The following is a 72,089-nucleotide window of genomic DNA, read 5'->3' on the forward strand; positions in this document are numbered from 1 at the left end:
CTTTGCTGGAACCTTCTCCCTTATTTTCTTTGTATGCGGATCAATTTTCCATCGACTAGCATGGCACTTTGGACAACTCACAAGATTTTTATAATCATCATCCCTATATAAAATGCAATCGTTTACACATGCATGAATTTCTACAAAATCCAAATCAAACTTCCATAACATCGACCTTGCTAAATAATTTGATGTAGGAATAACATTATCCTCTAGAAGAATATCACTAAAAATCTCCAACAATTCAGTAAATCCTCTATTGGACAAGCCACACTTTGCTTTTAGACTATACAATCTAACAATCGTCTCCAACTTGCTGTACTTACAGCCTTCATACAAGGGCTTCTCAGACTCAACTGACTTTCGGACTTTGGCTGTGTTTTTTGCATCACCAGGAAAGTCCTTCGCATTACTTGCATACGTCGCTTTAAACATTTCATATGTCTCTGTCTGGTCAACGTTTGTATGTGCAAATCCTTCATTTTCTAGAGGCACTTGCACTTCCTCTCCGTGCAAAATGAACGGATCATAAGTCATATCAATACCCCACTCTATCAAATGGTCTTTTACGACATCTGGACTCAAAAGTTCAAAGTTTAAGCACTGATTGCATGGACATCTAAGGATTGTTTTGTCTTCGAAGGGAGCTAAAGAGATTCTAATGAATTCATCAATAGCAAATCCATACTCGTCCCCAGCTCTGGTAATTATAAAACCAATCATCAATATAACCTTTAAGTATATATATATATATATATATATATATATATATATATATATATATATATATATATATATATATATATATATATATATATTTTTTTAACTAAAGTAATAGAAATAATGTAATGTACTGAACCTGTTTAGAGATCTCCACGACTTGTCCATAACGTTGTTTATATATTCTGCCTACGAACGAGGAACTGAATGTCACGGCCTACTTTCCTTCTATAGACTAAAATAGGTAAATCTGGAAATTTTAAAGGTTAAAACCACACCACATACAATTATAACTTAAAAAATTAGATCATAGATTTAAACTTTTTAATTTGTACTTGGAATATTCACCACAAGACTTAACATCTTACAGCTCAAATCACACATTAAATACTAAGAAGAGATACACCAAAAAACCATGCAACGAAAATCAGTTATTTCACAACAAGAAAAAGAAGAAAATAAGGAATGAAGCATTCATCATTAAAACCCTCGCAAAAAAAAATGTAACAACTAGGCAGTCACCAATCAAGACAATCTCAGAAACATACTTACAAACACCTAGCAATATAAAAACACATCTTGAATATATGGCCGAGTTAGCCACTCAAATCAGTAATTTTAAATGTTGAACTAGTCCAGACCACAACTATGGATGCACAAGTCGAGGGTACATCTACACACAATGCCCACTTAGCAGGCCAGAAACCCAAAAAAGATAAATAAAACTAAAGAACTAGAATTATAAGATATATATAATTCTAATCTATAATTAAAAAAACAGTACAACAACACATTCTATGATATTAAGGACGAAGCATTACTTTGTAAGACTTGCCGACTTCATATACAATATAGGATATCACGTATTGTTAACGCTTATAACACTTGAATCACTGAGGAACACATATATATAAACTGTCGACTTTTTAATTATAGCAGAAATTGAAAACCTTTAAAATGTTAATAGAACTAACAAGTGATTTATGATAAATTTAAATGGAACTGTAAAGTTTTGAAGGAAGAAAAATTGTGCTTTAATGAAAGAGACAAACCTGGTTACTTTGTTCTTTTGATTTCCAGAAAAATCCACCGAAAAAGATTGTGCTTTTGTCACAAAAATAGATAATATTAGTTTTCTACGAGAGGGCTTTGAAGAGAAAGAAGTAAATAGTTAATAAGTACCTGAATCGACGAGATGAGTTGTATTTTTCATAACTGACCTAGCCGCCCTAGGTTAATGAGTTCTAATCACAGCGGGAAAACAAAATTTTATTCGCGGTTAAGATTTTATTTTCAAAGTTTTTGTTTCTTCGGCCTAGCTAAAACTTAACTTAGGCTGTGTTTGTTTAGTGGCAAACCTCTAGTGGGAAAATATTAGATTTGCCAGCATTTTCCCACTAGAGTTTTGCCAGGCTGATTTGTAGTGGGAAAATTTTAGTTTGCTAGTGTTTGTTTGCAAAAATTCATAGTGGGAAATTATGAGATTTGCTAGTTTTGCTAGCGTTTGTTTACATGGTTTTTCTCCAATGGCAAATGATATTTCAATTTTTTGGAGATATTTTTTTTGGCTTTCAAACTCAATGAAGTATAACAAAAAATTAAATAAAATACAAATTAAATTAAATTAAATACAATACAACTCAACTTTAATAGTATCCATAGGATGTCTTCTCAAACAACCATAAAATAAAGTGAAAGTGCAATGAACCATAACAACTATTGTTATCCAAACACATATAAAATGTCATTGTGTCTTGAAAAAATTCTATTTTTGTACTTTCCCATATTCGGATTCCAAACTGTGAATAAGCTGCTGTTTTGAATTCCCCACTCTCATTTTTGCATATACCTCCTGCAACACCTCTATTTTTTTTGGTGTTTTTGACTGATCTGAAAGCATCATCATAGAATATCTAAAAACCAGATACTATTACACTTGAAGAACTAGTATTGGAGATAATAGATTCAACCTCAATAATGTCAGAGCCTCAGAGGTCCTGTCATAAGCTTGGGCATTGCTCTGCCAAACTGTACCAAGCATTGTTCCATATTACAGTAGTGGACACTTTATTACCTTGTATTATCACTTTATTTCTACCTAACCATTTTTCATGTAAGAGAACGAGAACATACAAATCCCTATTGATCAGCATTAGCATACCAACTAATGAATTTTGCAATCCTTATCCTGCAAGTACTGTTGTTCATGGTTTCCACCCTTATGGCTGCTGGAGAGGCAAAACCACAGACTCGAATAACGAAATCAGACTTTTCCAAAAGGAAGGGTGTAGAGATCAATTGACAAATGGTCTAGTGCGTCTATTTAGTGTGGGTGGTAGTGGAATATTTCATTTATTTTCCTCCTTTTCTTTTCTAAACGATAATTTCCAACTTGACACTAGATCATGCTAATCTCATTTCTTACACTTTGCGCTGGGCTTATGCATTACTTACTACCCATGTTGATCTCATTTTTCTTAGTGGGAACTGAGAAATGAATGAACCTCTATAAATGAACACAGGAAAAAAGTGATTGCTATATATACCTATAACCTGTGCACACACACTAAATCAGCACCAAAGACATCAAGACACCACCAAAGACCAGCCGAAGCCGGCCAACAAAGATCGCAGCAGAGCAAAGCAAAGACACCACCACCACTCTACCACACCCACCACACCACCTAATTGCACACACTACACACACTACCACACACCAGCCCACTATACGCACACAAAGACTCAACAAGAACACACAATAAAATATCCAAAAGTAACATCAATGTCACTTAACAATAATATATCGGTCCACCACTTAACAATAATCCCACAAAAACATATAGTTCAAACATAGAAATAAACCAAAAAACAAGGTTGAATCAACGTCCAGCTTGTTCTAGCCTCCTAAACAACCATGAAGCCTTGATATCCTCTTTAAGGCCCAAGAAGCCCTTAATAAGCCTATCATTCTTGACCAGCAAGTCAAGTGACCTTAAGAAAAGCTCAGGATTCATATCAGGAAGAGATTGCAAAGCATCCTTCAACAAATCTATTTGGTCTACTTCTTCTTCTTGTGGTTCTGGTTTGAGGGCCTCGACAATTTTCGCCACCGCTTCAGTTAACACCTTAAACGAAGGGGGTTCGGGTATATCCTCAAATAATTGAGACTTCCTAGTCTTCTTAGAAGTTGGTGTAGTGCTTCTAGGACCACTCTCAGTTTGAGAAGTATCCCCACTAGCATTTGAGGGAGCACCAAAAGCAGAGGACTCACCAGCATTACAATCGTCACCCCCATCTCCTTGGGTTTGCCTAGAATCATCTAAACAAGAAGTTGAAACAAAAAGTTAATTTCAAAACTAGTTAGACACAAAATTCAGCTCTATTTACATCTAATTAACTTACCTCCATCCACCATGTCATCATCGAACCCACTATTGCCCCCTTCTCCCATTGCATAATCATTCCCAAAAATGAGACAACATTCGTCATAGTAAGGAAACGATTTCTGCCCGAGAGTTTTTGCCAACGGATGGGCCTATACCCCACAATATACCAATTAATATGACATCCAAAACCAAATCCTATAAAAAAAATGAGATTATTTTATTACCTTTACATAGCTCTCCCATGCATTCTCATCTGCATCAATTCTCTTGGTCTCTTTGTTGAAAGACAAACCAAACCCACTAGCCTCAACTGCATGTTTCGCAACTTGCCAAGCAAGTCTCATTGTTTTCAACCTCTATCTGACATTGTCTGAAACACAATTCATTCCAAGTCGCGTATTGATCTCATCAGCAGTACGCTTCAAGCTCTCTTTCCTCCACCCATTATGTGCCCTCTTGCCCCCAGTAGCTAACTCCTCTAACAACACCTCTACCAAGATGGCTTCCATGTTGGGATACCATCTAATTTGGGACGATCTTGTTTTCACAACTTTTTTCTGTTTTCCAGCCATACCTAGTTTGAAGCAATGACCAACAAAGAACATAGCATAGTAACATATCAAGGTAACAAATAAGAAAGATTGCATATGAATAAAACATTATAAGTAGTTGAAACATAATAGTGTTTATTACAAAAACACTCTAATAAAATCATAAGTCTACTACAAAAGCATCACTCATATAATCATAATATCTATTACATCACTCGTTATCTTCCCACATTGCAATTGACAGCTCATCCCTAAAATTAGTCCACCCAATACTTGGTTGCATATCAATATTCATATTTGGAGCATTCAGAGAGTTGTCAACCTCTTCCTCATCATCAGTGAGCTCCTCGTCACTCAATGTATTATCAGGATCTTCTTCTCGCAAGAAGTTATGCAATGCACAACATGCAAGGATAACCTTTGTGTGTGTTTTGACATCGTGGAAAACTGCATGCCTTAGATAGGCAAATCGCTTCTTCAAGAGACCGATTGTCCTTTCAACAACAGTACGCAAAGATGAATGGCGAAAGTTATATTGTTCTTTATGATTTTGAGGTTGAACTTCACCGATCTCTCTAAGATGGTACCGTACACCACGGTAAGGCGTGAGGAACCCTGGCACTAAAGCAAATCCAGCATCCGCAAGATAGTACTTGCCATTTGGAACAGTAAGCTTATGCCCAGGACGAGCCACAACACTCCTCAACAACCGTCCATCGTGTGCCGATCCCTCCCACCCTGCTAGCACGTATGTGAACCTCATGTCAAATGTGCAAGCTACTAACACATTTTGGGTCATGACACCTTTCCTGTTACGATACCTAGCCTGTTGTGATAGTGGTAAATTGATTGGAAAGTGTGTACCATCAACCGCACCCACAACAACCTAACATAAAAAACTTCATAAATATTTATTGAACTATTAAACATTGAAATTAGAATGATCCTATCCATTTTCTAAAAAGTTTACTGACCTTGAAATAACAATGCCAATGATGTGTGTTGGTACACTCGCGAGGAGAGTTATCAGCGGTAGCATTTGTTACTAACTCTCTGAATAAACAAAGGATTGCATTCAACACAAGATGGAAATAACGGTGAACTGTTTCTCCTGAACGAAAGAATTGAAATGTTTCATTCCGATTACGCATGTCATGCCTAACAGTGTTGAGAAATAAGGCAACTTGCTCTTCCAATGTAACATGTCTGCTTTCACGTAGACCTTGACCATGCAAACGAGTGCACAAGTGACGAAAAATTGATCGTCTCATCCTTAATTGCTCGTGGCAGAATATGTCAGTGCTTGTATACATCCTACCCAATACAGTTCTCCGCACTTGATCCCAATTCCTACGAGGACCTCTAATAAGAGCGGGGGGAGCCCTACGCCTAGGCCTATACCTCCCCATATACATTCTCCTATACCACCATGTCATCATCATATATGCACTTATAACTATAAGTAGAAACGCCACTAACATACGCTGACGTTCGGTAATCATTCTACAATATCTCAAAAAAATAATAATAATAATAATGAAATATACAAATTCATGTACTCAATTAACGAAACAAACAAATTGATACAAACATACATACATGAACAATGCAGAGGAAATATTATAAGGGACGAATGCAGAGGAAATAGAAAGCATGTTTATAGGGGAGCAAATGAGCAATTTTGTTCATCTCCTTGTGTGTTGCAAACTGACAATGATCTTGATATATGAGGGGACGCTTATATTCGGTAACTTGATTAAACATATATACAAAACAATTCATATATGTCAAGTTATGCACTTGCGTAGTAGTGAGCCTCCGTGAACCTACTGAGAAAATATAAAGTGGATACCAAATCTTTATCTTGCTTTTTATCATCGTTACACTAACTGCCAATATTAATCAACTATTTTGCACCTCAGTATATTTTTGCCCAAGTTCTCTATACTTAAGTGTACTATTGTAGAACAAAATATATCTAAAAATGTGTTTGCTTATCCGCAAGAATTTGCAGTACTCTCAGTCCTGTCTAAAAAAGACAGTTCAAACCGCTATGATATGATCAGCCTTATTCTGACTAATTATCTACTATCTACATCCAATGGAAGTGTAGTTATTAAGAAATTTCGAAGAAAACAGAACCAAGCAAAATAAGGTGTGGTGGTACAAGTTAGTGTGGAATTAATATATTCATCCCAAACCAGCTAGAATAGCATGGAAACTTTGCAATGGCTGTGCTGCTACAGACAAAGGAATGCAAAGGAGGGGCATCAAGTTGGTGTCTAAGTGTTGCATGGGGTGTCCCTGTGAGGAGTCGCTACAACATCTACTTTGGGATTGTGTTTGTGCAAGGAAAGTGTGGGATGGGGTGGCTGAATGCCTTGGGTTCAGTAACAATTTCTACAATCTCAAAGATAGCACTATTATCAAGCATTTGTGGGTAACGGCTATACTATCAGGCATGGTGTCAATTTGGAAAATTCAGAAACAAGATTGTAATGGACAACAAGACACCAGAGTCAAATTTCTGCAAGAAGGAGATCAAGAAATAAGTGAAGAGCACTTTTTGGCTATCAAAAGGTGTTATGTACAATACAGCAGCTGATGTTACCACTTTGAAGTCGTGGGGACTACCAGAAAGGAATGGCAAGGCTTATGGATTACAACTAACATAAATTTCTTATATTACACTTAGAAGTGTAGTCAAGAATTGTGTATAAGAAGGGGCATACCAAGCATCAGGACATGTTAGCAGCAATCTTCAATTGTGTTGAAAGATATTGGACATTACACCTACTATGACTAGGTACGTTCAAAACCTTCTAGCAGCCTCAATTATTAGAATGTCCATGCCTAACAAACTAGTTTGTATACAAATACGACTCCTACCAATAACAACATACCCAAGAGGTGAGAATCAAAACTGGAACGCATCCAACAATGGCACGTCGACATTAATAATTAATTGTCGAAAGGTCTAAATCTTGTTAATTAATTTTGCCAGGATTGTTTTTAAAATGTGAGACAGAGATTGAGAGAAAGAGAGATGAGAGATGAGAGCGAGAGAGAATACTTGAGAAGAGAGCGAGTTGTTGAGAGGCGGCAGTGAGAAAGAGAGAAGAGAGATCGAGAAGGAGAGTTGTTTCTATTTTCCTACCATAGTGGGAAAATACCGGGTGACTAATTCAACTTTGGGGGGAGGTGTTTTCTATTTTCCCACTTCTAGTGGGATAATTTGATTTGTCGGCTAATTTCAAATAGTGTTTTCCAGGGTCGTTAAATACACCCAAACACTGGCAAATGGTACTTCTAGTGGGAAAATACAATTAGCCACCCTCATTTGCCAGTTAACAAACACACCCTTAGAGTTTTTTGTTTAATTAAGCTACTACTAAAAAGCCCCGCCTGTCTAATGGGCCTAATGGGCCTAGAGCGAAGCAATGTGTCCATCAAATAGCTACCACTAGACATCACTTTTGAAAGCGATTTGCTATTCCAATCTAGACGTCACTTGTAAAGTGATTTAATATTTCAAATTTTCACATCATTTATAAAGTGATGCAAAAAGTGATTTAAAAGATTAAACGACATCACAACGTTTACATCACTTCTAAAAGTGATGTTGTAGACCTTTTCTAAGTCACTTTTGTAGAAAGTGATGTTAAAACAATATTACCACCAACTACTAACATCACCTTTGAGAAAAGTGATTTCTAATGTTATGTACGACATCATATTTTTAGAAGTGACGTTGATCAAGTGATGTCATATCATAAAATTGTTGTAGTAATCATTTTGTAAGTGAAGTTGTGGGTTGTTTTAGATTTGGTCATTATTTACGGCCCTTTTAGGAGCCGGGCTATATATATAGGATACGCCCACTCCCAGTTTTGCCCACTCCAACCCACTCCAAATTGTATCCACTCAAAAATGCGAGATCATTTCGAAAATCTAAGGTCGAAATTAAAACAAACCAAAAGAAAAAAACAACAACAAAACCCTTCGTAGAATCTAAATCAAAACCCTTCACACCCATTGTACCCACTCCAAATCAAAATTTCCAAACCAAACCTTTAAAACAATCTTATGATCTTATGTCATCCTAAAAAAACCTCTTCATCACTTCTTTCTATCAAAGCATCTTATGAACAAATGACTTTACCGTTACTATGGACATCCCACTTTCTCTTTCTTTACACAAATATGGATTCATCAACTCCTCTTGACTATGTTTTGTTTCAACTTACACCAACTAGAACCAGGTACTTACATTCTTTGATCTAGTGCATGTGTAGTTACGTTTGTTTATGTTATAGTATTGTACTATGTAGGTGTGATCTTGTTGTGCTTACTGGAAGTAATAAGAAAGAGAAAATGGCTTTTGGACTATTTGAACCATTCATTACACATCTTAAATATGCAAAAGAATAGATCCCCAAGGGAGGCTATTTCATTACTTTACGACCACCTTTACCTGATTCATCTTGGTTTACTAAAGGCACTTTGGAAAGGTAATTAAAAAAAAAAAAAAAAACTGTTTGTAATGATTTAATGTATTTGAAAAAAGAATGGGAAGTTTTGAATATGTTTTTTTTTGTGTAGATTTGTACGATTTATTAGTACGCTGGAAGTGCTAGAGAGGTTTGTTACTATTGAAAATGAGATCACGCAGATTGAGAATTCGATTCAGGCAAATGAGATATTGAACAATGCAGTTATTGTGCAAACAGAAGAAGGTACACATTTTATTATTAGTTATAGATTGCTTGACATTTTTTGGATTTATCTCGTTTTAAAGCTATTGGCCAATGGTGTTTTGGCTGATCTTAGTATGTCATTGAAGTATGGATTTCCAAACCTTTGACTACCCATTACCTGCACACTGCCACATAGCATATTGTCATGAGTGCATCACCTTGATAAAAACCAAACAACAAGTTACATAGCTATTGTTAGCATCAAAAGACTAATTATAGACGGAGAGTGATTAGATCATACCCTAGCTGGACCCTTGTGTTATGTCAATGAACGAGACGAGTTGACGATATCGTCAAACCATATCGGCTGAGAATTGCCAAAGTACATGCCTATGGGGTACAATGTCTCCACTTCATTACACAACATTTTAACCTTTTTGGAAGAGATATTAGCTCATCAATTTTGTGTTATCTTGCCCCACAATGAGTAGAGATCATTCAAGAGTAGAGGTCCAAGTCTTTTATACATAGTTCCTTGTGCCCGATTGGGAGTCATAGATTGTTGTGGTTTTGATTAGTTGGAAATTCGAGAACTCAACACAGCCATGATCAACAATTTGAAAAGAAAACTATATATAGCTGTTATACATTATCACTATCATGTATAAAGTTAGGTTAGATATATAGCTTGAAAGGGTTGATCTATGAGGATTATATTATTTTGATTTTTAGGTTATGACATGGTTAGGTATTTGAGATGTTGAAATTACAAAGGAAACTCTGTTAAAATTTTTATAAAATTAGAATGACGTAATATTAAATTTTTTTTGTTAGAACATCACCAATGGGTTGTGTAAACACAACCATATAGGCTCCACATAGGAGCCACATGTGTTTTTAAAAGAGATTTACACAATGAGTTTAATGGATTAAAAAATACATTCAATAGTGAGCTAATGTAACTTTTTGGAAAATGTGTAAAAAGAAGTGGTGTTGCCTTCCTATTGGTTTAAAATAATGAGAATGTCCCAAACTTATGGGGTCCCATTTTTTAAGTAGTGGGTAGTTAGAACTAATTGAGTTAAAATGTGTAAAACTATTTTCATTTTGAAGCATGTGTTTACACATTTTTAAACTAAAAGTGTGGGATGTTAGATTTACACTAAAAATGATTTACACAATCCCATTGATGATGCTCTTAATATTTGAAAGTTCCATTGAAACCCGTCTTGTTTTGTTTCGTCGTCCCTGTTAATATTTGAAACTCTCTCTAATTGATTATGTTTCGTTTTCGTATCCATTTTATCAATGAAGCTTGTTTTTATATTATTAGATTGAAACTTTTGGTTACTAATACTTGTTTATGATTTATTTTTGTAGCGAAAACCATCTACACAGGTGCAAAGAAATTGTAGTGGCGGGAGTAGTAGCTTGGGGGTCGAGGTGACCCACCTGAGAAAAAAAAAGGAACGGGAACCTCAGCATCTGTCCGTAAAGGGGATCGACACGACAAGCGGATTATGCCGATTAGAGTAATGTAGTAGGTGTAGGTGATTTAGAGATAGTAGAGAAAAATAAAAGAAGAAGGGGGAAAGAAATGAATGCTTCTATTTGTATATGGATTAGGGTTTTGGTTTTGGTGTAAATTTGATGTATATGAATGTATGGGGTGTAAAATTGATGTATTCGAATGTATGAAATTTGAAGTTATTTTAATATAAATTTGGAATTTGAAGTTATGTTTATGAATTGGGGCTCCATATGAATTTGGAATTTGGTTATAAATTTGAACTTGAATTTGAATTTGAATATGGTTTGATGTATATGAATATGATTCATATTCATATACAATCATATTCATATACATCAAACCATATTCAAATTCTTCATATTCATATACATCAAATCATATTCAAATTCACGTTTAAATTCATATTCATATACATCAATCCATATTCATTTGAGTTAAAGTTGAAAATTGCAAGTTTTTGCTCCGAACGACCCAGTCAGGTCGCATAGAAGTGTTCAAAATGATCTGAAGAAATCATTTCCAGAGATATTTGCCCTTGACAACCCATGCAAACTGCTTGGCTTTAGACCTAAACGACCCCATCAGATCGTTTAAGTATGCAGCCAAGCGACCCCGCCATGCCGTAGACATTTGCCTTAGACGACCCCATCACCTCGCGAGATCATCTCAAGATCGTAGCCACTCACCTCGTGAGATCATCTTAAGATCTAAGGGTCTATAATAAAACAAAACAAAAAATACTACAAAACAAAATTAAAACAAAAAGAACACCGTACCCTGCCAACCCCTATTATATTCATCAAACCCTTAACTAAACACTAAGAATTAACTCTCTCCACTAAACCAGCAAACCAATTCTTACTAATTCACTTCTCCAGCAAACCTTTAAACTCTGTCCAGTTTCCCGCCAACCAGAAAGAGAGATAGAATCGACGACAACATTGAATGATTCAAGTGAGCAAACATTGATTTTTGCATACTTATATTGAACATACAGAGTTGTTTGCATCCTACTCATATTGCCAAGTTATATTTTAAAATTATTTGATGTTGATTTCAAACTAGAATCCTCAAAGATGATTTTTTTTTTTTTTTTGGTTTTTTTCTTACTTCTGTATGAACAAGAATACACACCACTAAGATCCTATGTCTTAGTCTCTCCTTCTCTCTCTCTCTCCTTACTGTTCCCTTTTATATCGCCATCCCCTCTCTCTTGTCCCTTGATCTTTTCCTCATCCTCTGGTCCACCTCCACACACCTGTCCCTTTAGGGGTCCACGGCCCGACTTCGGTACTCCCCATCCCTTTTCCCTTACGTTGCCTCTTCTTTGACTCTGACCACTCGGTTCTTACATGCTTCTGTACGGCCTGACCACTTTTATAAAGCCGCAGCCTCGATCCAGTGTTTCACGTCTCCCCTTTCTTATACTACTTTGGGCCAGCGGACATGCCACCTCAGTACTCCAAAAAGGGGTTGATACAAATGCCCCCTCTCGGTCCGCGGATCCGAATGGATTCGTGGGCCGAGACTCCTCACCTGTCAGACTACCGAGTTGTCATGTCACTCATCAATCATTTGAATCTTTCTGACAATCAAGCTACCCATTGCCTTGACCTCCGGGCCCTTGCCCCGCGTCCCTAGGCACGTGCCTTGCAGCGTACGCCCTACTAGCCTTGTCTCCTCGATTCTCGTGATGCCACGTGTTTACTCTTGATTGGCTCTCTTTGCCACCTGCGCCCCCCTCATTTTACCATTTTACCCTTGACTCTACGAATCCCGCCCAACTCTTTTATTACGTATTCCTTCCTCTTCCCAACTCTTCACTTTTCATCTTGCTTATTGCCTTCTCAACTTTCCTCACACCATTTTTCTTTTGCTTACCTCCTTGCAAGCTCCTTGCCTCTGTCCTACCCACTTCGGTGAAGCTTCCCTTGCATCTCACTTCCGCTCCACATGACTACCGCCCTCTCTGCTCAGGTTTGTGTCCGTATCCCTTACTCTCCTTTTCTTTCTAGCTTAAGTTAGCTAGTCATTTTTGGTTTCTTGTTCTCTTGTGCCCCTTTCTTTTCTTCTGCCGTTCATTCATCACTCTTACCCCCCATCTGGTCTTGTTCATCGCACCCTAGTGCCATGTCAGGCTCAGAGTCTGGTGGCTCCTCCGCTACCGGATCGACTAGATCTGTGTCCCCGACCTCCTGATCATTCGGCTCCGCAGCGGAGTCTGGATCTTCCGACCCCTCCGCAGACCTCCCTAAATCTATTTCCACTGAGTTGACCCGTGGGGCCGCTGCCCCATCCACCTCCGGTAGATCCTCCGCACTACCTTCTCCTCCATCTCACTACCGCAGACCCAACCTGGCCGCTGTAAAGGCTGCCTACGATATCCCTGAGGATGTGATCTTAGAACATGTGCCCGGGGTCACTCATTTTCCCCATCTAGTACCGTCGCGGCCGGGGTTTTTGGTAGCAACAGTGGGGCAAATAACGGCTGGTCTCCGCTTCCCCTTGTCCCTGTTAGATGTTAAAGTCTGCAACCACTTTAACATTCCCCTGTGTCAAGGCATCGGCAACTTTTGGCAAATTATGTACGCTGCCAACTATTACAATACCACGAATACCCCGCGGATTTTCCTTCAGGACATCACTTCCCACTATTTTATCAAGAAAAACACCAAGGTTGGGAGCGTGGGGTATCAATCCTTCTACGTGCGTCCGTAGAATAAGTCGTTTGTTATCTGCGTCACCTCCTCTGACAAGGTCTGGCACCACTATCCCCTCTATGTGTCTGGGAACTTCCTTTCCGCTGCTCTTCCCCCTGAATTGTGCCTGAGGCACTCCCATTTTATCCGCCGCGGTGAGTTTAGTTGATTGCTTCATTTGTTTCATATACGATTATCTCCTTGACATGTCTTTTTCTCTGCTTTTCAGGTTGGAACCCGGATTCCCACTCCCAGATATACACTGGTGTTTCCTCTGCGATTTTCACGGACTCAGGTGGCCTGGGGGGGCCGACCCGGTCGCGACATCCTCGGCATTGACCCCGACAAAGTGAGTCCACTCCTCCGAGACCCATCCCTTAAAGACATTGGCAAATACCGCAGCCCTCTATACCTTCTACCCCCACCCAAAGAGAGGAAACCCAAGCCATCTCCCCCCAAGAAACGGAAGGTGAAACACCCAGTCCATCGGTCCTTTGGGTATACCACAAAGATCTCCCGCAACCAAGCTCTCGCCCGGAAGGCCGCAGCCTCTCAAACTCGTAAGCCCTCCATTAGTTCTTTCTCAATCCCCCCTGCTACAGTCCCCAGGTCTTATTCTTCCATAGCTGACTGGGACGACGATTTTGCCTCCCCTGCAGGCACCTCTGACAATATGGATGTTACCAAACTCAAGCTTTGGGACAGCGATTCTGATGGTGATGCGCCCAACAATGCCGCTGCCAAGGGCCCTCCTACCAAGAAGGCCAAGACTGCTGCCCCCACTGCCCCTGCTCATTCCTCTCGACCCTCAACACCGCGGTCCTCTTCCCGCTGCACTGGTAAAGAGGCGGTCCCTATTGGTCCCTTGCTCAAAGGGACCATAGAAATCTGGCATCCTCAATTCAAGGCCAGAGACCGCGATGTCACCACTCGTGACTCTGCTCTGGATAATCCAGCAGTGGCGGCGTCTCTCTTCTTTAGTTCCCACCTCCCTAGGGATCAAGTGTATGGGGATTCCGGCTCCTTCGCCTCCCACCGAGCGGCGATCTACACTGGCTGGGAGCGGGTATGCCCCACATCCCTCTCTTTTTCTTCTTTATTGCTTATTGTTCTCTAACTTGGTCTGTACCTTTAGTTGAGCCTGTATGTGGGTTATATGATTCGGGATCTAACCAACACCCTGGACGCGTTTGAATCCATGAAAGCTGAGATTCACGGGCCCACTGGGTGGAAAGTGAAATGCGCCCAACTGGAGAAGGAAAGGGATGACTCCCGTCTCACTACCCTCAAACATCACAAGGAGCTCCAGCGCGCCGAGGAAACCTACAAGGACTATGTGGCAGGCATCGCCTCTCAGCTGGAGAATCAGAGGGAAGCTGACAAGGCCGCCGCTTAGGCAGACTTGGAACAGTTGCTGAAAGGTGCCGCTGAACACTTCAAGGTCCTGGCCGCCAAGAAGATAGCTCGTGAACTGAACCAACAGCTGGAAGCTCTTACTGCCGCTGGGCGTCTTCTCCCCGACTCATCTCCTGCTTTGATTCCCCTTGAATCTGCGGCCATCGCCCCTGCTCCTGAGACGGAAGCAGCTGCCATTCCTGGGGTGTCCTCGTCTCCCATTGACGTGGATGAATCCACCGACGTGGTAGAAGAGGGTGGCCTGCAAGCAGACGCCTTGGGCGATCCGAAATGAAGTGCACTTAGGTTTCTCTTTGTCAGTTGGCTTAGCTTGTTACACCGTTTAGATCTGATATTTGATGCTTCAACTTTTTGTTTCAACCCCTGGGTCTAGATTTCTGGGTAGTCCCAGCAGACCGCAGTGGGTCTCCGTTTCTGGTTTAACTCATGTTTTGTGAAACTCATTGCAATCCACGTGTTCATCTTTTATAATGTGTTGCCATCCCTCCCTATTTAGTTATTGCTTTGTTTCATCGTGGCGTTCACCCCCTTCCAATTTGATTTGGTGATGTAAGGGTCCGCTGCGTATGCTCGGGCCGCTCAGCTTGCCCCCCAAGTTGCCTAAGGAGTGCTAAGGGCCGCTGAGTACGCCCGAGCCGCTCAGCGTGCCCCCAAGTTGGCCGTGGAGATGTTGAGGGCCGCTGAGTGTGCTTGGGCCACTCAACTTGCCCCCAAGTTGCCCAAGGAAATGTTGAGGGCCACTGAGTATGCCCGGGCCACTCAGCTTGCCCCCAAGTTGCCCAAGGAGATGTTGAGGGCCGCTGAGAATGCTCGGGCCACTCAGCGTGCCCCCAAGTTGGCCGTGGAGATGTTGAGGGCTGTTGAGTATACCCAGGCCACTCAGCTTGCCCCTAAGTTGACTAAGGAGATGTTGAGGGCCGTATAGTATGCCCAGGCCACTCAGCATGCCCCTAAGTTGGCCGTGGAGATGTTGAGGGCCGCTGAGAATGCCCGGGCCACTCAGCTTGCCACCAAGTTGACTAAGGAGATGTTGAGGGCCGCTGAGTATGCCCGGGCCACTCAGCGTGCCCCTAAGTTGGCCATGAAGATGTTGAGGGCTGCTGAGTATGCCCGGGCCACTCAGCTTGCCCCCAAGTTGACTAAGGAGTCAACATTGATGTCGGAACCGTTATCCACTGCTCCTGACCTAACACACACATGAGCGGACGCACATTCATTAAATGGAAAAATTGGCTATTGCTTTCATTAACATAGTAGCTAATTCAAAATAACATTACAAGGCATGAATGAAGCAAATACAATTTTCTTTAATTAAAAGCACCCATAGCAAAAGTTACTCATGGAATTCCTTCAGCATCCTGATGTTCCACGGTCGCTTGATGTTCTCCCTTTGGGGTGTCTGTAGCATGTAGGTCCTGAACATCCCTGCCTTTACTATGGTGTAGGGTCCCTCCAAGTTGGGTCCCAACTTCCCATCTGTCTCTTCCTTGGTGGCTGGGGTCACCCTTCGAAGTACCCGATCTCCAACATGAAATGTCCGCGGCTTCACTCGCTTGTTATACTATCTCTGCAACCTGCGGTGATACTCTTCCAATCTGATGCGCGCAGTGTCTCTCCTCTCCTCTGTGAGGTTCAGTTCCTCGGTCAGTATTTTCTCATTAACCCCTGCCTCCACCGCCTTGGTTCTAGTCGTCGGAGCCATCATTTCCACCGGGATCATTGCCTCTACTCCGTAGGCCATTGCGAAAGGGGATTCTTCTGTAGATGTCCGCGGTGTAGTGCGATACGCCCACAGAACATGATTTAATTCAACTGCCCAGCACCCCTTGTGCTCCTCCAGCTTTTTTTTTAAAATTATCCATGATGATTTTGTTGGAAGACTCTGCCTGTTCATTCCCCTCAGGATTGTACGGGCCTCAAAACCCTTGCTTCACTTTGTAGGCTTGGAGGAAGGCTTTCACTTTTCACCCCATGAACTGAGTACCGTTGTCCGCGATGATGGTGTGTGGTAGCCCAAACCAGCATATGATATTCTCCCACAAAAACTTTCTCACCTGTTCCTCTTTCACCTGCTGCAGGACCACACCCTCAACCCATTTCGTAAAATAGTCCGTTGCAGCCAGCATAAACCTCCTTTTTCCACTGGCCATAGGCAGGGGCCCGACAACATCCAATGCCCACATAGCGAATGGCCATGAGCTAAAGACCTTGTGCAATGGTTCTGCAGGTGAATGTATCAGCGACACAAAGGTCTGACATTTTCGGTACCTCCTGGCATACTTAGTCGCATCTCTCTTCATGTGGGGCCAGAAGTACCCTTGAGATAGCAACCAGTGGGCCGTCGTCCTTCCTGCCGAGTGGCTTCCATAATCCCCTTCGTGAACCTCTCCTAACACCTCTTGCGCTTTCTGCGGCCCTAGGCATCTCAAAAGTGGCCCGCTGATGCTCCGCCGATATAACTCCTCATCTGACAGAATGTATCTCCTTGACCTCTGTTCCATTCTCCTTCTCTCACCTTTGTCCCCTGTATCTATCCCCGATAAGTAACTCTTGATGGGTTCCATCCATCCATGCTCTTGCTCAGTAGTTAGGCACACCTCCTCGTCCTCCGCAGTGCTTGGTTTGCTTAGCACCCTGACCTCGATAGATCTACCCTCTGTCCCAGGGAGTACTGCGGCAACATACGCCAAGGCATCGGCGTGTCTATTCTCCCCCCTGCCTAGATGAGCAAAACTGATCTTCTCGAATTTTCCTGCCTTTTTCTGCACCACCTCTAGGTACTTGGCCATCCGAGGGCACCACGCCGCAAATCCTCCATTGACTTGACATATTACAAAATTAGAATCAGAATACACTGTCAGTTCGCACACACCCAAATCCTTGGCCAAATTCATCCCTGCTATCACTGCCTCATACTCATACCCATTGTTCGAAGCCGCGAAACCCAGTTTCATTGACAACTCTAGGCGAGTATTCTCGGAGTGACTAGCACCACCCCAATTCCGTTCCCAGTGTCTGTAGCTGATCCATCTGCAAACACCCTCCAGCCATTCCGCATGTCCCACGGATCCAAGGGATCATGATTTTGGTCCGTCTCTTGTTCCATGACCATCTCTTCCCCCCAGGTGGGGTCCTCAGCCGAAAACTCGGCCAGGAATTTTGCCATCGCTTGGGCCTTCTCTGCGGTTCTGGCTTGGTACTCGATCTCATAAGAGCTGAGCAGCACGGCCTACTTCAACATTCTTCCCGATTTCTCGACCTTCAATGCCTGCTTGAGTGGCAAGTTAGTCACTACCACCACAGAATGAGCATCAAAGTATGGTTTCAACTTCAGTGCTAAGAAGACCAGGGTCAGGGCATACTTTTCAATCCTACTGTACCTTGTTTCGGCGACCAACATTGTTTTGCTTTGGAAGTACACTGACCTCTCTGCCTTTCCCAGTATCCTTATCAATACTAAACTAATCGCACACTCAGACACCCCCAGGTATAAGTACAGCTTCTCCCCCTGTCCTGGCCGCGACAAGATCGGGGCCTTGCCCAAATATTCTTTCAATTCCTGGAACGCCTTTTCACATGCCTCGGTCCACTGGAAGTCACTCGTCCTTCTTAACAATAGGTACAAGGGCCGACACTTGTCTGATGACTTGGATATAAATCTATTAAGTGTCGCGACCGTACCCGCCAGCCACTGAACTTCCTTCACATTCTGCGGAGACGACATCTCTAGTAAAGCCCTAATCTGATCCGGGTTCGCTTCTATGCTGCGGTATGTGCCTATATACCCCATAAACTTTTTGGATGCGACCTCAAATGTGCACTTCTCTGGGTTCAACATCAGCTTGTGTCTTCGCAGTATGGCTAATGTCTCTTTCAGCCCCTCCAAATGCTCCTCTTTAGTCATACTCTTCTCTACCATGTCATCTATATAGATCTCCATCTTTTTTCTGATTTTAGCCTCAAACATCTTCTCCCCCACTCTCTGAAATGTTGCCCCCGTATTCTTCAGAACAAAAGGCATTCTGGTGTAGCAGTAAGTTCCTCCTTCCATTATAAATGTTGTCTTCTCTTGGTCTGGGCCGTACATCACCACCTGATTGTAGCCCATGGAGGTGTCCATAAACGAAAAGAACTTATACTCTGCGGTTCAGTCCACCAATTCATCTATCCGCGACATCGGATAGCAATCCTTTGGACATTCCTTGTTGACATCCGTGAAATCCACGCACATTCTTACTTTCCAATTCTTCTTAGGTATTGCTACCACATTCGACAGCCATTCAGTGAACTTGCATTCGCGGATGATTCCAGCATCTTTCAACTTCTTCACCTCCTCTCGAATTCCCTGTGCATACTGAGGCTTCATACTCCTCATTTTCTGTTGGACTGGGCGGGCCCCTTCCCGCATATGCAACCTGTGGCACGCGAAGTCTGGATCCAACCCTGCCAAGTCCTCGATCATCCATGCAAACACATCGTTGTTCTCAGTTAGCAAGGCAATCAATTTCTCTTTCCAACCTTCGGAACAACTTGCCTCTATGTTCACAAACTTCTCCTCCTCTGCTACCCTGATGTTCACGACCTCAATCTCGTCCATTGTCTTTCCCCCGACGAGCGACCTCTTCTCTATGGACGCGGTCTGTAATTGCTATGCTAGCTTGTCTCTTGTCCCTGGCACCTCTTTGTTAGTGACGCGGCCCAGACCCCTCACTGTCACCTGGTGGATGTCCTGGGCCATGACCTGATCGCCCCTTATCTCGTACATTCCTCCATTCGTCGGGAAACGGATCACTTGATAATAAGTAGACGGAACTGCCTTCATCTCATGAATCAATTTTCTTTCTAGGATCGCATTGTATTGTGAGTTAGTATCCACTACCATGAACCGGGTGAAAGTGGTCATTGGCCCCGCGGTCACCGGCAGCACTAGTTCCCCTAATGGCTCCGTCATGCTGTCGTTGAACCCGAACAAGTTAGTCTGAAAGGGGTTCATCTGCTCTCTTCCTATGCCCATTTCTTCCATCGCACTCTGAAACAGCAGATCCACTGAACTCCCGCAGTCTATTAGCACCCCTTTCACCATGTAATTTCCCATCACTATGGTAATTACCAGTGCATCTTCATGAGGCGAGCTTACCAACTCCAGATCTTTTAGAGTGAATTCTATCCTGTCATTCCCTTTGTTGCCCCCTAGTACCGGCCGTGGACTGCTCACCACTTCATTTATTTGTTGCAGACTAGCTGTCCTCCTCACCTTATCTCGGTAAGCATTTCTTCCCAGCGTTTCACCACTGAAAATAACATTTATCGTGCCCAGGATTCTGGATGCGGCAGGCACCCTTTCGATCGGCTGAACTTCCTTGACATGTTCCTTTAGTTGTCCTCGCCCAATCATTCTCTCCACCAACCATTGTAAAGCAAAACACTCATTGGTAGCATGATTCCTGACCTGATGGTATGCACAAAACGGCTTTCCCTCTATCTCCTTAGGCGAGCTCCATGGTTCTTCATAATACCGTTGTCCCTTGATCAGGGGCAGGATTTCCTCCAATGGCTTGTTCCGTGGAGTCAATTCTATCTCATGGTAAAGTTTCCTCTCCCTGTACTCCCTTCAGGCTTGGTCCCTGCCCCTCTCCGCTCTATGTGTCTCCCCTCTGTAGGCCCCTCCGTCCCGTGCTGCGGCCCTGTCTTTTCCCCCTCATCGGCCACGTTGTGCACTGACTTCTCGGGTTTCTTGTGCTCCTTACTATTTCTCCGCAAAATGTCCTCATATCGGATGTACCTCTCTACCTTCAAGTACAAAGCATGCAAGGTGGTAACTTCAATCTTTGATACTGATTCATGCACCCTGGTTCCCTGCTTCAGTCCATGTTGGAATGCTATGACCGCTGTGCGCTCGTCCAAACTCTCCACCATCAGTGTCTCTTCCTTAAATCTGCACAAGAAGTCTTTGAGTGTCTCCGCGGACTTCTGCTTGACATTAAAGAGATCCGCTACGTCTACTACCCTATTCTTCTGGTGGATGAAGTGATTCACAAAAGCTTGCTCCAACTCCTTGAACCTCTGGATACTCCGCAATGCCAACCGATAATACCAGTCGGATGCTCCCCCTTTTAGACTGGTAGAGAACATCATGCAACGAAGGCCATCATACTTCGCCTCTTGCCACAGCGGCATCTACTATTGGAAGTGATGCAAATGGTCCGCTGGATCTCCTTTCCCGTCGAACCTTTCAAACTGCGGCTGCATGAACCTTTTGGGTACCTCCGAATTCCAGACCGAGTCAGCAAATGGATTCTGATTCAGGTTGTCCACCACCTTTTTGGCCGCGCCGTGTTTCTCCTTTTCCACCACGCAGTTGGCCTCTCTGCCTTTTTCGATCATGGCCTGCACCATTTCCATGGTAATGCCTCCTGCATGGTTCACCCCAGCTACCTGAGGAAGTTCCTCGCTTTGCACTTCCACTTCACTACCCGCAGGTACTGCGGTTTCTGCTCCTCCCTGAGTGTCTTCTCTTTCTCTCCTCAACTCCTCATTTTCTTCCCTAAGTCTACCTGCCTCCTCCTGAAGCAACCTAGTCACCTTAGCCACCGAATCTTCGACTTCCTCTTCCCCCACCTCTATGTTTTCAACACTCGCCGTTTTGTTCTGAACGGCCTCCTCCCTCGTCAGCCTCATCCTTTACCTCTTCCTCTACCTCTTTCTCTCTTAGCTAGAGCCATGTTTCGCAACTTCCCATTCTTCCCAAATCATGGACCTACCTCGTCCCCACAGACGGCGCCAAATGTATGAACAAGAATACACACCACTAAGATCCTATGTCTTAGTCTCTCCTTCTCTCTCTCTCTCCTTATTGTTCCCTTTTATATCGTCATCCCCTCTCTCTTGTCCCTTGATATTTTCCTCATCCTCTGGTCCACCTCCACACACCTGTCCCTTGAGGGTTCCGCAACCCGGCTTCGGTACTCCCCATCCCTGTTCCCTTACGTTGCCTCTTTTTTTACTCTGACCACTCGGTTCTCACATGCTTCTGTACGGCCTGACCACTTTTACAGAGCCGCGGCCTCGATCCAGTGTTTCGCGTCTCCCCTTTGTTATACTACTTCGGGCCAGCGGACATGCCATCTCAGTACTCCAAAAAGGGGTTGATATAACTTCTGCAGCTTTCAACTGATTATATATTGTGTTTTCTGTAGAATCAATTGACGACATCTTTTTTCATACTGGAGTATCTGAGGAAAATGAAAATGAGGCTGCTTCGTCTTCTCATCCAACTCGAGACGACATAGACATAGTTGAGAGCGAAAAGATTTTGTATTTTGGGATGAATTTTACAAGTCTGGAAAATGCAAAACATTTTTATATAGACTACGGAAAAGCATTGGGATTTAGTGACGTTACTCGAAGTACCCAAAAAAGAATTCCACATTCAGACGAAGTGAGTACTTGTCAAATGACTTGCGAGTGTTTTGGGACTTACATAGAACGAGTGAAAAAAAGAATAGATGAGGGGTCCGAGAAAGAAGTAATAAACAAGAGGAGAAACATGAATACGGTGAAATGCAGGTGTTTAGCAACAATGAGAGTGACAAAACAAGTTAGTAGATTATGGAAAGTGGTGAAGTATGTTGGTGCACACAATCACAACCTTGTTAGCCTGGCGAAAAGGATGTGCATGCCTGTTTGCAAAAATTTGCATGTTGCAGCTAAGATGTTGATTGACTTGTTCCATGATGAAGGCATACTTGTGAATAAAGTTGCTGATATACTTGACGGACCACAAAATGGTTTTTTTGACAGAGATTGTTGGAACCACTTAGGTCTGTCGAAGTAGTATAAGAAACCTGTAAAAGGTGATGCTACCGCAGTGCTAATTTTTTTTTTAAGAAGAAGAGTATAGAAGATCCTAATTTCTTCTACACAATACAGATGGATAGCGAAGCACGGACAATCAATTTTTTCTGGGTAGATGGTCGTTCACGTATGCAGTTTCAGTATTTTGGTGAGGTTCTTTTCTTCGACACCATATATCGCAAGAACGTATATGAAATGCCATTTGCACCATTTACTGGAGTAAACCACCACATGCAGTCAATCCAGTTTGGTTGTGCACTCCTATTGGATGAGACAGAAAAATCTTTTAAGTGGGTTTTTCAGACTTAGCTAGCTACCATGGGCGGGCATGCCCCATCTTCAATCATCACATATCAAGACAAAGCTATGACGTTGGTTGTTGAGAAGGTTTTCCCAAATACACAACATAGATTTTGCCTATGGCACATTTTGAAGAAATTCCCTTAAAAACTTCCACATGTTTATTTCAAAAAGTCATATTTCAAAAAAGCTATCAAAATGTGTATTCGGGAAACTTATATTCCTAGTGCTTTCGAAACGAAGTGGAAGAAATTGATGCCTACATATGAGTTGGTGGAGAATGAATGGCTCATAGGACTATATGAGATTCAAGAAAAATGGGCACCGGTTTATCACTTGGATACTTTCTATACTGGCACTAATACTACTGGGCGTTCTGAAGGTATGAATTCTTTTTATAAGAATTTTTTCCGTTCAACTACAACTCTTAGAGAGTTTGTGTTAAAGAATAATAGGTGTTTGAGTAGAATTGTTCAAAGAGAAAAAAAGATAGGATTATACTACAGAACACTCGGATCGCATCGTCGATAGTAATGCCTTTCTCTTGAAGAGTGCTTCAAACGTGTATACGAGGAATGTGTATGATAGGTTCAAGAAAGAATGTGAGAAAGCTTGAGCTGAGTATATCTTGGATGATGATGAAAAGGGTAGTGATGGCTGCACGACCAACACGTACAAGTCTCGAGTGGTAGGTGATCAACATGAGTTGAAGGTGAAGTTCAACTTAGCTACAAAAGAAGGTAACTATAAATGCAAACTTTTCGAGTTCCTAGGGATACCCTGTGGACACCTTGTAAAGGTTTTTTAGTGTCATGATATAGAGATACCCGATCACTTTATTCTAAAGAGATGGATGAAAGGGGCTAACAAATATAGAGCTGAGTATGACGGTGGACTAGTAAGTGGCGATGAGAGTTCTGAGGTATTGAGAACTACCCAACTTCAGATGGTTGCTAATCAATTAGTCTATGAAGCGGCTGAAGCAAATGAGACTTACCCATCAATGTTGAAAAGATTACAAGCACTATCACTGGAGCTCAAGGAAATAAAGAAGACTAACGACAGATCCAAGATTTCAGTTATCGATTCATGCACTGTCAATGAAAACTCACAATCTGCAATTGATGCCTCTCAAGTATTACTTATGAATCCAAACATCTCACAAACTAAAGGAAGGAAAAAGGAAGAGAAGGTTTACAAAAGTAGTACTATAATCAAAGGAGGTTTGGAGAAAGGCATTGCAAAAGCTACCAAAGTGAAGATAGGCAGGAGATGTACTAGTTGTAACCAAGTTGGCGTTAATCACGAAAAGCACAATTGTCCCAAAAATCCGAATAGGAAGAAGGGGATAAGTAAGTAAAGTGATTTCCATAGTTTCATTCATTCCTAGTTTACTGCATTGTCTTGTTTGGAGTTCACTGTAAAATTGACATTTGTCATCACTTTCTTACTTGACAGTTATTGATGAGGAGATTGAGGATGTGGACGATCATAGAGATGATGACGACGACGACGAAGATAGAGATAGTGATGAAGACAACGAAGATAGAGATGGTAAAGAAGTTGAATTTAAATTTTGAAGTTAGAATCATTTGTGTTTGAATCATTTATGTATGAAATCGGGAAGTTATGTATATGAATTTTGATTTTGGTTATGTGCGTTTGAATTTCATGTTATGTGCGTTTGTATATGAATATGAAAATGTGCGTTTGAATTTCACTTTGAATTTGAATATGAAATTTGAAGGTGAATTTTAATTTGAATTTGGTTGGATATGACGTGAACTTGGTTTGGATATGAAATGATCTTGGTTTGAAGTTTGATTAGGGTTTCGTTAGATATCAAATGAATTTGAGTTTTAATTTGGTTGGATATGTGCGTATATGAATTTGGTTTGGATATGAAATGAACTAAAATCAAATAAAAAATTTGATTAGATTTTGGTCCAGACGACCCACCCAGGCAGCACAAAAGCATCCAAAACGATTCCCAAATATCGTTTACAGACGAAACTGGCCTTAAAGACCTCTGCAGATCACTGGGATATAGACCTAAATGATCTTATGGGGTCGTTTAGAGGGCTGATGAGTGGTCTGAAGAGATCGTTTCTAATACTTCTTTGCGACCTCACTGGGTCATTTAGACCAAAATTCCAGATATTTATAACTGGATTTCGATTTGTATTTCTCACTTAACATCTTTTAACACAGTACAAAAAAAGAAACCCAACTACTTAGAACGAAGACATAACTTAGAACTTAGAACTTAGAACCCTAACCCTAAGAATTAACTTCTGTCAATTCCTCTATCAATTGGTTCCTTTGTCAATTCCTCTATCAATTCCTCTTTAACAAAGTTATGTCTGATTCCTCTGTCAATCCAAATCAATGTAGCCACATCTCACCTGAATCTTGGTCCCATCTTGACGAGCTGCGCTTCACTAATGTGCCAAGTCGCACTAATACATTGAGTGATTTTCAACGTCACAATGAAACGTTGGAGATACTTAATGACCGATATCAGGGAAATATTAGTCGTATGCAGAAAAAGGAAAAGAAACTTTTAAAGAGTATTGAAGAATTGAAGAAGGAAAATGATTCAATGAAGAAAAACATTGGTACTGCCAAAATTGTGTTGTTCTCAATTGTGAGTTTGTTGGTTGGTGTGGGCATTGGCTGGATGGTTTTGGTTTAATTACCCTTAATTAGGTGTTTGATGTATGTAAATTATGTTGTATGTTAATGTAAGAGATCTCTATTTTGTTTGTTCATGTAAGAGATGTCAAATATTGTTTGTTCATGTAAGTAAGACATCTTCTGATGTGTTTTGTAATTAGTGCTTGTACATATTTTGTTGTGTAATGTTATATAATGTTGATTTATACATGTTTTTATCTCTAAGTTATATAGGAAATTCCATTGGTGTGGGCATTGGCTTCATGGTTTTGTATCTGAGGAATACGTTTGGTTAGGGATTAGGGATTAGGGTTTGGTATATAGATTAGGATTTCGTTATGAATTTGATGTTGAATTTGAATTTGACTTTTGAATATGAATTTGATATTTGAATATGAATTTGAGAATTTGACGTTAAATTTGAATTTGAATTTGACGTTGAATATGAATTTGACGTTGACATTTGAATTTGAATTTGACATTTGAATTTGACATTTGACATTTGAATTTGACGTTGAATTTGAATTTGAATTTGACGTTGAATTCAAATTTGACATTTGCATTTCACTTTGAATTTGAATTTGAATATGAATTTGAAGTTGAATTCGAATTTGACATTTGAATATGAATTTGACATTGAATTTGAATTTGAATTTGACGTTGAATTCAAATTTGACATTTGAATTTCACTTTGAATTTGACATTTGAATTTGAATTTGATGTTGAATTCGAATTTGACATTTGAATATGAATTTGAGAATTTGACGTTGAATTTGAATTTGAATTTGATGTTGAATTCGAATTTGACATATGAATTTGAATTTGACGTTGACATTTGAATATGAATTTGACATTGAATTTGATTTTGAATTTGACATTTGAATTTGAATTTGACGTTGAATTTGACATTTGACATTTGAATTTGAATTTGAATTTGAATTTGAATTTGAATTTGAATTTGAATTTGAATTTGAATTTGAATTTGAATTTGACGTTGAATTCGAATTTGACATTTGCATTTCACTTTGAATTTGAATTTGAATTTGAATTTGAAGTTGAATTCGAATTTGACATTTGAATATGAATTTGACATTGAATTTGAATTTGAATTTGACGTTGAATTCAAATTTGACATTTGAATTTCACTTTGAATTTGACATTTGAATTTGAATTTGATGTTGAATTCGAATTTGACATTTGAATATGAATTTGAGAATTTGAATTTGACGTTGAATTCGAATTTGACATATGAATTTGAATTTGACGTTAACATTTGAATATAAATTTGACATTTGAATTTGAATTTGAATTTGACGTTGAATTCGAATTTGACATTGAATTTGAATTTCACTCTAAACGATCTTGTCAGACCGCTCAGAATCACTCTAAACGATCTTGGAAGACCGCTCGGAGTTACTCTAAATGACCTCTTCAGACCACTTCAAGTATGACCTAAACAACCCCATCAGATCGTTTGGCTCTATAAACCAGCGATCTGAAGAGGTCGTTAAGGCCAGTTTCGTCTGTGAACGATATGTGGGGATCGTTTTCTATAGTTATGTACGACCTAGGTGGGTCGTTTGGACCAAAATCAAAGTAAATTTACTATTTGATTTAGTTCATTTCATATCCAAACCAAATTCATATACGCACATAACTTCAACTTCATATTCATATACATACAATCATATTCAAATTTAAACTCAAATTCACGTTCAAACTCAAATCATATTCATATACATCAAACCATATTCCAACTCAAACTCAAATTCAAGCTCAAATTCATATTCAAATTCAACTTCAAATTCAAACGCATATTTTCATATTCAAATTCATATACATCACTTCAAATTTGAAATTCATATAAAATAACTTCAAACATATAAATTCAAACTTCAAATTCCAACCAAACCCTAATCCAACTTCAAACCTTAATCCCTAACCAAACCCTAATCCAACCAAACCCTAATCTATATACAAAACCCTAATCCAACTTCAAAGCTCCAACTTTAGACACGATCACGACGGTAATGCCCACCAATAAACTTGCACCGGGTCAAGTTTTCCGCTTCATGGAATGATCTCCTTGCTTCCTTAGGAATCTCAGGCCCGCCCAATTGCAGACCTTTCTCAAGCATGAGAGTAGTTTCGTCGAGAACGTTGCCCTGTAAAAAGAAATACAAACCTAATTTAGCATTTACAGTTTTATAAGAGCGGAACTACAATTCTAAAAGCACAAAACTCACCAGTCGAGTTCCTAGGGAACTAGGAAATGTCTGCAGGGAGAAATGAATAAGAATATGAGGATTTATCATTCGAATGTGAGTATTCATTTCATACCATTCCATGTAGCCAAACTCACACTCCCATAGATAACTTGCCAGGGGTCCTCAATTTTGGGGTTGGATCACATGATTCTCCCATGTGGTCCAAGCAAGATTCCATTTGACCTCGTACCCGCGTCCATTGGTAGTTCTCATCTCAACATTTGGATGTGGAGGATTGGCGGGTATAAGCTGCAGGTGACCCAACTAACGGACCGCCCTACAAACAGCATAAAGCTCCATGACACCAAAAAAGCATATAAAGCCCTCAAAATAAACAATATCATCCACCGGGCATAAAGCTCATGAGAAGTTGAATAAATCAGTAATCACATACTCCAACCATCAATTAATCAATAAAATATTAAACAAGCCCATATACTTGCCATCAAACAAGTTGTCTCATCAAGAAATTTTTAAAAACACTGCAATGCATGTTTTGTGTTAACATAGTGCGGAGCGGCAATTGAGTGCCTATGACATCGAGGCTGGGCCAACTCATACTCTAGGTTCTGGATTGGCCTGAAGCACGGGAAGTACTCGTAGATCCATGTCTAGATGAGAAAATACACACACAATTAAAATACTAATAAGATAAACGAAAAAACTAAATATTTTACCTGTAGGAGAGTGAAATAGTCTGAAATGCATTTGACTTTGCCACCTGTGGCAGCCCCAAGACCACGGTATAAGTATGCAAGTATTGCTGCACCCCACGCATAGTCTTTGATCTCGCAAAACTTCAACAGCAACCTCAAGTAACAAACATGCACTGTAGTCTCAGACTTGTCGGGGAAGAGAGTACATCCAAAAAAGAATAACAAATAACCTCTGATAACACGATGTACCTCAACCAAAGTCGACGGCTGTTTCACACCCCCTTTTACTTTAATCATACTATCATGCACCTTCCCAACCATGTGATGCTTCAGGAATTGTAACCTTACTTTTGATATAAAGTGGCTGGTTTCCAACTCGTTCCTAATCGCTCCCAACGATATATTAATAGCGCGGTTAAGAATATTCTGAGTTTGTTCCAACTTCATATCAATGTTCCCTTGCATGACTCTTCCTTTTATTGAGACTCCTAGGAGTTGGGAGACATCATCCAAAGTGATAGTCATCTCCCCAAACGGCATATGAAATGTGTTGGTCTCCAGATGCCACCTATCCACAAACGCAGAGACCAACACTGAATCTTGATGCTCGTATACTACCATCACGAGATCATACAAACCTGTTCTTCTGAGGTCATTTTCAAACATGGGAGAGTTTTTAAATTCTGACTCCATATTCCATTGATTTAACTTGGTTAGGTGCTGACCACACTTCAAAACTCCGTGCTCCTAAAACAATAAATACAAGAGTCAATGAGAAGAAGATTTAATTTCGTAAAAAAAATAAAATTAAAGTACTAATTAATATTAATATTACCTGCACCTCCCAAACATCACGAGCAACGTGCACAGCATAGTCATACAACAGTTGGTCCTTGACACGTCCTAGCACTCTAGTCGGGCCACCACCATATGTGCCCAGTTGGTACTACTTGTCTTTCTTTGATTTTCTCACAAAAGTTTGAACAGGATGTACCACCGGTGCCTCCATTGTTTCCTCCACCACTTCCTCATCATCATCATCATCATCCTCTTCCTCATTGTCATCCTCCTCCAAATCATCGTCAACCTCCTCCAGATCGTCATCCTTTTTGTCCCCCTCCTCATCGTCGTTACCAGACACTTCAATATCCTCCTCTTCCCCTTCCTCATCACCATCAGCATCCTCCTCTTCCCCTTCCCCTTCCTCTTCCCCTTTCTCATCACCATCATCATCCTCCTCTTCACTATCACCACCATCTAAATTCTCAGGAAGAACTACATCGACATCCTCATCCTCATCTATATCCTCATCTAAATCTAAATCTACGTCCTCATCTACAATAGGAGCCCTTATTTCTTTCTTCCTTCTTCTTTTATTTTTTTCTACTACCTCTAAATCACCCACATCTACTACATATATTACTCGGATCAGTGGCTTCTCGATCCCCTCTACGGGCAGATGCCGACGTGGCCCTTCCTATTTTTTTCTCAGGCGGGTCAGCACGACTTGAACTACTACTATCGCCAATAAGCAATTTCTTAGCACCTGTGTAGATGGTTTTCGCTACATTCTTCACATTCTTTGATCGAGGAGCCATTATTACTACAAAAAATAGTAATAAACAAGTATTAGTAACAAGGTAATTTAAAATAGTTGTCGTCTTCGGAAAATGACAACAATTCTTTCTTTGTATGAATTCAACAGTTCTTTTCTGAGTTTTCCCGTGATATGTATGTATATTCTACTACTAATTCAATTAATAAACAACTCAAAACCAAAAATAGGATTGATCGTCTTTGGCAAAAGGAACTGACTATATAACACAAGGAAACCTCATTTTTCATTCGCAAACTTGGTCATGACAATGCAATACAACCACCAACGAAAATCAGGTCATGACAATGCACACACTCAACCAAATTCACAATTGATATTGTAATCATAACAATCCCATTTCAATATAGATGACATGCATGGATATCAAGTACCTCAATGTAACTTTTTAATTATTTTCAATACCTTCATACTAAATCAAAACAAAAAATAACACAAAAAATACAGAACAAACAAATTTCACACCTAATACATAGACGGGGAGGGATACACCCACTCCCAATCTCATCCACTCAACTCGCAAAATGATCTCAAGATCTCATGGTCGAAATTAAAACAAAAGAAAATAACGAAATAAAAGAAAAAACAAAAAAAACCCTTCGTCTGTCTCTAGCAACCGCTGAAAATGAAGAACAAACAAACATAACCACTCCAAATCAAAATAACTTAGAAATATTTCTTCTTTCCTTCATTTCTTCTTTCCACTCCAAAACATTGTTACAATTAATACAATGATACAGTGAATATGATCCAATACAATCAATTTGTGACAACAAGAAATCTAGCAACTACTAATCTACTGAATGGATAAAAAAGATGCATGGATAACAATGGTTAAGTGATGTAGTTGAAATAACTAAATTTTGGATATACTGTTTCAAGTAAGGGATGGAAACTCAATGGAATTCACAATTCTCTCAAACAATAATGGTCATCAAGCGTCTTTTATTTTATTTTCTATTTTTACTGCTTTTCCATATTAGTAATTGGTACTGAGCTATGGAGAGAGAGAGTCTGCAATCTCATGAGACATGATGATCAGTCTTAATGGCTAATGTTTTGTGGATAAGATGTTCTCACCATGGATATGACCTCCATAAAAAATTGGGTCCTTTGAACATTTCTTAGTTTGCCAAAAAAAAGTTACAAAATCGATATTTCTGGACCGTTGATAAAAATTCATAGGTTGAGAACAAATTTTCTCATGGTTAGGAGTTTTCAAATGAGCTGAATTTTTGTGGAGATGATCTCCATGGTGTGGAGATCATATCTACAAGGAATCAAGGCTTAATTCATATTTTCAAAAGGTATTGTATAAAACGTTGTATAAAAAGTGTTGTAAACGGAACCTACCCCACATATATATATATATATAGTGTTGTCAAAAGTTATGTTGAAGTTTGTAGAGATGTTATTTATGGTTAGTTGATCATATGCACAAAAGATTAGGTTTTAAATCATTTTGACATCTCTAGCCTTGTCAAATTTATTTACAAAGCTGAAAAATTATAGACCGTTAAAAAAATTGCAAACTTCAACATAACTTTTGACAAGATTACACACATTGAAATGAACTGATATTTTTTTGGAGATCATATTCATAGTGGGGAGATCATATCTACTAAAAATCAGCTATTAAATCATTGTGTTTAGTAGGGGTGTCAATTCGAGGTGTCAATGTAGCCTGACCGATAGATACCGAAAAAATATCTAACGGTCCAAAAATGTCTATTTTTTGCCAATGTTAAAAATTGTCAAACGAGTTGAATTTTTGTAGATATGTTCTTTATGGTTAGTAGATCATATGCACAAAAGATTAGGTTTTAAATCATTTTGTATGTGAAGTTGTAGTTGTTTTAGAATTAGTCCTTATTTAAAGTCCTTTTAGGAGCCGGGCTGATAATATATATATCGGGCCAGCTAGGTAGACAACAGAATTTCGGACAGCATCCAAACAGCACAATATCGGCCGTTGGATCAAGATTAATCAGATAAAAAAAAAACGATATTTCAATATTTGCTTCACAACAGACGAATACGAAGGGTTTGGGTTTCGAAATTTCCTCCCAGCAAACAACAAATTAATCATGAGGGTTTTGAAAATTCATACAAACTTAACAAACAACAAATCATCAACAAAATCAAAACCACCAAAAAAACCAAAATCAAACCCAAAATTCAAAACCCAAAAATCCAAATTTCATGGGCAAAGCAGTTTGTGGATATCAATTTCGATTGTATATGGTATGTTGAATTTTAGTTGTTAGCTTTGCCTTTTTACTTGTTAGCTAGTATTTGAACTCAAACCTAAAATTTAGAAATGGAGTCAATGGGAGATAATGTAACAATTAGTATCGACAATGACGTAGTTGTTGGGTCTTCGTCGAATAAATCCCCGAATAGACTAGTTGCTCTGTTTGTAGGTATGGTTTTTAGTAGTGTTGACGGCACAAAGACTTACTACAGACAGTATGGTAAACAAGAGAGATTTGAGATTCGTGTTCGGTCGACAGATCTGAAAACCGGTGTGGATTTGGCTAAGGCCTGTTTAATAGTTTGTTCACGTGAAGGGATCCATAACAAGAGAGAAGTGGGTGTTTCTAGAAATACTAGCACTGTCAAGTGTAGTTGCCCCGCTAGAATGTGTGTTACAAAAAGAAAACACGATGATGTATACCATGTAAGTTGCGTTGAAAATGACCATAGCCACGGTTTGGTTAGTCCAGCAAAGAGAAATTGCATTAGATCGAATAAAAATATGCTTGAAGTAGCAAAGAAGTTGACTGAGATTTTTGGTGAAAATGGTTGACTTGTTGTTAAAGTTGTAGCTGTTTTTAGTGGGGAAGAAGTTGGGTTTACAAAGAAGGATTGTTGGAACCATCATTATGGTTTGACTAGAAAGATGCCTAAAGAAGGTGATGCAACTGTCGTGCTTAAATATTTTATGCAGAAGAGTGCCTGTGATCCCCAGTTTTACTACGTTATTGATCTAGATCAGAATGGGACTGTAGTAAACTTTTTCTGGGTTGATGGGAGGTCTCGAGCGCAGTATGAGTATTTCGGGAATGTTGTCTCTTTTGATACCACATATCATACGAATGCATACTCTATGCCTTTTGCCCCTTTTACTGGAGTCAATCATCATATGCAGTCGATTCAGTTTGGTTGTGCATTGTTACTTGATGAGACAGAAGATACATTCATATTGCTATTTAAAGCCTGGCTCACAGTCATGGGTGGTCGTGCGCCAACTGCAATCATCACTGACCAGGATAGAGCGATGACCGCAGCTATTGCTAAAGTGTTTCCTGGTACTCGTCATCATTATTGTCTCTGGCATATTATGCAGAAATTCCAAGAGAAGATGTCCTTTACCAAATTTGAGACATTGGTAACTGAGTTGAATAATACTATTTCTTTTTCGTATAGAATTGCTGATTTTGAGAGAAGATGGTGAACAATCATTGAGAAGTATGAGTTATCTGAAAATCATTGGTTGACAAAGATATATTCAATACGGGAGAAATGGGTTCCTTGTTATCTCAGTGACACCTTTTTTGCTGGCATGCATACGATTGGGAGGAGTGAATCGATGAATTCTCATTATGACCAATTCGTAAATTCGAGCACTATGCTGATGGAGTTTGTACATGGTAATGAGCTTTTTGGCTTTGATTGCTAGGAATGAAAGAGATGTTGATTACCGCACTAAGCATAGTTCATGAATTATGGCTAACGATGCTTTCCTCCTTACGCATGTTGTGAAAGTCTATACGATTAATGCATTTAATAAATTTAAGGAGCAATTAGACAAGGCAAAGATGGAGTACAAATTTGATGGGGACGAGATTGTCAACAATGGAACCGGAAGCTACATGGTGAAATTTAGAGACCCGCAGAAGAAGTCCGTTTGGAAAGTGAGTTTCAATAGAGGAACCTTAGAAGGAGACTGTGAATGTAAGCATTTTCAGTTTATGGGGTTACTTTGGGGTCACATGTTAAAGCTTTTTCAGCGTTACGAGATCGAAGAGATTCCAAGGCATTTTATTTTAAAGCGGTGGATGTAAAAGGCAAACACGTATAGAGCGGAGTTTCATACTGGATTAGTGGTCGGCCATGAAAACCATGAACTTTTGAGAGTGGCTCATTGTATCAAGGTTGCTTCTCAAGTGGCTTACGATGCGGGGAATAGTGTTGAGGCTTATTCATATTTTATAGAAAAGACGGATGAAATGGCTAAGCATGTTTCAATGTTGAATAATACTTCCAACGAATGAGACGAAGATAATGAAGATGATATAGTGGAAGAGCCTTTGGTTGATACCTCACAGGTTATGATTGTGATATTAATGTTTAATTTGATATCGGTTTAGTGTTTAATGTTATTTGATTTATTTTAATGTTTAATTTGATATAAAAAATTATTTGATTTTGACTTCCAAATCTTTATTTCAGATATTGATTTTGAATCCCAACATATCTCAAACGAAAGGGAGGAAGAAGACAGCGGAAAGATGGAAATCCCCCAAAGAGATAGCCCTAAACAATCCAGGAAGAATGTGTAGAAACTGTGGAAAGATTGCTAACCATGACTCGAGAATTTGTCCAGAGAAAAATAAGACGTAATTTATGAAATGTAAGTATTTTTGGTTGCTAGGTTGCTTGGTTTGTTGGTTAATACGTACTCGATGCTTATGAAGAATTTATTCTTTGCCATTTTATGTAAACTGATCCTTCGATCCTTGGATGCTTGCAGTAGCTTTGGATTGAATCTTGCGGTGTTTTTACTTGCTGGGAAGACTTCTGCACTTACGATGAATGTAGCTGGTGTTGTGAAGGATTGGTTATTGATGCAAGCTGAGTTCTGTCAGAGTTAATGGTGTGTTCTGTCAGAGATAATGGTGTGTTATGTCAGAGTTTTCAGTTCTGTCAGAGTTTTTAGTTTCAATTCTGTCAGAGTTTTCAGTTTTGCCAGCGTTAAGGGTGTGTTCTGTCAGAGTTTTCAGTTCTGTCAGAGTTAAGGGTGTGTTCTGTCAAAGTTTTTAGTTTCAGTTCTGTCAGAGTTAAGGGTGTGTAATAGCTAATCTAATTTCAAATTTTGTATTGATGACCATACTATTTCATTTTACATTTTGTATTGGCTGTTGATAAACGTAAAAATGATAGTTTACCTACGAAATGAACGATAAAACTCAAAACGTAAGTAAAACTAAACGAGATTTCGTGCCTAGTTTATCAAAGATTGTTCTACTCTCTATCTATTGAACAGATATAGTGGAGTAGGAAGTTCGTTCCACTCCTAGTTCTTTCACATAGTAATGTTCTCTAAGTATAAATAATCTTAACTAAAGTCTAATGAGAGATTTACGAATTATAAACTACGATGTAACTACCCACAAGATACGACTAATTAACTACGGAATGCTGCGTTGATTCTATGATAAGGAATTAGGGGGGATTAATTCCACCTTAACTCAACTTAACTTACTAACAACGAATCGTCGTAATCCGAATTGAACTGCTACGCAGAACAATTGGTTCTTCCTAATCCCCTAATTACACATGGCATTTCTACCAATTCATAACTAGAATGTGAACGATTAAACCCATTCTCATGGTGAATTAATCGTTTCTAGAGTGGAATAGAAATTACGACGACTCTACGATAATCGGAGTCAAGCTTTCATCAAGGCTTCTCAACCCCCTCTAATGGAGGTTTAGCCGAGAATCATTCCGCAATCATTTCCATATAAATCTAAACTAAACATAATATCAAGATTCCAACTTTACTAATTTAACAAACAATAATTGAAATCTAATTAATAACTAAGACATTATCAACAACAAGAATTTTAACTAGATCTATAACTGCTATTGACAAAATCGAAAGGACTAATAATAATACTAATTTATTTATCTAATCAATGAATAACAATACTTTTAAAGGTTTAATCTAAAACAAGAAATGAAATGAACTAAACTTAATTAAAAAAACAATTAAAAACTAGATCTAGAAGCTATTCTAATGGCTACTTTCTATCCTAAACTACTAGATATCTTAAGAGTTAAGTCTTCTTTGTTGATATGGAGGAAATCAGATCCAAAATCATGCATGGGTTTGGAGCCATGTTTTGGGCCAGAGAATCAGGCCCAAAACCCAATTCCTTCAGTCCACAGACCCCTTTTTAGCTGGATTCGGCTTCAATAGACTTTTTGTCTACTTCTGCTCCTCTGATTGGGCCAAGACTTGGGCCATTGGAAAGATCTTTCCGAGCCGGTCGTTTTGACATAAGGTAGGCCCAAATCCGAGGTCTAAGTCCAAATATACGGTCTTCAGAAGTTCTGCTGACTTTGTACACTACTTCTGCCCGCGTGGGCTTTGACTTTTCACCTTTTGACCGGGCTTTACAAAGGCTTTATTTTCTTGAATCTTGGCCTTTAATCACAAAACTCCTTAGCAACCAACCATTTCTCCTTTATATCATCAAAGTGGCACATTTCTGCACATAATTGACTTTGAAGCCTGAAACGCATAAAAACACGTAATCAGTATTAACTCTTAATTATTACTCACATAATTGGTCTAAAAGTATGATTATTAATGGGTTAAAACTATAGTTTTGGGCTCTTATCAAACCACCCCCAAACAGCATTTTGCTTGTCCTCAAGCAAATATAAGAAATTAGAATAAGTGACCAAAAATGGAGTTCTAACTACTCTCGTTTTATTTGAAAGTGCGATTGCATTTACCATATGCAATAAGGCCTTAAACCACTAGGAATTCCCTAGTGGACGAGTTCTAGCCTCGTGAGAGTTTTCCAGTGAAGGTACTCACAAACTTCATCTATACTACAACGACTAAGAAATAAAACTATTGTTTCCTTATTCATGCTCCCAATTATCTATACATCTCACTAGTAACGCATACAGAAATATCAAGTCGAAACCTAAGTTAATATATGCATAATAATCGATCATCTACGAATAAACATATATACAATGAGTAATACTATGAAATGCATTAACAGGTCTGTTTCTAAACTCGGAATAGCGTCCTTAAGTAGGTTCTCACAATAATAGTCAAGATACAACACTCTAATTTTTCCACTCAAGTTTCGCTACTCCAGTGCGTAGTGGGCACACTTTACCTTACAATCTCAATGACACACAAGGAAGTCGGAGTCGATTAACACATCTGCCACTTACTATCACACTAACCTATTCCTAATTGAGCTAGAGGTCTTTATTAGGTGTTGCGGGGATTAGGAGATGGTTTAAGAAGGAAGGAAATGGATATTCAAAAGGACAAATCTGAGATAATAGAGTCTTCATATTATGTAACTTAGAGAAAACCTTGTTATTTTCTTTTGCTTTTATACTTTGTTTCCATCCTTAGCCATATTTTTCTTTTTATTTTCTTTGGCTTTTGACTCCCTTTTATTCTATTTTTGGAGTTTTTATTTATTTCTATTTTTCTTTTTCTTTTCCTTGGATGGAAACTTCTTTTCTTTTTCTGAAGCAACTAACTAATTTTTGTTTTACAAGGTTTTTCTCTTCTTCTTTCTTCACTCATTCTATTCTCAAACTTATTCTAGATTGGGTAAGTTGAATTTTTTATTTTGTTTTGTTTTTGTAACAGGGTAAAGGAATTGTGGTTTATGGAAGGCTAAAGAAAGGCTTAGAGGGGCGACTAGCGTTTATAGGTTTGAATTTCTGGCTATATCGATCCAAAGATGGCCTAAATTCTCGCTTAGGATATGGTTTAGTGATCAAGCAAGTGGACGTGTGATTTCTTTATCCGGATTTTACTTCTCTCTTGTGTCATTTCTCAAATGTTTCGCTCATATAAGACTTTAGGCTATATTCTCACAGGATTTGTAGAATAAGTACTCTAGCCTAGAGTTTAGAAACTTACTGTTAACAATCATAGATACTCATGTAATATATTTATAGATAGATGCAAGGATTATTACCTACATATTAACCTAAGTTTCTAAAAACTATTCTAATGCAACACTACATGAGACTTCTAGATTATTAAGAGCATAGAGAAAGAACAATACTGATATTCCTAAGTGTATAGCATAAACTCTTTTTTTTTTATTATTTTTGAAATTTTTAACTTGAAAACAAATGCATATTATACATATCTATATCCTAACAGATGCCTTAATTACACGTGTTTCTATGCCCCAAACAAGAAGCATGCTTTGTCCTCAAAGCATTTAAATAAAGATGGTAGAAAAATACCATGGAAACGCGTGAAATTCTGAAACATCTGCAAAACAAGGTTAGAACATACTAATATAGGAAATAAAAAAATAAAAAAAAAAAAAAAAAAAAAAAAAAAAACTAACGCAACTCTATAAAAGTTCCACCTTATATGGGACATAAGCAGACACTAACTGGAATTAAAAAAACTGACCTTATCTCCCGCTTTTATTCTTCATCCTCCTCATCCTCTTCTTCTATAAAGAAGTGAGGTTCCTTCGCGTCCTGCCATGCCATGATAATTTGTCAGGCTTCCCGCCATTTATCATCTATTATTGCTAACCTATTAAGCGCCACTTGGTCTGACGGGGTGTAGGGTGCAACCTGATGAGGTTGTATCCTCCATCCTTGCCAAGTCATTGCATGGAAAGATCGAATAATACTATTAGTGGGTCGCACAGTGTCGACCGTAATCCAATCCATGAAACGTGTACAAAAAACAGGGAAGAAACATAGTATAATACGGGAAATTATAACAGGCATAAGAAGGTACTTATGCCTCATGCTATGGGCTCGTGTTAAACTAGACATTAAGGTTCTGGGAAGGTCATGGCACATACGTCCCGTGGCTAAAGCAAGGAAGACGCTGTAAGTGGCATCATTCACAGAAGAAAAACGCAATTCCCCTAAAATGTTTAGCATGATCCAAAACATAACAGTTCCTATGTTCATGGACAGGCTACCAAAGGCGACGTTATATTTCCCTTGGTCCTCGATACGGAAAATGCCTGCCCCATACGACTCATGCAAAAACTCATAAGTGTAGACATGCATATTATCTACCCAATAGCACCATGGGTCTTGTATTTCAGCGGGCATAGCAAGTCCAAGAACAAATGCTAGCAAGAACCTGGTAATTTCCATTGGTTCCTCATTAATGTTGATGGAGAACACTTATCATAAAAATAAGACTTGTTCTCCATCCGGTCTCTCAAAGAAAATACAATTATCATAAAAATAAGATGCAAGTGCTGGAGAATAAAGTTCATCAGGTCTTACCATAAGCAGTTCCCAAAACCACGATGTGATCACCTCGCGAAACCAAGCACCACAAGTAGTGTTTTGGAACAAATCTTCGAAAGACTGTTCCGGTATTATTGTAGGAGATTTCATCTCAAAACGACCCTCTGGAATAGTTGCAACTGATCCGGGAACAACCCGCAGAAAACTGGAAATTTATGGTCTACGGAGGTCAGGGCGCAAGTGCACTCGGGTGTTTTTGTATTTACAGTGTTTTAGGCGCAGGTGCGCTTAGTGTAAAATTTCTGACAATGGCTTAGGGCGCAGGTGCGCTCCACTAGGGCACAGGTGCGCTCCGAGGTGCTGATTTGTGAAAATGGTGAAGAACAACGGGAAACGTGGGAGTGAAAGGTGAGAGATGGAAGTTAGGTGTAGTGTGGGTTGTGAGTGTAGAATGAATGAAGTTTTTATAGGTTTTAAGTTGCTAAAATGAGTCGGGAAGTTGCCAAAAAGCTTTTACGGCAATTTCTGGAAATACTAAAATTTTCAAACCCGAAACGGAAACAACTCATATTCTTGATTCTAAAAACAACCTTAGTATATTTTAGGTTGAATTTAGGATAAAACTACCTAACTTATCGAGATTTCATCCTACCCCATATTTATCCATAGATATGCCTATATCGGCAATATTCTCACCCTAACTCCGAAATAACTTCTAGAAATGAGGGTCATATAAAAATCATGCTGGAATAAATAATACCACTCCCAAACAATTTGGGAAGGTGGGATCAATATTAAACAACCACGCACAATGAAAATAACCGCATTATATTAAATTTTTCATTCAAAGTACATTTCACTACAAAATTCAAATTACCGAATTAAAACTTACATTAAAATAACTAACAATAATAAAACTGCAAATAAAAATCATCAAGCTATACTATCCCTAAACACGCCGGTCTTGGTAGCGGAGGGCACACGCCTTTCGAGGAGATGGCTCCTGAGCTCCCGATGGGCCACCACCATTCGTCTTTCGGCGACGACGCTCGTGCCTCGATGATGTATCCTTAGAAGGAGAATCCCTGTGAGGTGGAAAGCGTGTAAGCATATCGGCTCGGAACTGGCGCTGAGATTCCAGCTCAGCCCTCATCTGTTCCCACCGCTCATCCTCTCACTGGGTACGAATCTCGAAGTTATGGTGCATAGTAGCCTGTCGAGTCCAGAGGTCTTCGCAGATAGTATTGAGTGAACGCATGCCACGATGAATCACAGCCATGCGTTCTGCATCTGACCAACACCTCTCAAAGGCATCAGCATCAAAACATGTCAAGTCCTCCTCATCCTCCGAGTCATTCTCATTTCCGACGTCCTCCTCGTCGACTACCCTATCCTCAGGCAACCTCCAAACTTGTTAGATACACTCCTTATAAATCCGAGGATTTCGGTGTAGGGTGAGGCAAATCCTATCAGACGTCGGAGTTGCTCTCAACTTCAGCATGATCTTGGTTATCAAAACAGGGAGAGGTGCAATTGACTTCCCCACTCCCCTAATCATGTTAAGCAAAAACTCCAAGATACAGAACTCATACTTCTGCTCCTAGAGTATTCATAGAATGTGAAGGCAGTTCAGACCGATGTCGCTGACCTTCTCCTTCCTTATGACATTCCTACCAATCCACTGAGCTGCAGCCAGCTGGTTGGTTCTGAGGGATGCCTGGCGAACACAATGTGAGCTCACATTGTAGTTCCTTCGAATAGCGATGGCGTGCATCAAAGGCTCTACCCCAAATTATATTGGGACTCTGTAACGTGGCATCAAGATGGATTCTAGGCGGAATGCCTAGAATCTCAGCCAACAACCCAGTAGTTACTTCTTTCCTCCTCTTTGCCACCGTAACAAAAATTCTATTCCCCTCCAACTCCCTCGTATTGTAAAACCGTCGGACTAACTCTTCGTGGTAAAAGGCGTCGGTCGAGTACCACAAGCTATTCCAATCTCTACTAACCATTTTCGTCACCGAAAAAAGCGGCGAAGTGGTCGCCAGTAAAGACTTGCTCTGGCAAAATCCGGCGTTGTTGAGCCATTGGAAGTTTTGATAAGGTTAGGGGGTTTGAATAAGGTAGGGGGAAGCAATGAGGGACAACCTCACTAAAAAAACGATGGTGGTGGTGGTGTGGTGGTGCGGCAGCTCCAATATTTGGATTTTTCGGTGGTTTTTGGTTTTGTAAATTGATGGAGGTGGTGGTGGGACGGTTTTGAGAAGATTTGGAGTGGGTTTGGATGTTTGGCGTGGGTGTAGTTAGTTTTCTTCTTAATTTTAATTTTTGGTTTAGGGTTTGAAGCTTATTTGCTTGTTAATGACGGCGGTGAAGATGAAAACGCGATCTGAAGGTTTAAGGTAAGGCGCAGGTGCGCTGCCGGTGCGCGCGAGTTGGGCCCAAGCCCAATTAGAATTTTTCGAATTTTTGTCGATTTTTAGCGCGACTTCAAACTAACATTGTCGCTTCGTTACCGGTCCGATTTTTGCGAATGAGATATGGAAATGATCAAGAGAGAATTTCCAATCCAATGATCCATAAAACATTCTATTCCAACCGTGGATGACATATAAGATAGTGGAAAATGCCTCGAAATGCGTGCATGACGTAAGTTATGCGAACAAATGAACTCTAAATTCATAGATTATGTCAACCCCAATCGGAATACAATTAAATGGCCTAAGCAACTCTAATGGGACATAAAACATTCTAGGACAGAAACACGAACACCCCACCCCCAAACAAATTTTTCACAACAGAGTTTAGAAAATTTAAAAAAAAAAAAAAGTGGGTCTTTTAAAACCAAATTCCCGAGACTTCCTAGATTACTATGTTTATTATTTAATATATATATATATATATATATATATGGATTAATATATAGAAAAACAATAAGCAATAAGGACATAATTCACCCCATAGAGAAACATGACTCAAAAACCGAGAAAACATGCATGAGTTTAAAATGTGAATTATGTTAAATGTGGACTTATGATCCGGTACTTACAGCCACACACTTCATAGGGAGGGCCCGGTCACCTTAATGGTGCACTCACCAATATCTGGAAATGAAAGGAAATGCACCAAACACAAAAATTGAGTCGTTTATAGTCAGATACTCGAGACTTTATCTAAACATATGTATGAACATGCAGTTTATCATATATCAACAACCGAAATAGTTGTGGATCATTCCATAAATAAATATCACAAAAAATATATCCAAACACAATCAAGCACCAAGATTTCCTATGACGAAACCTAGTGAAATGAAAGCGAAGTCGGATAAACCTATAACGTAATCTAACATGCACCTTCTTTTTCATCTTTGAACGAGAGGGTGTCCTAGTGAATAAGTGTGGAAAAGTGAATGGTTGTGGAGAATATGGTGGATATGGATAAGTTGTAGAAGGAAAGCATGGAAAAAATGAGGATGTGGGTTTAGCACAAAACTCATTCATGGTGTAGGTAGGGACTGTCTCAATTCTGAAAATGAAGGTGTCAAATGGTTTGTCCTTCTGAAGTATTTGTTTTCTAGGAGGATTTAGAAAATTATGAAGCACAGGAGAAACAAAAGGATCTAGTGCAAACTCGAGATTCCTTTGAAAGGGTGGAAGGAGGGGAGTCGAGGCGGACGTTGTGCAAAGTAGTTCTTGATAGGGTGACTCATCACCTGCTCTAAGAAACTCATTGAATTCCTCATCTAGTTTGGTCATATCCACATTACTATGGTATTCCTCTATATCTTTGAGAAAGTCATCTATCTCGTCCTCATCCATAATATGTGTATCGACTAGTGTAGGGATGAAAATGTTGGAGTCTGAACCTTCAAAGGAAAGAAATTTGGGCATCTGATTATCAGGGAACGTGTTGTTGAAATAATCTCGAGCGAAGCTCTCGATCATGCTAACCTCTCCATCCATAGACGAATCGGGTAACTGTGTCTTTGGTTTAAACACATTTACTTCAACAGAAAGATGGCCAAAAGACATGGACATCGAACCATCGCGACAATTTATGAGCGCATTGGCAGTTGCCAGGAAAGGACGCCCTAAGATGATTGGGACAGAGTCGTTAGCGACTTCTGTATCGAGGATGACGAAATCAGCCGAATAGTAGAAATCCTGAACCGTTACCGGCACGTTTTCAACCACACACTTAGGATATTTAATAGGCCGATCAGCTAATTGTAACGTCATTTTAGTGGGTTGCATCTCCTCTAGACCTATTTGTCTATACAAATAAAACGGGAGTAAGTTAACACTAGCCCCCATGTCTAATAACGCGGTCGTCGTATAGGAATCTCCTAAGGTGCATTGTACAGTAGGATAGCCAGGGTCCTTGTACTTAACAATTCCGTTATGTTCAGATAGAGTTGGGAATTGTTCTGTTAAAAAGGCGTCTTTTGGTATATTGGTCTTACGCCTAGTAGTACACAACTCCTTAAGAAACTTAGCATGGTGTGGTAGCTTTTTAATAGTTTCGAGGAAGGGAAGGTTTATAGTTAAATTCTTGAAAATGTCCCTAATCTCCTCATAATTTGTATCCCTAGTTAACATGGCTAATTTTTGTGGAAACGGTGGTTTCTCTCTATATTTAGCATATGTATCACCTGGATGTTTAACCTTGGCTTTCTGTTTCTTAGGTTGTGTTGTAACTTGTACCTCTACAATGGTAGGTTCTTCAGTTTCTATTTCGGTATCTAGTAAAGTAGCATGTGTAGGGGCTACTGATGGGGTAACTATAGGCATAGTTACTTTGTTATCAACCACTCTGCCAGAACGGAGAGTGGTGATGGCATTTAGCTCACCTACGTTTTCATTTTCATTACTAATATTACCGGTTACCTCAAAGGCCATGTTTGTTGTTTTAGGATTAGGTATCGCGTGACCTGAAAACACACCTTTGGGTTGGGCTTTATCTTGGGCCAACTGTTGGCTTAAATTATTAACGGATTGTAGAAGCTGTTGGTTAGATTGAGCCATGGTTTGTAAGAGTTGTTGGCTCACCTGTATGAAAGTGTCAAGACGATCTGGTTGGGTGGGTGTAGTGGTCACGGGTGGTGTGACTGGAACTATCTCGTGTTGATTATTTATGGGCGGATTGTGATAGTTATTATTTACCGGAATGATACCTCTATTAGCATTATAATTATTATAACTACCTTGACCTTATGCTTGCCCTTGTCGAGGTTGCGCTTGGTTGTTATAATTATTATAATTACCCTGACCCAGTCCTTGTCGTGGTGGAGCTTGGTTATAACTGTGCGTTGGCCTAACATATTGATTATTGTACCCTGGAGGTGTGACTTGTTGGATATTTCTCCAACCGAAGTTGGGATTTTGTCTCCAAGGGGTGTTAGGTTCACTATTAATGGAACAAGCATGTTCATAGGCTATAGGACAGTGAGAGTCGGGATGCTCAGGACTCCAACAGAAACTACATGGATTGAAATTTACATTCATGACGGGGATAGGCTTTTGTTGTACAGAAATAGCCTCTACCTTTTTAGTGAGTGATTCGATTAGAGTTTTAAGCTCGGGATCGTGTTTCATCACAAACATACCGGCGGCCTTAACTGTATTAGAAGAACTAGCGGAGCGGTGGATATCGTCACTACCCCCCCAGTTGTTATTTCGCTTAGTTTGATCCTCTAAAAATTTATAAGCCTCCGAGGCTCCTTTACTTAGGAAACTACCCCCATTCATTATGTCAAGAACTTCTTTATGGTGGTGTAGAAGTCCTTTGAAAAAGGCATGAACTAACGTGTCTTTCGCTAGGTTATGATGTGGACACTCTATAAGGAGATTGGTGAAACGATTCCAAGCCTCTGAAAATGATTCATGAGGATTTTGTCGAAAGAAATGAATCTTGGAAAGCATTTTATCCGTCTTTAGGGGTGGGTAAAAATGCTCCATAAACAGCTGAACAAGTTTAGCCCACGAGTCCACAGAATTAGGCGCTTGGGCAGTTAACCAAGACGCCGCCTTATCGGCTAAAGTGAAGGGAAATACCCTAAGTTTAATTTGTTCAACACTCACCGTAGGATGGTGGAATGTTGTAAGAACTTGTTCAATCCTACGCATGTGCTGATAAGGTTTTTCATGGTCTAAACCATGGAAAACGGGTAACAAATTAAAAATATTTGGGGGATTCGAAATCCCCATCGGTCCGCAAGAACAATGCAAGATTTGGGGCTATCGCCAAGGCTTTATAAAAGTCCGAGAGAGAGTCTCTCTCTCCTTCGGGCGGGCATCAGGTCGCAGAGTATGTGGAATAGTAGCTAAAGGTGCAATGAGTGGTATACTAGATAGGCGTGCTTGTTGATGTTGCCGTGTAATTACATTAGGTGTTTTTGTTCGACCATACCTTAATCTCATACAAGGTTAAGACCAAACTTAACTAAACACGACAACCTCCAAACAATCATGATATTCTAGTATAAACCTCTAACAGAAGATGCGAGGTGTGGAAGAAAGGAATACCTGATTGTGTCCTTGCTTCGCTTATGAATAGCGTCTTGTTTACGCGTGTTCAGTGTATATAACAAGTTAGAACACTGAAAAAGTTGACAAATTGAAGTTCGAAACAAACCTGTGGAAATCGAGCAAAAATCAGCCGAGGCGAAAAAGGCCACTTTTGGGCGCAAAGCTCGGTGTAAACTTCGAAGTTACGGTGTTTTGGCGGCGCTCTGTTTGTTTGGCCGGGTCGCGCTCAACTTCCAGTAACTTTAGCGCAGGTCGTGCTCCTTTGGGGCGCAGGTGCGCTCCATGCAATTTTTGCGAGGAAGTTTAATGCTGAAAAAGACAACCACAGTTAGAATCGAACAAGGGTGGGTGGGTGAAATGGGACTTTAAGAAGAGCACTTATACTACAAAAACAATGCGAAAGTGAAACTAAGATGGCAGCGGCGCCATTTGATAAACATAAAAATGATAGTTTACCTACGAAATGAACGATAAAACTCAAAACGTAAGTAAAACTAAACGAGATTTCATGCCTAGTTTATCAAAGATTGTTCTACTCTCTATCTATTGAACAGATATAGTGGAGTAGGAAGTTCGTTCCACTCCTAGTTCTTTCACATAGTAATGTTCTCTAAGTATAAATAATCTTAACTAAAGTCTAATGAGAGATTTACGAATTATAAACTACGATGCAACTACCCACAAGATACAACTAATTAACTACGGAATGCTGCGTTGATTCTATGATAAAGAATTAGGGGGGATTGATTCCACCTTAACTCAACTTAACTTACTAACGGCGAATTTAATCGTCAGTAATCGAATTGAATCGCTACGTGAACAATTGGTTCTTCCTAATCCCCTAATTACACATGGCATTTCTACCAATTCATAACTAGCATGTGAACGATTAAACCCATTCTCATGGTGAATTAATCGTTTCTAGAGTGGAATAGAAATTACGACGACTCTACGATAATCAGAGTCAAGCTTTCATCAAGGCTTCTCAACCCCCTCTAATGGAGGTTTAGCCAAGAATCATTCCGCAATCATTTCCATATAAATCTAAACTAAACATAATATCAAGATTCCAACTTTACTAATTTAACAAACAATAATTGAAATCTAATTAATAACTAAGACATGATCAACAACAAGAATTTTAACTAGATCTATAACTGCTATTGACAAAATCGAAAGGACTAATAATAATACTAATTTATTTATCTAATCAATGAATAACAATACTTTTAAAGGTTTAATGTAAAACAAGAAATGAAATGAACTAAACTTAATTTAAAAAAACAATTAAAAACTAGATCTAGAAGCTATTCTAATGGCTACTTTCTATCCTAAGCTACTAGATATCTTAAGAGTTAAGTCTTCTTTGTTGATATGGAGGAAATCAGATCCAAAATCGTGCATGGGTTTGGATCCATGTTTTGGGCCAGAGAATCATGCCCAAAATCCAATTCCTTCAGTCCACAGACCCCTTTTTAGCTGGATTCGGCTTCAACAGACTTTTCGTCCACTTTTGCTCCTCTTATTGGGCCAAGGCTTGAACCATTGGAAAGCTCTTTCCGAGCCGGTCGTTTTGACATAAGGTAGGCCCAAATCTGAGGTCTGAGTCCAAATATACGGTCTTCAGAAGTTCTGCTGACTTTGTGCACTATTTCTGCCCGCGTGGGCTTTGACTTTTCACCTTTTGACTGGGCTTTACAAAGGCTTTGTCTTCTTGAATCTTGGCCTTTAATCACAGAACTTCTTAGCAACCAACCATTTCTCCTTTATATCATCAAAGTGGCACATTTCTGCACATAATTGACTTTGAAGCCTGAAACGCATAAAAACACGTAATCAGTATTAACTCTTAATTATTACTCACATAATTGGTCTAAAAGTATGATTATTAAGGGGTTAAAACTACAGTTTTGGGCTCTTATCAGCTGTCAGAGTTTTGGTGCAAGTTTTGGCTGACAGAGTTTTGTATGATGTGTTTGTATCTCTACATACATAATAATTATTTTTAGTGCAGAGATCGGTCCAAGCCTAGCTCAGCTCAATAAGCTAAAACTGATCAGATGGAGTTCTGTTAGAGAATATAGACTAGAAACTAATCAAAACAAGTTTTGTCAGAGAATCAATAAGATGTTGCAAGTCACATAGCATATTGGTTTCAAACTGCATATGAGAAGCTATTGGTTTCGAACTGCATATTGTGTTCTGTCAGAGAAAATTTTGAGCTGCATATTGGTACTAGTTTTGGGTCAGAGAAACTGATCATAACAAGTTCTGTGTCAGAGAAAATTTCGAACTGCATATTGGTTTATTTCTTCCTTAAAGAGCAGCCTTAAGTTCCTTAAACTATCAAAGTTCCTTAAATAGCATATTGGTTTATTTCTGTCAGAGTTTATTTCGAATTGATCATAACAAGTTAGCCTTAAGTTCTATACTGTCATTTAAGGAACATTAAGTTAGTCACATAACATAGCCTTAATTTAGTCACATAACATAGCCTTAAGTTAGTCACATAACATTAACTAGTATTTCTGTCAGAGCAGCCTTAAGTTCCTTAAACTGATCATAACAAGTTCCTTAAGTTTGATACTGTCAGAGTTTATTTCTGTCAGAGTTAATTTCGATATTGTCAGAAGCTAGCCTTTAAAGAGTAGGCCAATTCCTTTTGGCGCCTAGCCAAGATGAACTCCCCTGATATCATAAATGCAAGAAGCTCAATACCCAATATCATAGATGAACTCCCTTGATATTAACCAACACCCAATATCATAGACAAACTCCCCTAATATTAACCAACACCCAATATCACAGATGAAATCCCCTGATATTAACCAACACCCAATATCATCTATCACAAATTCACAAGAAGCTCGATCAACCATATAATTAAGAAAACAATATATTGGGGGCATACCAACAAACTAATTCACAAGAAACGCAAGTGTTTTTATACATGAAAAGATGATGGTCACAAAAGGTCGAGTAATTCTCTCAACAGAGTTTCCAAAAGTACAAACTATTTAAGCAGCAATGGTTCTTTTCTCCATTTAGTACAAACCAAAGAGAAAGATTCCATTTATTTCTTTGCTAACAGCTTCTTAGGCAACATCTCTAAAGGAGTAGTCTTGAGCAGGAAGAGCCTGGCAGCACGCTCGCAAAGTACCCCCCACATTTCAATCCGCATGCTTGCAACTCTACTTTTAGCCTTTCCATGCCAATTCATCATCATTCCTAACTGCCAACAACACAGAAAATAGCAATAAGAATAATAACAATACCAATAATAACAAAAATAATAATAATGATAACGATAATAAATGATAGCAAGTCAATAACTTGTTGTTAATAAAACTGAAACAATATTTCAAGAAACCGAACTCTCAATTGAAGCTGGTGTAGCAGAACAATAATTTGATTCGATATTCGACAACGAACAGCTTCCATAATTGTCCTCGTTATCATTCCACTTGAAGAAAGTACATCTCATTTCCCTCGGAAAACGATCCAAATGTTTCTTGCAGACGATGAAACGACGTCCAGGATTCACTGATGTTCTTGAAATTCTCTTAAACAATACACTTCCACATATTGGGCACCCAATTTCTTGATGGAATTTCACTATTTATTAAAGAGATAAAAAAAATGTAATCAAATGTAAAAACAGCTACCCAACAATAAAAACATGTTTTTCGTCGTATCCATCAATAATCAAATGACTATAAATGAATAAATAAAATCAGACACAATCATCCATCACAACTCCCTTAACACATAGTAAAAAGTACTACTTATATCATATTAAGAAATTTATTTACATAAAAAAAAAAATCTCAAATTCTAGAAACAATAAAAGACAAAATAATAATAATAATAATGATTTAATACTAGACAAAAGAAACTTAGAACGGAGGCAACATAAACCGAAAACACCTTAACAACTTAATAGCATGTTTTTTTCTCTATGTTTTCCCTTTAACAGAACTTCATACAAACATCTTTGCAGCAATAATAAGGTGATTCAACTAGGAATTTAAGCAAACAAGAGTAAGTGTTTTCAATCAGCTGAATAACAAAATAATTCGAATACAAAACATAGCCAGATCTATGTGAGATTTATACTAGAACGAGCTTAAAAAATAATTTACACCATAAACAAATGCAATGCGGAGATGACGAATACAAAATCAAAACAAGCCAGATCTACATCGATTATAAACTAAACCATCCGAATATAATGTAGATCTACATCAAATGATACAGTTGAAAAAAAAACAAATAACAAGAAACAGAAATAGTATGTCACAAGATCGAACTAAAAATGATAAATTCTTACAAGATAAATTAAGAATCAAGCACGAAGTGTGAGAGAGATGATTTTGGAGAGAGGAAGAGCGTGTCAGAGAAACCCAAACCCTTCGTGATTTCGTATTTTGTGAGGTGAAATATCGTATTTTGTGAAGCAAATATCGAAATATTGTTTTTTGATCTTGATATGATTAATCTTGATGCAACGGTCGATATTGTGTTGTTTGGATGATGTCCGAAATTCTGCTGTCAATATATATATATATATATATATATATATATATATATATATATATATATATATATATATATCGGGTAAACTCGTCGACATACTATCTTGACATACCCATCCGACCCTCGGATCAAACAAAATCTAATGGCGGATCTATTTCTAGAAAACCAAGCAAAAAAAAAGAAAATGGGTCACAAATAAACGGGCTGAAAATGTTATTTTCTTTCACACAAATAGAAAAATCATTTTATTCTTTTCACAACTCGTTCTTCTTCTTCATACACGTTTTTTTTTCTCCACCAAAAACAAGCTCTCGCTTTACGCGAAAGAATGAAATTTAAGGTCTTTTTTTTCCCAAAATTTATGTTTGGTAATTTATACGATTCATCCTTCAACTTAAACATATTGAAGATGGTGTATTCATGTTCCTTTTATATATATCAATGATTGAACAGGCAACTCCAAATGTCATTTTCTTTTAGAAAACCGACTCTACTCCCTCTTAAAGGGGTATATCCTTGTGTATTTTCACTGGTTTAAACTTGCATTTCTATTTTATGTACATGGATTGATTTTTCTCTCATGTTCAAGGTTTCTACATATCTATTGGCTTCTCAAATCTGAATCATGCAATAAAGTACACCAAAGTTGGGCATGAAGGATGACAGCTTAGACTGAAAACTAGTGTAAATTATGTTTTGGGTTGTATTCTTGTCAAATTTTCGACTTCTCTGAGATAGTGAGTCTTCTTGACATGGACAAGTTGCCACCAAATAATCGAAGATTATAGTTCCAAAACCTATAAAATTTAGATTTCGTAGGTAGAGGGCAACCAGTTTGCCTGAGACATAAGAATTTATAAACTTAGCGACACGGAGGTCCGTAGGCTAAAAGAAATCAAATACATCATTAGCTTAAAGCGAAGCAAAAAATATTTTACAACAAATACTATCTGCGGTTGAGAACAAGAAAATCTCATACTATTTTTAAAATGGAAAACAAAGGAAACCCCCGTTCTAACCTCATTTCAGTTCACTAATTTAACTTCTATATCTTGTGGTGTTTGTTCTTTCTCTGTTTCACTTGTTTGAATTAAATTTTTGGTTAACCGATGTTTTATACTATTATAAGAACTTTAATGGTTTTATACCAAAATAAGAACTTCAATGCAAATGAAGTTATTGTTGGATGTATGGGTGTTTATTTTCCCCGAGTTTTGGGTTCTTCCTTACTAAAAGACGTAGGCTTGAAGGAAATATTGGTCTTCAATGTCGACAACAGACCAATATCAACAATGCTTATATGGATATTCTCCTTACCCATAGCTGCCTTTACTCCCTTTAGTTCGAAGCTCACAAACAAGAAGAAGATAAGAGAACTCCGCGGCTTTGACAAAACTGTTAAAAATTAATAATCTCGCGAAGAAAGAATTGAAATTAATGTGAATGACGAAAAACAAGCTTGTGAAAAAGGCAAAAAAATATCAATTTTGCCCTTTTTATTTGTTTGGTTTCTTATATGCACATCTAGGCGTTAGATTGTATAAGATCGGACGGTTGACTAGGTATGGCAAGATAGTATGTTAGAATAGTATGTCAAGGTAGCCGCCCATATATATATATATATATACGGGCCGGCTACCTTGACATACTATTCTAACATACTATCTTGCCATACCTAGTCAACCGTCAGATCTTATACAATCTAACGTCTAGATGTGCATATAAGAAACCAAACAAATAAGAAAGGGCAAAATTGTGCATATAAGAAACCAAACAAATAAGAAAGGGCAAAATTGATATTTTTGCCTTTTTCACAAGCTTGTTTTTCGTCATTCACATTAATTTCAATTCTTTCTTCGCGAGATTATTAATTTTTAACAGTTTTGTCAAAGCCGCGGAGTTCTCTTATCTTCTTCTTGTTTGTGAGCTTCGAACTAAAGGGAGTAAAGGCAGCTATGGGTAAGGAGAATATCCATATAAGCATTGTTGATATTGGTCTGTTGTCGACATTGAAGACCAATATTTCCTTCAAGCCTACGCGGCCGTTAGTAAGGAAGAACCCAAAACTCGTGGAAAATAAACACCCATACATCCAACAATAACTTCATTTGCATTGAAGTTCTTATTTTGGTATAAAACCATTAAAGTTCTTATAATAGTATAAAACATCGGTTAACCAAAAATTTAATTCAAACAAGTGAAAACAGAGAAAGAACAAACACCACAAGATATAGAAGTTAAATTAGTGAACTGAAAATGAGGTTAGAACGGGGTTTCCTTTGTTTTCCATTTTAAAAAATAGTATGAGATTTTCTTGTTCTCTCAACCAAAGTATAGTATTTGTTGTAAAATATTTTGCTTCGTTTAAGCTAATGATGTATTTGATTTCTTTTAGCCTACGGACCTCCGTGTCGCTAAGTTTATAAATTCTTATGTCTCAGGTAAACTGGTTGCCTCTACCTACGTAAATCTAAATTTTATAGGTTTTGGAACTATAATCTTCGATTATTTGGTGGCAACTTGTCCATGTCAAGAAGACTCACTATCTCGAGAAGTCTAAAATTTGACAAGAATACAACCCAAAACATAATTTACACTAGTTTCGGGCCTAAGCCGCCATCCTTCATGCCCAACTTTGGTGTACTTTTATTGCATGATTCAGATTTGAGAAGCCAATAGATATGTAGAAACCTTGAACATGAGAGAAAAATCAATCCATGTACATAAAATAGAAATGCAAGTTTAAACCAGTGAAAATACACAAGGATATACCCCTTTAAGAGGGAGTAGAGTCGGTTTTCTAAAAGAAAATGACATTTGGAGTTGCCTGTTCAATCATTGATATATATAAAAGGAACATGAATACACCATCTTCAATATGTTTAAGTTGAAGGATGAATCGTATAAATTACCAAACATAAATTTTGGGAAAAAAAAGACCTTAAAATTTCATTCTTTTCACAGAAAGTTTAGAGCTTGTTTTTGGTGGAGAAAAAAAAACGTGTATGAAGAAGAAGAACGAGTTGTGAAAAGAATAAAATGATTTTTCTATTTGTGTGAAAGAAAATAACATTTTCGCCCCGTTGTTATTTGTGACCCATTTTCTTTTATTTGCTTGGTTTTCTAGAAATAGATCTGACCATTAGATTTTGTTTGATCTGAGGGTCGGATGGGTATGTCAAGATAGTATGTTAGAATAGTATGTCGACGTAGCCGACCCGATATATATATATATATATATATATATATATATATATATATATATAATTTTGTTCTTATAACTTATTAACCATACTGTAAATGTCTAAAATTATATTAGGACATTACACCAAGTTAAAACTTAGCTCATAAGTTAAGATGAAGAAAAAGGATGGTTTTGTTTGTTATTAATGGCTGCTCTTCATGTGGATGAAGATGCCTATGTATCTAGTATGTATATTAGAAAATAGTGGTGAGGTGTGAGTTAGTAACTCAGGTTAGGATCAATTGACCAGACTGGAATCAAGTTACACGTAGTTTTTTAAGGGTTTTTATAGGCATTAGAATGGTGCATTGGATGTGGCACGTGTACTGATGAGTACAGATGTGCGGTCGAGATGAATGACATGTTTCTATAAGAGGCACGTGAGTAATAGTTGTAGGCGTTTAGGCTTATCTGAGTTGGCATATTGGTGTAATGATGGTGAGTCCTCCGTAATAATAGTGGATGGCTGTAATGGTTAATGTATTACGGCGGGAAGGAAGCTTAATATGGATAATGTTAGTAATGATGACCGCAACAGGTGATGATGTCATGAGGTGGGGTCGAGTGACGAGTCGATGGGGCTGCTAAGTAAGCAAATCTTCAGCTGTAGCGAATGCTTGGAGTCGTCTATGAGTGTGATGGGTATCTGTATGTCTGGGGTCGCATTATACTAAAGGATTCGATTTGCATGTGAGTCTTGTGCACATTATGTGTTTGGTGGGATGTCCCTTACACATACAAAGGTTTTAAGCTTTGGTTTCATAGTTTTGTTTTGGAAGAGAGAGATACGAGAATGATAAACAAAAGTCAAAATGATTGGTAAGAAAAGGAGAGTGAGTGTTACTTTGCATCCTGGCTCAAGCCAAGCCATATTCTTTTGTTTTACTCACATGTGATTTGCCAACTAAGCAAAACATGGACCACTAGATTTGTTCATCGTGTGGCTAAGGAAATGAGTAAGAAAGTATGCAAACTTGGGAGAGTAAACTGATCCCTTCCCCTTAAAAAAAAAAAGGGTCCTGTATCCTACACCCACCGAATTCGATTGGGCAGCCTCCAGCCCAAGCCCAACAAGAAGTCCAATAGCAATAACCCAATACATCCCCACACCTCAACGTATATACCAGTTACAGGTTTTTGCAATTGTTCTAACCGGTATCATCCCTCTCGCGAGTTCTGAAGCAAAAAAACCCAAAATTGTTTTTTTACTCTCTTGCTCTTATCTCTCGTGATTGTGGTTAGAAAAACTTTTGTAAGATGTCTCAACACATTGGTGGATTTGGACTACAAGCAGAATGAGTTATTGTGATTTGAAAAGACTTAGGTGGTTTGATAAACTTCAAAAAATGTTTCAATACATTATGTAAAGCCACAGTACAAATGACAACTTTTGGCTAGTTTCAGATCATCCATGATCAGAACGAGTTATTGTGATGAGGGGTTGACTTCCTTCTCCATGTCAACATCTCCTCTAGTTCCCCACAAAGTTATTGCAATATTGTTGAGTGTGGAATGGATCTTCTTAGGACTAGGGACTTTGAAATTAGAAGAGGAGTGGAAGATTTGGAGTTTGTGTTTTGGTGAGTGCAAGGTTGTTTGGAAGTACCAAACCGAATTATTGTTTGAAAAAGCCCCAAACGACCCAGTGAGGTCGTTTTCAAGGTGCCCCAAACGACTCAGTGAGGTCGTTTGAATGTCTTTGTTTTTTTTTTTTTTTTTTTTTTGAATATTCTCTGTACATTAGTTGTATGTGTATGAGTTAATACAAGATTTTGAGTTTTTTGAATTGTGCATGGAAGGATCGTTTTGAATGATTTGAGAGTTATATGTTGAGTGTTTGAACCTAGGTAACATGGATGCGCCATATTTTGAAAAAATTCCAATAGGAATTACCCGATTTGATTTAGATTTGATTAAATTTATTATAGCTATTAATATTTTTTTTTTTCTTTGTATAGTTTGTGTTTGGTGTTTATGTATAAGGAAAGTGGAATTTGTGTTTGGAATTGATCGTTTAATCAGGGATATGAAAGTGACTAAAAAACAAAATGAACTTCTCAATTATTTTAGTCCAAATGACCCAGTTATGTCGTCCAAGAGGGTCCCCAAATGACCCAGCCATGTTGTCCTGGAGACTGTCCAAACGACCCCGCCATATCGTCTAGCTAAAATTCCGAAAGTTTTGTCTCAAACGACATGCACAGACCGTTTGAGTATACACTGAAACGACATGACGAGACCATTTGAGTGTACACTCAAATGATATGGTGAGAGTGTTTGAGTACACACTCAAACGAACTGGTGGTCGGTCTCAACATGGGGAGACCAATTGGACTTGGGCTTGAGGCTGCTTAAGACAAAACATTTTTTTTAAGAAAATGACAAACTTGTAATATATATATATTTTTTTGGGGTTGCCCAATGAAATTTCATGAGTGCCCAATTAAACTACCTAAAAAAAAATTGATTAGTTAAACGAACCTCTTTGATTCTATTCATTGCTAGGACTTCAAATTAGTTTAGCATATTGACAGAATTCCCATCAAAAGTAAGTTCGTTCAATTCCATTAACAGTTAACGATACAAAGCATTAAAAACCAATAGTAGATGTTGAATATATAGAACATTTGGTGGTCACAAGATTAATCTTGTGGCAGTAGTGTGATGTAAACAGTAAAATTTAACTAAAAAACTTAGATAATATCTAGCCGTTTGCTGAGTGTAATAAAAACTTGCAAGTTCCACTAGCGGTTATTCATCGAGCATTATTCAAATCTTCCATTTCTGGATTCGAAAGTCTTGAGAAATTGAGCATGGACATTTGTGAGATAAAGCGAAATTGGATTAAAACACAGTTAATGTTGTGATCTCTCTGATTTATTGATGAAGTCTGAAATTTATAAATAGTACCAGCAGAGAAAAAGGAAACTACATACATACATATATTCAACGAAAACAAGATTTACTTATATATATATATATATATATATATATATATATATATATATATATATTTCGATAATTAACAAGATTTACTTATCCTCTTTCATGAAAAAGCAAAGAAATATTCCTTGAACAGCAAAATGGAGTCCGATTGCAATGGCATGGCGAATGACAGGTTCCCATCATTTGATGGGCTTGGAACTAAATATGCAAGACCTTCATGCATAACTGATCCTGGACCCATGTAAAAAGGCCTCCCCCACCCGAAATCAGCATCATGTATTGGCATCCGACACCAACTAATGAACCCTAAGTTTGGGCTTCCAAAACACTGCGGGCCTTTAACAAGGCTCAACAAATCGGATTGCAATTCCATGTAATCTATGGCCGATCTAAGATACTTGTCGTCAGCCATTACAATCGTTTCATGTACTTTTTGGACTGCATAGATCAGCGGGTTCGATACTATGTCACCTGATGTTGCCTTTGCTGTCAAGTAGAAAACTGCATTGCCCAAGTACCCAAATGTTAACGGCGGACTAAGGCGTGTTCGACCATCGACAACAATGGTTAGAGTAGTTTCTTGTTCATAACTTAGACCACGCGCCTTGGATGCACAACGCCATATGTGTCCTGCCAAAACTTCGTACGTGCTGAAGGTAATTCGATTGGATTCATCTCTACATTGGGCCTTAAGAAGGTTGATTTGGTGACGAGATATCTTAAACGTAGCAACAACGGTACACTTAGGACTACTTTGACATTCTGGCTTTTGATTTGTGCTTTCTATGGATGGTGGTGGTTGATGTTCAACATGAGGGAAGCATGGGGTGGGTGGTTGTCGTGCAAGTAAGACTGTTCTATCCAATAAGGGTGGGATTTGAACATCGAGATCTTGTGCAGTTCTAGCCCATGAATTGATGAAATGTGTACCGGAAGCACCATCAAGCAATGTATGTTGGGCAGCCACACCAAGAGAGACACCACCACATTTGAAATATGTTACCTGCACATCATTCAAATGCTTGAAAATACTCGTCTTCCTCCTCTCATTATTATTAGTATTGTTCTCCTTCTTACTTCCTTCCTCGTAAACTACAGATGTGTAACTTTTCATTAACTCACTATACGATTCCTAATTCTCATCCTACCCAGAGTAAGATAGCAGGATTGTAAACTCCAGACGTGTAACTTTTCATTGGGTTGGTGAACAATGATGGTAATTTCTTTGAAATGGGTCCATTAATTGGTACAGGGTTTCGATTGTTATAAGTTTGGTTCACATATCTTGTTTGGATTTTTTATTTATATGTATGGTGCTTTTGGAAATTTAAAATGTAAGTATACATAAGCTTGAAATTCTGATACTAAATCTTCTCAAAATACTAAATCTTCTCGAAGGGGACCAGGTTGAGCTTTTATTATATTTTTGATTAATTTCTTCTTCTGAAATCTTAATAAAAATAAAGGGGTTTCCCTTCAAATTATCTGATCTGAATTGGGTTAATTTGACTACTGTTTGAGTATCAGATGGTACATTCAATTTTGGATCAACTTTTTATACTTTGTTTGGAAGTACTAAGAACGAAATTTGATTCTCGTGAACTTGAAATGTTGAGTTTCAATTTAGACCTGCTAACAAAAAATTTGAAAGTTTGAAAATGGTGGTGCTACTCACTGCTACCCCGGAGTAGCTCGCTAGCATCACCACAACAAACAAACCTTAAAAATAAATAAATAAATAATAAATAAAAAAATAAATAACAAACAAAAAATAGAAGTGCCTTGTTTTGTCTTTTTGCAAGTTTGAAAAAATAAAATCTTTGAGAATCCTTTCAAGCATAAAGTACTAAGACGTGAAGTTAGATCATTATTCTAAAGTTTGAAGGAGAAACCTGAAGTAGCATGAGAGGAGATGAAAATACATCATGCCCCTCACTGAGCCTTGGTATAAGCTGCATGAGTTCCATACCTGGTTCAAAGTCTCCTAAATCATCCAGAACAAATTTAGTATAAGCTTCAAAAAACAGTACACCTTCACCATTACATTCAATCTCAAGTCGACCACTACTTTTGTTCTTCCTTAACCTTCCAGCTACGGGATAGAATGGAACAAGGACCTTGCTAAGGGCATCTCTTAACACACTAGCATCAAAGAAGTTAGAAGAACCATCTGGTCTATAAAAATACACACTTGGCATGTGCGCTCTAAATAACTGATCCGGATTAGAAGTCCATAGGGTCTCTTTTGGTGTCTCCACATAGGGCTTGACTATCTTTGGTTCTTGCACTGTGACTATCATTTCAATTTTAAGATATGCTGAGTAACGTATGTAGGTGATGATGGCAAGATTGGAAGAGACAGGAATAAAGAGAAAAGAAAGAGGGGAGAAAAGAAAGGTACGTGGTTCTGGATGTGAGGCCTTAAATAATAGATTATAAGAGGCCTCATAGATTAATTTGATAATTCATTTACTTTTGGAGAAACCATATTTTGTACGTATTCAATCTAATCAATATAAAGCAATGGTACTAAAGTAGCACTAGCGTTGCATTATTTGTGTTTCACATGTCAAATATCGAACACCCAATGGCCGGCCCGTGGGTCACTCGTATTGATTTGGAGAAGTGCGTGGTCACTCTTAACTCTTCGGGCAAATGGGGTTGACGAGCCTTTAAGTTTTCGGGTTAGGATTCTTAAATGTAACCAGTGTGGGTCTGTTTTAACTTTTAAAAAAAAAAAAAAAAAATCAAAATCTCAACTCTTTTAAGGAGAGTTGTCTGTCTCTAATTCTTACATGATGGCTAGATAGCTAGGAGCAAAAAATCCCTATATTTATATATTTTCACCCGAAATGTTGAAGATACTGTGTTTCTCAAACTTTCAAACTAAAAGACGTACTCACTAGTCACTACTGCACTAGTGTACGTAGTTGTAGTTTAGGTTTCCAATCGTTCATTGCAAATTATGCAAGGTATAGAAAATGTGAAAATTGTTAATAAGTAGTAGTTGATTGTGTTATTAACTAAACCAAGCTTAAAATTAAGTGCAAAACAAGCAACATGCATATATGATCTTAGGCTCTTAGGGGCTTCATAACCTATCATGCATGATTATACAGTCTGTGAGAGCTATAATGAGGTTTTGTTGCTTAATTGTTTAACAGGCAATGAAGTGTCCAAGTAGACTAGCTTATTTGTCTCCACATCCACAAAACTTCAAGAGTACTTACTAGTATACTGCTAAGCAGTGGGGGTGAGCGGAGTGGGAGAGGAAGATGGAGAAGGAGGAGTGGAAAAGATGAGGACAGACAGACAGAAACCAACCAAGTTGGTTTTTGTCCCATAAGCCCCCCCCCCCTTCTCCCAAAATGTTCGCTCCGCTCACGGACTATACCCGATACCACATTACCAGGCCACTTACCAGCTTGTGGTTAATTAACGACCTTAATACTCTAATGTCACCAGCGATGAAGGTTCATTGTCCACTAAATAAAAACCAACTCTGGAGAAACCAGGCACGCATAACCATAGTACAAAATATCCCGATATATCCCGATATTTGGGGATATCTATCCATATTCCAGAAAAAGATATATAAATATCACGATATGTTTAGAGATATATACGACTGCAAATATCGATGATATTTCAACAATATTTGTGATATTTAGAGATATTTTGTGATATTTGGGGATATTTTGTGTATATAATAATTTTATTTAATATTTACCATTATATTTCAAATAAATATAAATAATGTATCATAATATATCAAGAAATATCCACGATATTTTTTGATATTTTGGATATATCCACGATATTTGCATGTGAAACAATATCAAAAATCCCCAAAGAGAGAGATATATCCACGATACATATCCAGAAATTAAATATCGATAAATACCCATATTCTGATATTTTGTACTATGCGCATAACTGCGTAAGGACAATCTTCACCAGCTAGCAATATTTTGAAAACCGAACCGATAATCGAACCGATTTTTTGTTAAAATGGTTCAACCATGGTTCGACTCGGTCGGACCGATTTATGTTTATTTAGCAAATTTTTTAATAATTACAATAATAAAATGAATAAATACATGTTTTAATTCAATATTAATTGGTATTATATATCAAAATAAATTTCTTATACAAGAAATACATAGTAGTATGTTAGTTTGGAGTTTGGATTATCATGTTTAGGTATTAGGTTCAACTCCCCACATTATCAATTTTTCAAAAAAAGAAAAAAAAAATTATATAAGGATTATCCGGTTTAGAATTGAACCGGTTTAACCAGTTTTCCGGTTCAACCACGGTTTAAGTTTAGACCGAGGGTCCAACTATAAACTCAAATTTTAACTGAACCGAACCGAAAATTTACCGGTTCCGATCGGACCCCAATTCAACTACCGGTCCGGTCCGGTCCGGTTTTCTAAACACTGCCAGCTAGCTAGGTTAGGTTACTTTTTTTCTTTTTCTTTTTTTATCATGCCAGGTTAGGTTACAAAGAATAAGTAGATAATGCCAAAAGACTCGAGATCTCTACAACCGGGTACAGAGATCATTTCTGTAACCGTGTTATCTCGCCGTTGATCCAAATCTAAAATGTGTGAGTGCCTCGATATCTGTGTGTGTACTCCGAGATGTGTGTGTGCGCCGAGATACGAGATGTGTGGGTGTGTCTCTGTACCCAGTTATAGAGGAACCGGACTCAATGCCAAATAGAAAATCCCAAATATATTGTACCATATCTACTACTGTCGAGTTTATCGATAGTTTCGATACTACTGTCAAGTGTCAACACTCAGCAATAATGATAGAAGTTTTTAGATCTGAGCATATTCCCGGGTACCTTTTAGAATATTACGTTTAGAAAATCAGTTAGAACAACACCAATTGTTCACCTTCGAAGGCTTCGATGATCAAGACTCTCTCAAGTTGCGCTCTTTTATTACGGCCACTTTCACCACTTCATATTGCTATCATGATGTGTACCAGTTTTAATGAGTGGGCGCTTGAACGACTTCGTTGATGAGATATGTCTACATAGATTGTACTCGCAATAAGATTAATTGTCAAATACTTAACTGATCCCAGGCCCATGTAAATAGGCCTTCCACAGTTCCACATCTAAAATCCATATATTGCCGTGGGTTGACACTTGACACCAAAAACTGGCCCAATTTCCTTTTCTAGTGGCTTCATAGACATGGACCAAGTCCAAACCAAAACCCCAAGAGATATGAGATGTCTCTTTGCAATCTGTGTACTGTGTATGTTATTCGTCATTGCAATCTCCAACAATCTCCAATCCCAAAAGATATGAGTTCAAAGTTCAAACTACAAGGTTTTGCAATCAATTAAACATATGAATTTTGAAGTGATTACAAAAAGAGATAATACCTTAAGATCTTGCATTTATCATAATAAAGTTGAACAGATAAAAGTTGGGTGCTAATTGTAGGGGAGTAATATCCTCATTAAGGATTATCACGCACGCGTAAAGCATAAGCGAACTCAGGACATCGACCTCCAAGATCGACCTGTGAGCAGCATAGGTGAACCCAAGACATCGACCTTGTGAAGACACACGCGCGCAGCATAGGTGAACCCAAGACATCGACCTCCAAGACCGACCTGTGAGCAACTCCCTTGTGAAGACACACACGCGCAGCATAGGTGAACCCAAGACATCGACCTCCAAGACCGATCTGTGAGCAGATCTTTTCATGTAGGTGGTACGAACAAGGATGTTTCAGTACGAACACATGGCCAGAGACAGAACGCCTCAAATAAGGTCACCACCAGGGGTAATCATTACCAAAATCTTACTTGTACTTCCCGCCACCGGGAAACAGGGACTACCGTGCCAACTCCCAATCAGCACACGACTTATACTACAACCAGCCCAACACTCATTCACAATCTCCACCTTACACGTGTGCAAGAGACACACGTGTCATTAGGATTGACACTTCCGCAAGCCTATAAATATCACCTACTTGAACTACGTGAGACCTGATTCCTCTCTCCCCTAAATAAGAAAAACCAAGAGAGGATACGTAGGCAGCTCGCTCATTAGCGAACTCGGTCTCTCCAGAAAATCTCAACCCCTTTTCCTCTTTCCACAAAATCTAAAGAGAAACCAAAACGCCCCTTTACACTAATAATTAATTAATTAATTCACCAACTCAAAAAACAATCAAATAATAATAATAATAATAATAATAATAATAATAATAATAATAATGAAAATACCTAAAATGGGTTATCTTACAGTTTTATTCTCAAATTGGGTTATCACTCTCCATTAAGAATCTAAGGTTGCAAACTAAGGGGAAATCAGATAGCAATGGAGATTGAAATGGAGCCAGAGTAAATCCTACCAAAAAGGCTGAAATAGGAAAAATACAAAAGAGAAAATGCTTATTTTATCGAGTTTAACTAGGGGTATCACTTTTTTCTGAAAGTCTGATTTTTCTGAATTCCGATCCGAATTTTTTTCTGATTCGGCATTAATATTACTCGTCCGATTTCCGAAAATCCAATTTAAATTCGGATCAGTTTCGGATGATTTTTTAAATTTCGATTTTTCGATTTTTTCCGATCCAAATCCGCCGATGCATATCCGATCCGATTTTACCGAATTATTATTTGGAATTACATACAATATATCTAAAATTCTAATTTAATTAAAATTGTTTTAGTATAATGCAACTTTTTTTTGCTAATATATAGTGGATTAACTTGCATTAATCAATATATAGTATAAACAAACTAAAAACCTTAGAATTAGTATTTATTGTACAAATTATAAAATAGATTTAATATTAAAATATTTGAATTTTCAATAAATTTTTATCTGAATTATCTGATTTTTCAACCGAATTCCATCCGAAAAAATATGATTGCCGAATTTTCCGAATTTAGTTGAAATTTCTGAATTTCCGATTTCGAAAAAAAAATAATAGAATTCCGGAAAAAAAAAATCGGATCGGATCGGCATGACATAATGGCATTCCGAAAAAAATTGGATCGGCAAGGCCTAATTCGATCCAATCCGGCCGAAACACACCCCTAAGTTTAACTGAAGAGCTAGAAGTTTGCTGGTTTCTTTTACGTCATGCGTTTTATGCGTTTTATTGAGTCCTTTTAATTGAAGCCCATGAGATTTTATTGAAAGTTCAAAGCCCAAGTCACAGTTAAAATGATCTCGACCACTAATTCGGTTTTAGTCGGGTGTTTTCCATGATCCTCTCACTAACGTTTTTTCCCATCAATAATCCTCTCACTAACGTTTTTTTCCATCATTTAAGAGGTTCCAAAGGCGTGGTATTAATTCTAATTAATTATTTAATTAATTCAAAATGAATCTAGAGCGTACACGTGTCCCCTATTAAACACAAATCCCAACCACTCTAGATGTCAATCCACACCGCGCACTAACACCTCTCTCCAAAAACCGTTCTATCTTAATATATAGACTAGGTATAACCCGTGTCCTTAGCACGGAGGTCATAATGTTATTATTATTATTATTATTTTTTATGATTTAAATTAACATCTGGAAAAGAAAATTAAAAGTTGAATAACTATAAAGTGGTATGTAGGAAATTGATACTTGATTGCTTTATAAAAAATCAGCTGAAGAAGAAGTTGTAGTAATATGAGTGATTGAAGGTTAATTTAGTAGAAACGGAAATAAAGCAACAAACACAATACATAATTCAAATGGTATAGTAGCAAAATAAGTTACATATATAGGTATAACTAGATTTTGAACCCGGGCATACGCTCTGGATCTATTAAATATTTTGTGTGCTGAAAAGGCTTTATAAAATGTCTCACACAAATTTTCGAATCAAAAAATATTTTTATTGAAAATAAACTGAAATACATTAATGAGCAACGATTATGGTGCATAAGTACTTGGGAACTAATAAGGGATCAAATTGATATAGCTTCTTCACTTTGTGGTTTAGGATATTAATCCATAATTTTCAAATAGAATTATCTTAAAATCGATCTAGCTTGTATAATAGTTTTCTTAGATTTATAGTGATTTAGCTGCAAATTTTCGAATCAGAATATATTTTTATTGAAAATAAACCGAAATACGTTAATGAGTAGCGATTATGGTGCATAAATACTTTGAAACTAAATAATCAAATTGAAATAGCCTATTCACTTTGTGGTTTAGGATATTAATCCGTAATTTTCAAATATAATTATCTTAAACTCAATCTAGCTTGTATAATAGTTTTCTTATATTTATGGTGATTTAGCGACAAATTTTCAAATCAGAATATACTTTTATTGATTTTATTGAAAATAAACCGAAATACGTTAATGAGCAGCGATTATGGTGCATAAGTACTTGGAAACTAAGGGATCAAATTGAGATAGTCTCTTCATTTTGTGATTTAGGATATTAATCCGTAATTTTCAAATGGAATTATCTTAAACTCGATCTAGTTTGTATAATAGTTTTATTAGATTTATGGTGATTTAGCGGTTAATCATCACCGTTCGGCTTACGTATTAATGTGTACAAATCACTAAAACAGATTGATTGTTTCCATATCCTCAAAGAATACACTACTCCCACTTGAAAAGATTTATCACATGAACGTGTCCTACGAACGGGTACCGTTATATTAAATTATTCTAAAAAATATTAGCAACTATGCATAGCTATGAGATATGAAAATTATATTAATTATTCATTTAAATTTCTTGCACCACTCTCTATAAAAATGAAACATCAAACCTTGATAAAACTCATCGACTTCTTTTTATTGTTAGGTTTAACAATAAAGTTTGATTGGAGTTTTGTGAGAATGTCCAATGTGGCGAAGATAATATTGAAGTTACTTGAATAGCAAGACATTCCCAATCACAGTAAATGAATTATGACTAACACTACTTAAAATGCAAAACTATATTTGTTGAGATATTTATTCCCTCTACATATAATACAAATATATTTTAGGGTTATTAGTTCAATGCACTTACATCAAGTTTCTGATTTTCCATTAATTATTTTTTGAGGTTAGTTTAATATAATACGTTGCATCCAGTTTCCAATTTCTCATTAATTATTCTTTGAGGTTAGTTCAATGCAGTTGCATCAAGTTTCCGATTTCATGTTAATTATTATTTGAGGTTAGTTCAGTGCAATTGCATCAACTTTATGATTTCTCGTTAGTTACTTATTAAGGTTAATTCAGTACAGTTGCATCCGGCTAGTTTTCGATGTTTCGTTAATTAATATTTGAGATTAGTTCATTGCATTTGCATCTAGGTTCCAATCTCCCATTAATTACTCTTTGAGGTTAGTTCAATACATCTGTATCCAGTTTATGATTTTCCGTTAATTGTTTTTCTAGGTTAGTTCGATAGTTTACAATTTATATACAGTTTGCATACATGTAAGAGTCTGTTTTTATAAACTCACTTTCGTTTTGGGTTCCTAATTACTCGTAATTACTCATGTGAGAAGGCTAAAAAAGTGGACATTTATGCTTTGAGATCAGTGCGATGCAGTTACATCCGACTTCCAATTTCTAGTTAACTATTTTTTGAGGTTATTTCAATGCATTTGTATCCAATTTCTGATTTCCCGTTAGTTAATCTCTGATTTTAGTTTAATGCAGTTGCATCCAGTTTTTGGTTTTCCATTAATTATTCTTTGAGGTTAGTTCAATGCAGTTGCATCCAATTTCGGATTTTATATTAATTGTTCTTTGAGGTTAGTTCAATGCATTTGCATCAAGTTTTCAATTTCCCATTAATTATTTTTTTAGGTTAGTTCAATACAGTTACATCAAATTTATAATTTCCCGTTAATTATTAATTTAGGTTAGTTCAGTGCAGTTTCATCCATTTTTCAATGTTTCGTTAATTAGTCTTTGAGATTAGTTCATTGCATTTAGATCCAGTTTCCAATTTCCCGTGAATAACTCTTTAAGGTTAGTCCAATACATATGCATCTAGTTTCTGATTATTTATGCTTTGAGGTTAGTTCGATGCAATTATATCTGGTTTCTAATTTCCCCTTTAATTATTCTTTGAGATTATTTCAATGCATTTGCATTTAGTTTCCGATTTCCCACCAATTATTCTATAAGGTTAGTTTAATGTAGTTGCATTTGGTTTTTGATTTTATGTTAATTATTTTTTGAGTTTAGTTCAATGCATTTGCATCCAGTTTCCGGTTTCTCATTAATTATTATCTGAGGTTTGTTTGATGTATTTACATACTGTTTTCAATTTCCCATTAGATATTTTTCAAGGATTTGCATCCAATTTCCAATTTCCCATTAGTTATTATCTGGCGTTAGTTTAATGCAATCGCATCCAATTTCCAATTTCTAGTTGATTACTTTTTTAGTTTAGTTTATTACATTTGCTTAAAGTTTCCGATTTCCCGTTAACTACTCTTTGAGCTCAGTTATGTATTTGAATCCAGTTTCCGATTTCCTTTTAATTATCCAATGTGGTGTGTAATACTAACTTCTACTGATCCATTTGTAGTGTCCTTGCAAATATGACATAAAAAGTAAATTATGCTTGATTTACTATGTGGGATCATCGAAGATTATCTAGTTCTTGATTTTCTATTAATTATTCTTTAAATTATGCATGACTCACTATATGAAATCTTCAAAGATTATCTACGAACGGGTGATGTTATATTAATTATGATAATTTTTTTTTGCAAATATGTAGAACTATTATATATTAATATTATATTGATCATTTAACTAAATTTCTTATAACGTGAAAACCTCGCTTTTCATTATAAAAAAAAAAAGAACTCACCTTTGATAAAACCCTTCAACTTCATTTTGTTGTTTAATAAAAGAAGTTTGATTGAAGTTTTGTGAGATTGCCTAATAAGGTGAAGTTTATATATATTGAAGCTATTTGAATAGCAAATAGTTTCCAATCATACGGAAAGAGATAAGATAAACACAATTTTAAATGCAAAACTATACTTATCGAAACATTCCCACAATATATAACCTAACTATGTTTTGAGATTAGTTCAATGCATTTGCATCCAGTTTATGATTTTCCGTTATATTTTGAGGTTAGTTCAATGCAGTTGCATCAGATTTCATGTTCCCGTTATTTATTTTTTGAGATCAATTCAATGCAGTTGCATCCAGTTTCTAATTTCTCATTAGTTATTCTTTTCAGTTAGTTCAATACATTTGCATCTAATTTCCAATTTTCTATTAATTATTCTTTGAGGTCAGTTCAATGCATTTGCATCCAGTTTCTGATTTCCCATTAATTATTCTGTGAGATTAGTTTAATGCATTTGCATCCAGTTTTCGATTTCTCGTTTATTATTTGATAAAGTTTTTTTTTTTTTTTTTGCTAAAAGGTAATTGATTAAAAGAATAAATTGAAAAGATACAAAGAAAAGAATAAGAAGAGAAAAGTTGTCTAGTGTGAGTAACATCATATGTGTACCCACCTATTACAGCCCAAAATCAATAAGAGAAGCGAAAATAGGTAGTGAAATGGTTCTCTAGGTTTCTCATGAAAGGAGGCCTTGTGTCCCACCATTTACTTTCCCCCCTTTGTAGTGCCGCTCCATGTCTCGAACAACTGTCCGCTCCTAAGTTAGTTTCTCGCCATGTTGCAGTTACATTTATCCATGTGGCTTTCTCTTTCAGCTACCTCCATTTAGTTCTAACTTTCCAATGTATTGTGTCCTCTTGAAAGGCTTTAACCACTGAGGAAGAATCTGATTCAACCCATATATATTTCTAGTCCAAGTCCAAAGCTCTCTGAATTCCTTCAATAACAGCAACAGTTTCTGCCATATAGTTAGTAGCAATACGTAAACCCCCTGCTAATTATTGTTAGTAGCAATACCAGCAACTTTGATAAAGTTGCATTTGCATCTAATTTCCGATTTCCAATTAATTATTGTTTGAGGCTAGTTCAATGAATTTGCATCCATTTTTCGATTTCCCGTTAATTATTTATTGAGGTTAGTCCAATGCATTTGCATCCAGTTTATTTTTTAATATTAGTTCAGTGCAGTTGCATCTGGTTTCCGATTTCCCATTAATTATTTTTTAAGATTAGTTCCACGCATTTGCATCATGTTTCCAATTTATAATTAATTTTTCCTTTGAGGTTAGTTCAATGCAGTTGCATCCAGTTTCCGATTTTCCGTTAATTTAATCTTTTAGGGTTAGCTCAATGCATTTGCATCCAGTTTCCGATTTTCCGACAATTATTTTTTTTATGTTAGTTTGATGTATTTGCATCCAAGTTTTGATTTTCCGTTAATTATTCTTTAAGGCTAGTTTAATGCAGTTGTATCCATATTCCAATTTTGTATTAATTACTTTTTAAGATTAGTTTAATGCTTGCATTTGCATCCAGTTTTCGATTTCCAGTTAAATATTATTTGAAGTTAGTTCAATGCATTTGCATCAAGTTTTCGATTCCTCATTAATTGTTTTTTATGTTAGTTTCATTCAGTATTATATATTTTTTAAAATATTTGTCATTATTGTTTTGCCGTTATTTTTTTTTTCATTTTCTATTATATATTTTGTGATGTTATTTTTTGTATAATTGTTTTTAACTATGTTTTGAGGCCGTGTTAAGGATATATTCGAAATAAGTCGGTGCTTTATCATAGATACTAAAATTGTATGAGTTGTAATAGGGAATTAGTTTCTACAAATCTCCCATTTTTTAGCAATTTTTTTTATTTGGTCAAATATATAAGAATTGGAACACTAAAAGTGTTTAACTCGTAATAGGAATTACCTTTTACAAATCACCTATTTTTTAGTAATTTTTTTATTTGATCAAATATATAAGAATTGAAAATACACTCAAACTCTCCAAATATAAGAATTAGAAATACACTCAAACTCTCCAAAGAAGTTCTCTCCAAAGAGGTTTCATGTACGTAGAATTATAGGCTATTAGAAAATACTATATTTCATATTATAGTGTCACATAGGTGAGAGAAAAAACTAACTCTCATATTAGAGTGCCACATAGGAGAGAGAAAATCCTCCATGAGAGGTCTCTGCTTTAGTATATAAATAGTAGATACATAAATAAAAATAAAATAAAATAACAGAGATACTGTCTTTATTTTATTTCTAGACATTCCACTTTTACATTAGTTCAAAATATGCCCTCATGTTCCATCTTGTATAGGATTTCAGGTCTGCCCTCCCACCATTGTTTTTCTTTTTTTCACCATTGTTTTGTTCCCTTAGCTTGGCCACGGATACTCCCAACTCAAGCACATAAGTTAGCTCAATAGTTCGATCACTTCTCTCCATGATGGTTTAGCCTTGCAAACATTCAATTGTGATCTAGCTTTCGGGTGCACCTTGTCAGCAAGCATGCGAGCCATGAATGCCTTTACAGCTGCAGCATAAACACTCCCAACCATATATAATTCTACCCTAGCTAAATAGCCTTGCATGTCCCTTTTACAATTGTACTTGTCTCATCAACATAGCTACTTATTATACCCACTGTTACTAAGTACGGTACGGGTTTAGAATGGTGTACTTGAAAAATACTTAGTTCGTGTTTTAAACGAAATGTCTCAGCAAAAAAACGAAAAAAAAAAAAAAAAAAAAAACGCAGGGCATAAAAAACGGGTTTAAAACGTATAATATGTAAAAAAAAATGGTAAGAAACGATAAAAAATAATACCATAGATAAGAAGATTGATTTTATATAGGAGTGGAAAAAATAATAATAAGGAACTAAGGAGTTGATCATTTTTGTAAACTTTTTCTTTTAGTTCTTTTCTACCATTTGATTTTGATTTTTCCCTTACATATATATTTTGAAATCCTTGTAAATCCTATATCGACTTTTTCTTGGTTTATTTGAGAAATTTCGGTTCCAAACTATGCGGTGGCATCAAGATATCAACTCCCAAACTACGCGGTGATACCTTGCCATTCTATGTGGCCACATTGTTCGAAGGCTGAAACCAAAGAGAAGAAAGTTTAAAACGCGGTTTTTTTGAAATCTCACGATATATACGTTTTTTACGTTTAAATCTTGTTTCAAACATTTTAAATGCGATATTTTGAAAAGCACATACAGATTCTAAACGTATACAAGACGCCTTGGCAATTTAACGGGTTTTAAACTCGTTTTATTCAAAAAAAAACGCCGACTATTATACACACTTGTTACTTCAATAGTGTTCCCTTATATCTGGTTTTCTTTTGCTAAAGGGTGATTGTATAAAAAGCAAAAAGAAAAGCGTGTTTTACATCAGCGAGGGTCTGACCTATATACACACCTCCAACAATACACAAAAATAATCTAAGTTGAAACTTAGAAGTACATAATTCCTAAGTGTTCAACTGAGGTTAGTAAGGGAACCAGATTTGTTGAGGAGCTCTGCTGCGGCTGAAAGCAGATTTTCTCTCCCTCTTTCTCTTTTCTTTTCCCCCCTCTTTATGTTATTCAAATTTCAAATCTTAGTAGTCTAAAATATCTTATGTCTTAGCTGGTTATGTTTGTCTCTCAAAAAGCAGAAAAAGTTTGTTAGATCTCTCTTCTGGTTTGAAATCAGATCCAGGGTTTGATATAGACGGTGTGGGTGTTGGGTTCGTGGTTCTTCAAGTTACATATATCCCTTTGTGTCTTTTCGGCAATCTCAACTTCCTCCCCCTTGCATCAGGGTCCTGCTAGGACTCTGAGCTGCTCAAACATTCCTTGATGGAGTCTGTACAAGGGGATATGGCTAGTGTTGATGAGCAAGGAGACATCAATAGAGCAAAGATAGAACAACTTCAGACATAAATGAAAAATCTGTTTTGCTCTAAAGAGAAACGAGTGGTGGAGATTGAAAGAAAGAATATGACAGAGAATCCTATAGAGCATACAACCTTGATAGGTAAGTTGTATGGAGGAAAACATATCTCTCTACAGGACCTGGCGGATGAGTTACACAGGTGATGGAAAACAAGGGGAAAGACAGATGTATAAGTGATATCAAAAGGCTTTTACAAGATGGTGTTTGAAAATGTGGAGGAATATAAACATGTCAGGAAGAATGGTCCTTGGTTGATACAAGGATTCATTTTTTCCATCAAGAATGCAAAACACATAGATGTGTTGGAGGCAGAACATAAGTTTGACTTGGTGGATTTTTGGGTTCAAATTTATGGACTCTCGAGAGATCGAATCAATGAAGAAAATGTG

General features: G+C 37.7%; 5 protein-coding genes and 1 long non-coding RNA gene across 7 annotated transcripts; all 6 read right to left on the reverse strand.

Annotated features, from left to right (window-relative positions):
• Window positions 1-374: 374 nt before the first annotated feature.
• Window positions 375-2,024, reverse strand: LOC147516840 (uncharacterized). The gene is made up of 4 exons (XR_015213750.1): window positions 1,903-2,024; window positions 1,773-1,824; window positions 860-970; window positions 375-700 (listed from the first exon to the last, which is right to left on the reverse strand). It is a non-coding gene; the product is annotated as an uncharacterized LOC147516840 (long non-coding RNA).
• Window positions 2,025-3,599: 1,575 nt separating this feature from the next.
• LOC147516841 (uncharacterized) lies at window positions 3,600-4,450 on the reverse strand. Its single transcript, XM_086593392.1, has 3 exons — window positions 4,331-4,450; window positions 4,123-4,255; window positions 3,600-4,039 (listed from the first exon to the last, which is right to left on the reverse strand). Exons 1-3 carry the CDS (start codon window positions 4,448-4,450, stop codon window positions 3,600-3,602), a joined length of 693 nt encoding a protein of 230 aa, XP_086449518.1.
• A 418-nt stretch (window positions 4,451-4,868) lies between these two features.
• LOC147516842 (uncharacterized) lies at window positions 4,869-6,072 on the reverse strand. The gene is made up of 2 exons (XM_086593393.1): window positions 5,632-6,072; window positions 4,869-5,543 (listed from the first exon to the last, which is right to left on the reverse strand). The coding sequence occupies exons 1-2, from the start codon at window positions 6,070-6,072 to the stop codon at window positions 4,869-4,871; spliced, it is 1,116 nt and encodes a 371-aa protein (XP_086449519.1).
• Window positions 6,073-16,561: 10,489 nt separating this feature from the next.
• On the reverse strand, window positions 16,562-17,954 carry LOC147516843 (uncharacterized). The gene is made up of 2 exons (XM_086593394.1): window positions 17,055-17,954; window positions 16,562-16,840 (listed from the first exon to the last, which is right to left on the reverse strand). Exons 1-2 carry the CDS (start codon window positions 17,952-17,954, stop codon window positions 16,562-16,564), a joined length of 1,179 nt encoding a protein of 392 aa, XP_086449520.1.
• Window positions 17,955-19,648: 1,694 nt separating this feature from the next.
• Window positions 19,649-20,395, reverse strand: LOC147516844 (uncharacterized). The gene has a single exon (XM_086593396.1). It carries the CDS (start codon window positions 20,393-20,395, stop codon window positions 19,649-19,651), a length of 747 nt encoding a protein of 248 aa, XP_086449522.1.
• A 28,636-nt stretch (window positions 20,396-49,031) lies between these two features.
• Window positions 49,032-59,357, reverse strand: LOC147516845 (shikimate O-hydroxycinnamoyltransferase-like). 2 transcript variants are annotated; one of them, XM_086589326.1, is made up of 2 exons: window positions 58,751-59,357; window positions 49,032-49,364 (listed from the first exon to the last, which is right to left on the reverse strand). In XM_086589326.1, the coding sequence occupies exons 1-2, from the start codon at window positions 59,156-59,158 to the stop codon at window positions 49,206-49,208; spliced, it is 567 nt and encodes a 188-aa protein (XP_086445452.1). In that variant the 5' UTR covers window positions 59,159-59,357; the 3' UTR covers window positions 49,032-49,205. The 2 variants fall into 2 exon arrangements, with proteins under 2 accessions (XP_086445452.1, XP_086445451.1); XM_086589325.1 differs by lacking the exon at window positions 49,032-49,364 and adding an exon at window positions 56,768-57,861 and having other exon boundaries at window positions 58,751-59,346.
• Window positions 59,358-72,089: the final 12,732 nt, after the last annotated feature.

Source organism: Coptis chinensis, chromosome 2 (assembly GCF_015680905.1).
Source record: "Coptis chinensis isolate HL-2020 chromosome 2, ASM1568090v1, whole genome shotgun sequence".
NCBI lineage: Eukaryota > Viridiplantae > Streptophyta > Magnoliopsida > Ranunculales > Ranunculaceae > Coptis > Coptis chinensis.

Bases quoted from the DNA above. Each gene is read 5' to 3' on its own strand.
- LOC147516841 (XM_086593392.1), bottom strand. From the start codon at position 4,450: ATGAGACTTGCTTGGCAAGTTGCGAAACATGCAGTTGAGGCTAGTGGG. The intron at 4,256-4,330 runs GTAATAAAATAA...TGTGGGGTATAG, and splicing joins CATGGGAGAGCTATGTAAAG to GCCCATCCGTTGGCAAAAAC. The intron at 4,040-4,122 runs GTAAGTTAATTA...CTTCTTGTTTAG, and splicing joins TGATGACATGGTGGATGGAG to ATGATTCTAGGCAAACCCAA.
- LOC147516842 (XM_086593393.1), bottom strand. From the start codon at position 6,072: ATGTATATGGGGAGGTATAGGCCTAGGCGTAGGGCTCCCCCCGCTCTT. The intron at 5,544-5,631 runs GTCAGTAAACTT...TTTTTATGTTAG, and splicing joins ATTGGCATTGTTATTTCAAG to GTTGTTGTGGGTGCGGTTGA.
- LOC147516843 (XM_086593394.1), bottom strand. From the start codon at position 17,954: ATGAAACTGGGTTTCGCGGCTTCGAACAATGGGTATGAGTATGAGGCA. The intron at 16,841-17,054 runs GTGAGAAAGTTT...TTAAAAAAAAAG, and splicing joins AGCAGGTGAAAGAGGAACAG to CTGGAGGAGCACAAGGGGTG.
- LOC147516844 (XM_086593396.1), bottom strand. From the start codon at position 20,395: ATGATTGGGCGAGGACAACTAAAGGAACATGTCAAGGAAGTTCAGCCG.
- LOC147516845 (XM_086589325.1), bottom strand. From the start codon at position 59,158: ATGATAGTCACAGTGCAAGAACCAAAGATAGTCAAGCCCTATGTGGAG. The intron at 57,862-58,750 runs GTTTCTCCTTCA...AATGATGTGCAG, and splicing joins CTCCTCTCATGCTACTTCAG to GTAACATATTTCAAATGTGG.